Source organism: Podarcis vaucheri (assembly GCF_965113315.1).
Source record: "Podarcis vaucheri genome assembly, chromosome: 3".
Classification (NCBI taxonomy): domain Eukaryota; kingdom Metazoa; phylum Chordata; class Lepidosauria; order Squamata; family Lacertidae; genus Podarcis; species Podarcis vaucheri.
In genome coordinates, this window is record NC_138761.1 from 83293114 (window position 1) to 83365202 (window position 72089).

Below are 72089 nucleotides of genomic sequence, written 5' to 3' on the forward strand. Positions count from 1 at the left end.
TGCCTTTTCCCCCCGTGAAAACTCATTCTTTAAAGCTGAATTGGAGCAAATGGAAATTTAGGTTTCCTGCAGATCCTCGTTTGCTGCGACTGAGCCTTCAAGAGAGGGTTTTCACAGAGAAACTTCAGTGCAAAATAGGAGGGTGCACTCAGACACAGAGTGAAGTGTTTCTCTGTAATCACTTCTGCCCTGCTAGCTTGAGCTCATCAGGGTGTTGGATAGACCTACTTTTATATTTATACTACCACCGTGGGATTGTACCGTCCATACATTAATGTACCTGCTTCTTCTTTTGCATTATTATTGTTGTTGTTGTTGTTGTTGTTATTGCATTGATTTATTTATTTTTGTAACCGGCCTTGAAATCCTAGATAAATGTTTAAAGAAAACCAGTAAGTATTGGTTTTTGAGCTCCTGTAATATACTTTGGTTATCCTCAATTAAACAATGCAGTACTATGTTAATATTATCAGTCTTAAATGTGACAACTCAGCTCAACTCAACTGGGGAAATGCAGTAACACCAAAATATTTAGTTCACATCATGATTCTCTCCTGCTCAAAGTTATGTCTTTTTTAGCATCTGGGAGCAGTGATGAATTATGAATGCAGTTCATCAGAAACCTGATGAGTTGCATTAGTCTGCAGTTATTATATCCTTCAGAAACATAAGTCAGGCATTGCTCTGGTTTTCATGTGTGCAATGTCAAGGAATCTCAAGTTTCATATCACGGTAGAATTATAACAAACATACAGGGAGCAATGAAACAAGACCAGTGTCATATACAAGTAGGGATGTGGGAGAAATTTGATTCATTTCACATTTAAAGGTGAGCCTAACTAATGTGAAATAATGTGTGAACTGAAACACTGCCATTCTTCAAAATTGGCACTTCTCTGAATTTTGCAATTCAGTTTACTAGATAAGTAATGCGTACAAAAATACATATGCCGTGGTGAAGTGTGCATTAGTGAAAATAGCATACAGAAATACATTATATTAGGGGAAACTGTTCTGCAGAGATGCATATTCAGCCTCTGAACTTAATGAATCTGCTGGTGAACTTTTTTTGAGAACTTTCTAAAAATAAGTGCAAATCACTGTGATAATGTGGAGAACCTAACCTGGAAAAAAGAAAAACAGAGAGAAACCATAACTGACAGATTCACCCATCCCTACCAGGTTTCCCTCAGTGGAAAAAATAAAAATAAATTCTGAATTGAGGAGTTCAACAATATTCTGAAATCCAAAAATTGTTGCTTCAAGAATAATTCCTAAAGACCTGTAAACTCCAATTTTAGTTGCAAGGCAATATATGCTCTAACTAAAAGCCCACTATAGCTCCCTTTTCTCCCCTGAACAACCCAATGACAAGGCACAAACCCTGAGGGCATTTCACTGTTTGTGGGCGGAATTCAATAATATGCAGACAAACTCAGTTTACACAATAAACATTGATTTGGTGCGCTTGTGCAACAAACCCACTTTCCACGAAATCAGACTTTTTGTAATAAAGAAAGGGGAAATGCACTGGAAGTTGTGGAATAACACATGCTTGTTGCAACATTGTCTAACTTTGATGCAAACAAATAAGAATGAATTGTGGTTCGAGGACCCGACCCCCGTGTGGTGAAATAAAGACACAAGGACACGTGATATATGGTTAATGGGCAAGAAAAGGCCACAACTTTATTGGTTACAGCAATGGAAAAAGGTATTGGCTTAGGCATTGGACGATGGGTTATTCACCAGTAGGTGGAGCCTGTCGATGCTAATCCGACTCTAGGCTCACCCCTGTTGTCACCGAGGGTCGTGCCAAGGCCTCCCGCCAAGCAGGCATCGGACGGAATACACGACCCCCAGATTCCTTTAACGGAATACCCCTAAAAATTGAAGGCATAGGCGATGGCCACACCTAGCACTTCAACACACCACAACACATTATTCCATGCCTAACCTACCCACCAATACCGCAAAAGTTGTGACGATTGCTACGAGGTAGGCGAAAAAACCAAATAGCCTAGTGCCAAGTGGAAAAACTCCTACCAGGCCCCCCAGGCAACCGGGGCGACCAACCTAAGGTCCATAGCAAGGCCAGGAACCTAAGCCCTAACTAAAAGGGAGTGGAGGGTGGGTGACTTTCCGAAGAGGCGACGATGAAGAAATGAGGCCGGGGAAAGGCTGTCGCTGCAGCAAAAAGCTGCTGAACACGCCCCCTCAGCGGCACCTGGTTGGGTGGCCCACCGAGGGGGCGTGAGCGCCAGCCAGGTGAGCTGAAGGCAGGGGGCCTCGCCTCCTGCCAGGCGGAGCTCGGGCTCCCAACCACAACCCCTCCCCTCTCTTTCAGGGAGGAGAGTCTTTCTCAATAAATTTCCATTATCATCTAACCTTCTTGCATATTTTGTGTAAATAAATCATGATTAATGCTGTGTAAACAGGTTATCTGAAAGTGACCTGAACGTGTAAGGAAAGTAATCCTTTATTAATTAATGTGTTTGTTTGGCTTGGAAATCCTATACTTGACTACATATAGACTATGAACATTTCAAAAGCCTGTAGATCATATTTAACAAGACGACTATGGTGTTTTTTAAATAATATGTGTGTTTTATTGAATCAAATATTTGTTATTTTCAAATGCTGTCTTTGTCTTGCCCAATCTTAGGGTGGAGCATTCTGAAGCCCATAACTGCAACCCAGTGATAGATAAAAACACTTAATAGAACAAAGACACACAAATCTGCTAGAAACAGATTACTGAATCTTTAGCACATTTCATGTGGAAATAAATCCCACTGAGATCAATGTGATTCAGTGCATTTCAGTTTAGGATTGGGCTAGAGTTCACCTTGATTTCAACAGAACTGAAGTGTACTAGACTTTTCCTGGAAAATACACTTTGATCATTTATTATGATTTTTCTTGGTAGAAAGACCCGGATTCCACAAAAGTGTAAATGTGTGGTATAACATTTATGGTAAATGGCTTTCTGTATCCACCAAGAGAGTTTCATTTCCTGCCAATGACCCACCACCTCCCCTCTCATTTTCTATTTCAGGACTGCCACTCTGGAACATAGGAAACTTCCCTTATACTGAGTCAGGCTGCTGGCCCATTTCCCACAGTGCCCGAGACAGTGACAAGCATTTATTTCATTTGCAGACTGCTTTTCATTCGAAAATCAGAACAGTTTACAAAATCGGATAAAACAATAACATACAACCATCTCAGTGTCTCACTAAAATTAGAAAATACTTGTAATCACGATACAAGTAGCAGACACAGGGCAGAGCACCTAGTGTCTGGAGGGTCCTAAAGTCTAGATCAGGCTTCCTCAACCTCGGCCCTCCAGATGTTTTTGACCTACAACTCCTATGGTCCCTAGCTAGCAGGACCAGTGGTCAGGGATGATGGGAACTGTAGTCTCAAAACATCTGGAGGGCCGAGGTTGAGGAAGCCTGGTCCAGATGAATAGATGCATCCTAAGGTGACAAGAGAGCACTAACGATGTTTACACACCTGCAAAGGCAGGAAGACAAAATGTGACTCTATACAGCTAGATGCATGAATACAGCTTGTTTGTTTTTGCAGGTCCACCTTTATTGTCCTTTTCTCCTCTTCCCCATTTTTGTGAGAGAAGAATCCCAAAGGTTTTGTGTACATGCAAATACCCAAGCTCATAAGTTACTTTTTGTATGCGAGTAACTATATCCAGTGCTAGCCAAGCAAAATAATTGTCATGCAAGAACATCCCCTGCTGTCCCTTCCCCATTGCAGTCCCTTGTGGCCCCTACTAAAAGCATCCCATGAGTAAAGCTGCGCTGCACTGGGAGAGGCAGTTTGCAGTAGTGGGATTCTTCCTCCTTAGTGTGACTCTACTGGATACCCAATGCAAGGCATATACAAGGAGAGGGAAAGTAAGCCTTTGCAGTGCTCCAGTGCATGTTCAAGATTTGCAGCCTACAGCATGTTGGGCATGTTGGTGCATTGACAATCTGTTACAAGAGAATGGGCAGAAATGTTACATCTTGGAAAGTTGCAAGGGCAATTTCTGGAGACGAAAACCATACCATTGGAAGCAAATATGTGCTTAATAAAACATTTGGAGTCTGTTAGTTTTAGTGTGCTTTTTGCTTGTTATGAGTACACGAGGTTCTAACGTTCTCCTAAACCCTTCTTAGCAAAATAAGGGTTATTTTGCTTTCCACTGCACACTAAGTTCCCACCCTCATCTGAGACATGTGTTGATTGGCAAGGATTCTACCTTAATGTGCTGAGAAAGAAATGATTTCCTGCAGGGCTAGATCTCACCTGCAGGCTGCTCATCATTTCAGAAAAGAAAGAGGAAGCTGGAAAAGCTATGACAGCCTGGATATGCCTTGGGGGCAATTACATTGCCAACCCTGATCTCATGGTTCTAAATACACTTAGGCATAGGTAAAGGTGTCTAGAGGCCTCCCCACTTGTTAACTGAACTGAAATAATGATTATGGTGTTATGTACCCTGAGCTGATGGGATAGATTAGGAGTCTATCAAATAATAAAGACATCACAGAGTTTCTTAGTTCACATTGCCACTGAAAGTATTTCATATTTATGATTGTACACACATAAATTTCAACAAAGAACTGTAGAAATGTGGAATGGGAAGAGCGAGGAGGTCTGAGTCTATTACTGATGAAGAACACAAGAGAACTTTCTGAAACTTTCTCATAAAATGACTGGCTGCCAAAGTACACCCCCTCCCCCAGTGGCCAGCCCTGCAGCAAAGGGGGATGTATAGATTGTGGTAACTTGTTGCAAAAGGACTTGTCTGCAGACCACCTTGGTCAACTCCTGCTTTACTGCTGCTTCAAAATGGCTGCTGACCACGGTATGAATATTTGCCTCCTTTTCAGTTTCTGCAGATCATGAAAGTGGGTTAATATCACTTGTGGAATTAAAACAACGAACAATTTGTTTTAAGAAAATAATTCGGGAGCGGTAGCTCAAGCCACTCATTAGGTGATTTGACTGTCGTTAAGCACCGAGGAGGAACGAGAGGAGGGGAAGAACCAAACTTGCTTCAGGGTGACACCAGGTCACAGGAAAACACAGCTGAAGCTCCCCAGCCCTGTTATAATGACACACAAGGGAGCAAACACCAAATTAGCTAGGCAGTGGACCTTGAGATGTAGTTGAGCGGCCAAAGGGATCCTGGGACAGGCTGAGCAGATTCTGTTTGTGTCCAAAGAAAACTGACACAGGCAACACATCTGCTGATCATTAAAGAACTCTCAATGTGGCTGAAAGGCTCAATAATATATTTTAAATTGTACGAACAAATTGTCACTGGCTCTTGCTTTCTCTTCACGACAGTGAGTAACAATAAACTCCCAGCCAAGGTCAGCACAGCCAGTGTTTCATTCAGGAAAGAAGAACGGGCCTTCAACATATTTCCCGTTAACAGACCAATTGTATCGCCCAGTATGAGAATCATTAAAGCCTGGCAATGGAAAAAAGAAGGGTTGTTGTTGTTGTTATGGCGCATTTAACTTCCTGACTTTAAAAACAACTAACTAAATGGAACCTAAAGTTTCTGCTCTAGCTGGCTAGGCATTACATAGTGTTGTATGGAATTGCCATGTGTGTAAGAGAAAGTCATCAATTCAGTAGGATTTTAGTAACTCCACCCTTACTCTCGGAGAATTGCTGAATCCAGAAAACTGAAAGAAACAGCAGGTGTGCCCCAGAGACCAGCAGGGTCTCATAATTGGAAATTGGTTTCATAAGGTTTGCTCTCTTCTTGTCCAGTAGATGAGAATGGGGAAATCGATCAGTCAGAATTACAGCAAAAGCAATTCTTACACGAAACAGCTGAAAACAGCATTGTATTATAGTTAAGCTGGAAAGGTGACTTCTTCTGGTTTGACTGTTGTCCTGTTTTGTGTGCAGGGAACTCGAGAACTAGATCAGGGACAGTGCTTCCAATTGCCCATACAAAGACATTCATGTGTACAATCACTAAAGGAACACTTGCATAAGGCACAGCCTATCACCTTCTCCCTGAGCCCTGATTCTTGAACTTCATTTTAGAAATCTGACCAGTAAATTCTTTAACGGGCCAACAAATGATTATATACATGGCTTGAATCAGATCAGAGACATCACACACTATATTCTGCTGTACTATTCACCCAGGGGTAGATTCTTCTGTTTATTTCAGAAAGTCAGTCAGATGGTTTCAAAATTAGATGGCTGCTGGCCAATGAGACATTTTAAGTTATGAAAATTTGCAGCTCTGAAAATATATATGTTTTGACTTACCCTTGGACTGTCTTGGTTGTTTGGCAGGATTTGTACTGTAATGGCCACTGGCTATAAACAATAATAATAAAAAAAACTTAGGCTGTGTACATGCAACATATTACAGTGGTGCCCCGCAAGACGAATGCCTCGCAAGACGGAAAACTCGCTAGATGAAAAAGTTTTCCGTTTTGGAGGTGCTTCACAAAACGAATTTCGTATGGGCTTGGTTCGCAAGACGACAATGTCTTGCGAGTTCCTGCTGGGTTTTTTTCCTTCCCCCCTTTTCCTAAGCCGCTAAGCCCCTTATCAGCTGATCCGATCAGCAGATAAGGCGCTAAAAGCCGCTAAAAGCCGCTAATAGCCGCTAAAAGCCGCTAATAGCGCTAATCCGTCAATGGGCTTGCTTTGCAAGACGAAAAAACCGCTAGACGAAGAGAATCACAGAACGGATTCTTTTCGTCTTGCAAGGCACCACTGTATTCTAAACTCATTGGAGCCCTGAGTACTTCCACATAGTCCACACAAAATCTAGATCTATTGTATATTCTTTCCCCCTGAAAAGCACTTCCTGAGAAACTATTCCTTTCCAAAAACGCAAGCTCACTGCAGATTGCTTCTGCATGACTCCACTGTTTGCCCCTTTGAAAGCAGATGTAACCAATGACAGTGCAGGTGGGTGTATGCCAAGATGGCAATTACCACTTCCTTCTTCATTGACAGAGAACACATGTAGGGAGGAAAAGGTGCGGATCTATCCGCTTGTCCCATGCCTAGAAAGCATGGGGCCATACAATCCCCCCCCCTTTCCACTGCTTTCTAGGCATGGGTCTGAGAGGTTTTGCCTTTGGCCTGCCACTTTCATCCAGGAAACCTGCTCTTTAGGACTAAAGTGGAACAAACTGCAATATGCGGAAAACCCAGTTGCCATTCTGTTCTGATTTAATGCTAGAAAAATGCAACCTGTGCTGCTGATAGAAGTGGTGTGACTCATGCAACACGTTGGCGATTAATATACACAGAATAATAAATTATACATTCTTTATCAAGCTTCTGAGAAAAATACAAAACATTAAACAAAGCCACAGAGACTTGCAAACTACCCAACCTTGCAGGTAGCACATGCCCAAGATAGTTTTCTGGGCTTCTTCAGTGGTCTAATCTCAAAGTCTTGATACGTATATTGATATTCAGTCTTATAGAGAATACTCTTTCTTGGCTTAAGCTTAAGAGACTACCTGCAAGCCCCGGTAAAAGGGCCCCATCGGGGCGAACAGCGGCCTCTCGATTACTTGGACTGCCAGGGCAAAACAGGTGCAAAACGCCGGCAGCCTGTTGTCTACAACTTCATTAACATCTATATACAACTCCACTAGCATCTCTGGGTATTGTGAATAACACCAAACTTACCTTTTGTTGGTATCTTCATGAACTTATCTAAAAGACTGAGTTAAGCATTTGAAAAATCTATTGAAACTAGACATTATAAGTTCATCTTAGGTTGGGTAGTTCGCAAGTCTCTGTGGCTTTGTTTAATGTTTCACATTTTTCTCAGAAGGTTGATAAAGAATGTATAATTTATTATACTGTGTATATTAATCACCATTTTGTTCTGATTTAGCACTAAAAATGGCTTTCCCCAGGGGGGAAAGTGGCAGGAAAAATGGAAGTATGGATAAACCCATGTGTCATGAAGCTATACCCAGCCTTGTAGACAGCAGGCTCTAGAATAATTCTAGATTGAAAGCAGCATGTTGAGGATGAGCACCAATGATTCTAGATGGAGAAAAACCACATTTTTGTCCTGTAAACAGGTTAGTGTGTATGCAGCCTAAAAATAATGTAGGATCTCTACAACAGAAGATTGGAGAGGAGGTACCTGTGAATGCATAGGTATGTGATTATTGCACTAGAAACTCAATGCACATAATATCAAGAAAATATATTTTTGAAATTGAGAGTGCAAGATAGCAGAGTGCCTACCAATAACCAGCTGTCTCTTCCACTTCCATCATCTATGGGAATCTGATTCAAAGAAAAGAAAAGAAAAAGCGGGGTAGTATGTATATAGTATTCAATATACACAGTATATTGAAAGGGAGCTAAATAAAGTGTCATTTATAAAAAGGAAAGGAAATACAGGATTATGGACAAAAGGCACTGAACTGGGCTTGCAGTATATCCAGATTTATCTAAAGAGCAGCCTTTGTCTTTATTTCTGAGAAATAAAGACAAGCAGCACTAAAAAGAAAATGTCACAGATTCTTCAGATGCAGCTCTAAAGTTTTGCCCAACCCAGCTTTGAAAATATAGCTAATAAAACTGCACGTGCTTAAGGTCTCATATGGGATTTCCATAAAGTAAATTCCTTCCCGAAAGGTGTTTCATATTCTCTGAAAGCCAAAAGGATGCAAGATGAAACCTTAAGAATGAAGCACCTGAAAACAATGACACATGTTATTTCCATTGCGTCAGACCATTGCGGTATCTAGTGGAGTATTGTCTACACTGACGGGCAGCAGACCTCCAGGGTTCCTGGCAGTGGTCTCCCCCTGCCCTACCTGGAGATGAGCTAGGGGTTTCTGAATGCAAGGCAGACGCTTTGCCCTTCCTCAAGCTGTGTTCGATGAAAAAGCCATCCCCTTTCCCATCACACTCCCCTTCCCTCTTTTGATTATGGGCCTGTGGGCAATGCCTTTCCTCTCTGTTGATCTATGTGTATCTCTTTTCTTTTTAAAACATATAAATAATAAATATTATTAACAGCACTAGTAGTTTTGGCATTATCATCTCATTTTCCTTGACAAGTGATATGAAACAGAAACATGCAATCTGAAGAGGTTTTGTTTGGGGTTTTTTCTGTTCTATCTGACTAGCATTAGATAGTGGTGGTGGGGGAGAGTGTGCACTTTTATTTAAAGACAACTTGCAATGTAAGAGACTGTGAGAAGTGAAGAAATTGTTTTTAACACACAACCTTAGTGATTGTCTTTCTCTTTCTCCTAATTTGTTCTCTGGAGCCTAATACATTTGTTCTCTGGAGCCTAAACAGTGCTTAAGGCTCCTGTTATTTGTCAAATGCCTGTCGACTGGCCAATGCGAACTCACTCAGGTCACCAGTCATTATCTTTCCTACTCCAGGGAAGGGCTGGCTGGGACCTGTTGAATGGGAATGGCTCTATTTTGAGCAGTAGGCTTGAGGCCTCCCTAGCTGTGGCTCAGCTCAGGAGTAAACACTCAGACTTGCTGAAAAATAGATGTGCTTAAAAGCACCCCCCAAATATTGGCAGACATAAACTTCCCAGCAGCAGAAAGACCCACTGAGAGCAGTGATCAGCAGGACATTTAGCTTGTTCCTTTTCCTGGGGCATGGAATTGATTGGTGTGAACATGTCCCAAAAATATGAGTCCATTTGGGGAGGATTCTATAGATAACAGCAGCAGAGAAGTATTAATCACATCAGGCTGTGCCGGTTTGCCCTGTGTTTCTGCTACACCTTTTCAGAGAAAATACCCTGAGTTTGTCTCAAGGAAGGTTTATAGAGAGAGTTTGCTCTCATTCACTCATCACCACATACTTTGGTATCCATAACAAGGGTGTGGAAACAGATATTGCTATCCAATATCATGACCCCAGGACAAGAAGATCAGTGGCTGATGAACCAATCTGTCAACAAGTTTTAGAGCAGAGGAGCCCTATGAAAATAACCAGCTACCAATTTCGTTTCTTATATCTTCTATTTGAAATTATGGTATATCATAACCAGCACCAATATAAACACTGTTCCATTTGACCACCACCTCCAAAAATGGAGAAGGAAAGCTTGAGATGGAATGAGGCAATTGGGTCCTGGGACAGTCGAATAGTCAGTTTTTTTGTATGTACAAAAATTATCAGATAAAATGAAACAGAGTGAATAGGGGTGTGGATGGCATGTTGCAAATGCGTAGATAAAAATAAGGGCTCTGGTAATACAAGATGCTGCAATGACCCTGAAGAGGTACAGAAGGAAACACCTGTCCACACCAATCATGCAAAATGTTGTACCACTAAAGAAGCACAAATTTTTGCATGAAAAAAATCCAGGAAGTGCAATGGTGTGACAGTTCATGGGCAGTGATGGTGTGAGCTGTTCATGATATTTGTTTGTTTGTTTGTTTGTTTGTTTGTGTCCAGTTGCTTACTGGTCAATAGCATTTGAGCGGTAGTTTCCAAAAAACACCATGAGTTAGATCAGGTGTTGAGAACCTGTGTTTATCTTGCTGAACTACAATTCTTATCAGCCCCAGCAAGCAAGGCCAGGGAAGATGGGAGCTGCAGTTCAAGTCCATGGACAAAGTCATGGTGTATACTACTGAAGGGAGAATGCCATTTAACAGATCTGCGTCTTCATTTTATAGCTTTAAAAAACAACAACAATTCCTGCCATGTGGCTCATTCTGCATTCCATCACACCCCAGAAGGAGCAAACACAATAATAGCTAACCATGTTCCTCAAGCATTTCATCTTGACATGTTCTGACTTGTATATTGAGAAATCAATTATGAGGTGATGTTTCAGTATGGCCTCTGTGATTGGGACATATCTCATTTTGAAATGATTTGCAGTCTGTACTTTCTGGAGATCTTCCTTCCTCATTTCCCCACTTATAAGTAGAAAAAACCAGTTTGCTCTAAATACACTAAATGTCTCATAATGCAAGATGCTCCCTGTTAACAAGGCTATATCTAGATCAGGGACTGGAGAATCTATGGCACTCCAGGTGATGTTGGACCCCAACTTCCTCAGCCCCAGACAGCATGGCCAATGGTCAGAGATGGACACTGTAGTCTGACAGGGTACCTAGTTCCTGATCTCTGATCTTGATGGTGAGACCAAACATTCACTTTGTATTGTAGCTAACACCAGCAGTATATTCCCTTGTTTTTATTTAGGCATTTGTCTTTTTTGAGCCTTTGCATCTAGGGTTTAAAAAATGCGGCTTTGATGTAAATTGCATCAGCTGATAGTCAGGGTTACAGCAGACTTCAGGAGCACTGCCATGTTACATTCAATGAGTGTACAACCTGTGCACCTGTATATACAAATAGTTGATCTGTACAAATCAACAAGCGTATGCTCTTTCACACAACCGTGTACATGTATAGAGATAGCTTGCACCTGTGTTCAGTGTAACTTGCACTAGGGAGAGATTTGAATCTTTTCCTCCTGCAGAAAATCACATTTCCAAAACTGATACTTTGCTTGGGGTGGTGTTGGTCAAATCCACCACTGGCGTAAATGCAAAAATATGCTTAATGGAATGTCTACTTTGGCCCTTGATTATAAATGAGAAGAGAAAGCTGGAACAAAAAAGAGAGACCAAAAACAGCATTTCTGAGACTTCCTTTCAGCCACTAGGACTACCACCTTTTTTTGACAGCAGCTTTGAACTTTTAGAAGCTGCCTGAGTAGCAAAAAGTTCAGCAGCTTCTGCTTTCCAACACCTCAAGACAGGAGAAAGCTGTAGTTCTTTCTGCTTGTGCCTTTGCTAAAGTTGCAGTAAGACTACCACGGGTGGGGGAAATGATCACCCTGTAAGCCATGCAAGCGTGGGTGGGCCTCCAGATGTTGTTGGGCTACATCCCAAGATGACGCAGCCAATAGCCAAGGATGATGTGAGCTGTGATTCAGTAACAACAGGAGTGCCACCCAAGGATACTTATGACAAACTGTGGTGACAACATTGTGTAAAATGAGCACTCCCTGCCCCCCCATACAGAAAATATCTGAAGTGCTCTAGCTGGTCAACCAAATCAATGCTTGTTCCAGATTTGGGGGTCTTTGGGCGAGATTCTCTCAGTGGACCCACCTCACTAAGTACCTGCCTCTTCTGTCTACAGTTGTTACTGCCCATTCACTGGTTTCTTCCTTTGGGCCTAGTTGTAAATTAAAGGTAAAGGGACCCCTGACCATTAGGTCCAGTCGTGATCATTAGGTCCAGTCTGGGGTTGCGGCGCTCATCTCGCTTTATTGGCCGAGGGAGCCGGCGTATGGCTTCTGGGTCATGTGGCCAGAATGACTAAGCCGCTTCTGGCGAACCAGGGCAGCGCACGGAAACACCGTTTACCTTCCCGCAGGAGCGGTACCTATTTATCTACTTGCACTTTGATGTGCCTTCGAACTGCTAGGCTGGCAGGAGCAGGGACCGAGCAACGGGAGCTCACCCCATCACGGGGATTCGAACTGCCGACCTTCTGATCGGCAAGCCCTAGGCTCTGTGGTTTAACCAGTACCATCTCCTAATGAAGGTGTGTTTGCAAGATGTGCTGTGGTTACTGCTCCTTGTTTTGTTCCTCCCAATGCTCACTCACTTGGGGAGGGCCGGTGAACAGGAGGTGGCAGCAGCAAAGAGTAGGAGGAGGCCAGGAGGCTCTCGGGATTGGCTGTGCCCCCCCCCAATTGGGGCATGGGTCTAGGAAGGTGCCTGACTATGTCAGCCTCTGGTGCTGGTCCTTAACCAAATCCATGATGAACAGTTAAGAGGATCTGTTGGATGCTTTCACCATTTGTCAGTACAGGGAAATATTAGAGAACCTATCAAAAAAAGTGGGGCAGATAAATGCACCTTTAAATAACCACCTGCTGAATCCCCAATACTATTATGGGAGATTGCACAGAGCAGCTTTCCAAGGTCCCATGACCAGTTGATCACAATAATCTCTCTCTTCTGGTATTATCTTGTACAGTCATACCTCGGGTTGAAGTTGCTTCAGGTTGAGTGCTTTCGGGTTGCGCTCCGCAGTGACCTGGAAGTAACGGAACGCATTACTTCCAGGTTTCACCGCTCGCACATGTGCAGACGGTCAAAATGACGTCATGCGCATGCGTGGAAGCAGTGAATCGCGACCCACGCACACACAGACGCGAGTTGCATTCGCTTCTGGATGTGAACGGGGCTCCGGAACAGATCCTGTTCATATCCAGAGGTACCACTGTATGTGGTGATGTTTTAATAGACTTTGATTTTAGGTGGCTTTAAAATAATAGGCAAAAAATGTGCCTTAAAATCACCTGGACTGCAATCCAGCACACACAAGCCATTTAAATTCTATCACAAATCAATTGGATTTTAGAGGCCTAATTGTGTGCAGGATGGCAGCCAAACCATTTAAAAAACAGATCCGTCAGAGCTGAGCAACTGCAGAGATTTGTGTCTCTTGAAAAACAGTTAATCCCCCCGCAGTGTGTGTTTCTAGTAAAAGTTTAATAATTCAACTTATTTAGGAAGATAACTCATCTGGAATGCCAACGATGATCTGAAACACTGTTTAAGGAATATTTAAACTATGTGTGCAAAACCTACAGGAATATGTCTTTAATAATCGTCTGGGATTTTTTTTCCTTTTTTAAAATGCAGTTAGAATCTCATGAAATCTAAATAGAAAGCTTACTCGGGAAACAATTTAAAAATAGATATTGAAACCCAAGAATTCACACTCTTCTGTATTTGTTCTCATTACAATGCACACCTAAGAATTTGGTAATTTTTTCCAGGTGCTTGAAAATAAAAACTGGTTTGCATTTGTAGTTAGTTTCAGATTTTAAAGTAAACAGGGTACTTGAACTGAAGGACATGGTTTGTCCATAATATACATCCCATCTGGGAATGTTTAATTTTAAACACATCATTAAAAAGCAGCCAGTTTAATGTTTTTAAAGAAATTCCCTACCATGGTAAAACATTTGGAGGAAATTTCCTTTTAGTTAGGAACACTAAGAATTTTTTCTTTCTTTTTAGAGCTCTAGTTCAGACAGGCACAATGGGGTGAAAACACAGATGTAGTAAGTGGGAATTACTTTTCACAAGGAGGAGGGGAAGGAAAGAAATGAAGGTGAAAGACCCAAAAACCTGAGGAGGAAAATGCATGTTTGGGTATGCTGAGGAAAAGTTAATGCAATGTGATGCTTGAACTCACTGTAGGAGAAACACCCTTCACCTGTGAGGATTTTCCTATCCAGATATCACAGCACTGTTGTACTGTGGCTTAGTCTGCAAACACTTGCAAGTGATCATGTTTATCTCACTGCTGTAAAAAATCAGGGCTAGCCAAAAGCAGTCCCCATTTTCCTGGGTGTAAAATCAGCACCATTTGGGTCAGTTTGGGGGTGTGGAGTGAAATTTGGAGGTGGAGAAATCACCTATCTTTAGGGCTGTTTTCCCCCATCTTTTTCACTGCCCCCGGAAATTTAAACCAAAGCCTATCATATGAGAACTCTCAGCTCAGCATTAGTACAAAGCTTTGGCACATAGGTGCGGAGAGAGAAAAGGAACATTTTTTTTTTTTTGCACTGATATTTCTGCAACCTGGGTTTGTAGGTTACACAAGCACACCAGGGTGAAATGGCAAAGCTGCCACTGAGTTGCCATTTTGGTGTGCAGATGTGTGTTGACAGATGCTGTGAAGGCTTTAATCTGTCAAGGTCTTAGTACAATATTTTCTGTTTGGAATATTTCAGACTGGTTACCAGCGAAGCAGCAATCTTGATATATGGTGGAGCATTCACAAGGTCAATTGTCAGGCAAAATTGGCAATGCGCTGCAACCTCCCCTCACTGCTGTCCTATAAATATAAGCATGTGAGTGTGCGTTGAGTGGGCTTGGATCAAATGATTTTTAATTGAGTTTCAGGCATTTAGATCTTGGCTCTAGCCAAGCCCCTCCCCAAGCCTATTGACTAGATTATAGTGCAAAGTGTAGTGCAAAGTGGTAGGCATCTTAGCTATATGACAGGGGTGAGAATCATAAGAATGAATTTATAAAACTGTACTGATTGTAGGAACTAGGAAGCTCTAGGGTACAGAAGTAGTATCCAGAGGTGTACAGAGAGGTTTGTGAAACTGTCCCTGCCGAGTATATAGGCCAGGCACACTACCCTCTGCAAAAATAACCTACCAAACTATGGGGTGTATGACATATATGTTGGTGATGTGCCACCGTTGTCAAACACAGGGGAAGCCTCCCATCCTTCTTACACCACGGCACAAAGGTGTGTGATCTTTTTCGCCCTTCTTCCTCACCTCGCCCTCACTCTGGACACTTCAAGTACTTAGGTTGCATAAAATGTAGCAATTTATAATGTGGCTATTGTGGTAAAATGATTTTTTTGTGGGGGCATTGATATAGCTCCTTGCCAAGGTTGCAAAGGACCCCACGTACGCCTCTGGTAGTACCATGGGGGGTAGTTTAGAGAGGAGTAAAAAATCCACTTTGATGTCTAAGTTGATTAGCTTGAAAAATGATAAAAGTAGGGACTTGTGTTTGATTTTGTACCTATTCTGTAAGAAAGCATGAAGACTGACAGTCAGGCACCTGTAAGCCATATGCTTTAAATAAATCTTGTAGCTAGTCTTAGAGCTACTTTTCCTCATATTTCTCTCAGGAAAAAGAAATCACACAAGATCTAGAGTTGGATTCTACAGATGTAGCAGAAATTAACAAAGGCCTAAGGGTGCAATCCTAAGCATATGTACTAGGGGTGTTTACCAACCACAGTATTTGACTTGCATCTGTAGCTTTAGGAAACCGTCTGATCTATCATAAAATAAAATGCACATCCCCCCTGCTACTTCAACATCCCCTCCTTTCTTGAGCTTTGAGCATTTCCCTCAGGAAATTTGGCTTCATGGGGGTAAGGGGTGGCTGTGGCAATTTTTTTTGGAATGGCTGTTCCCACAGAGCCACCCAGAAGCTGAAGGAGTCTTTGAGCCCCTTTGAGACACTTTGTTAGTGGTGCAACCTGGCTTGGAAATTTGATCAGATGACAGTGCACACACACCATTTGAATGGCATTGCCCATCAACTGGGGGAGGGAGCCCCCCTCAAATATTTATTGGGGGGGCAAAGACCCCTTAGCCCCTAGGAGTTGGCTCCTATGCGCCTGAGGCAGTTATGGCAGTTGGTACCATTATGACAGTTATGAACAGTCTTAACTGTTAGAGCAGCAGGTGTGCTCTGTTGTGCTGCTGTCTGCCTCAGAGATAGTCAGTCTGTAACACTCTGCAACCGTATTTATCTTTGATACAAAACTATGTAATATGTATTAGTAACATAAGTAACACCCAGCAGCGTTGTATATTTAATCTGCAAGTGCAAGTACACAAAGTAAAAGTTATTTGTTATTTAAACTTTAAAAGAGAGTGTCTTGAATAGTTTTTATCGGACGGAAAAGGGGACCAATTATAAGGCCTGTCTTCTGCATAACTCTGTAACAGGGAGCTAATTCCCATAAAAAGGTAGCTCCACCGAAACAAATGAATGCCATTTCTTAGCTAAACATTTATAGAGCTGGGCTACTGATTGATTGTGGAAATCATCGATCTAGCTGAGCGCTTAGTCACCCTGTCACTTTAAAGTGTCTATCTGGGTGAAAAGCAATGTCCATCAATGTTAGAGAACCTATTGCATATAAACTGAATTTTCATGGCCCTTGTATTACCCATGGCTCACCAATATTAAGGCAAAATTGGGTTCTGTTGCTCACTGGGTACGTCTCCTGTAGAAACAGCAGTAAGGCCGCTTGTAACTTTTATTGGTTTTAAAAGTTTTTATACATGAGGCAAATAGCACCACATTTTCTAGAGGCTGGCATCCTGGAAAGGCTTAGGAGTTTTCCACCTGCATGACTGGAAAGCAGATGATTAAGTTTAAGTGCAATGTAGCCCTCGCTGTCACCTTTCTGAACCTTTGACCCAATACAGTTAACAGAGCATTAAAAATGTAACAGCGTTCATCTTGTGGCCTCCCACAGAGATCTCATCTGAGGGAACATTTCTGCTCCAAGCTGGTATGTGTCCTAGCTTGAGCGGAGAATGTGTCCGGAAGGGCAGGAATTCTACTGGCTATTTCTGATCCATCTTCTTCTCTGTTTCTCCTAACTACTCTTACCCCTCCCTAGACCACAGTTCCCAACCCCCACACCACACATCACCATTTCTCCTGTTCACCCAATACCTGTCCATTCACCCGCTTTCACCCATCGCCCTCCTTTGTATCCATGACTATCCCCTTTTGTCTCTCATCTCTTAACCTAAACAATGGTCTCACTCCTGCAAATCACAAAGCTCTGCAAATCCTACAAATCACAAAGCTCTGCAGGAAAGGCCCTCCTGTATACCATCTTCTCAAGAGGCCCATTCTGTGCAGTGTAAGAACTGGGTCTTCAGTATGGTGGAACCTACCCTTTGGAACTTATTCCCTCAGACCAGAACCATTTCTACTGTCATTCTGGCACCTATTGAACGCCTTCCTTTTCCAACAACTGAAAATCTTGATCCCAGTCCTGGTCTCTGTTGGATTTGTAACTGTTCTTACATATGAGTGTCCATAATTGTTTTTAAACTGTTTTCATTTATGTAAATATATGAAATTGTAATTTCTTTTATTACTGATGTTTTCATTGTGCAATCACTTTTAGATATTTTCTGGGAAGCAATGAATAAATGGCAGTTCATGGGAAGCAATTAATAAACGGCAATAAATAAAGAACAGCTCCTCTGTGCCATGCCTCTTCTGTCCTTCCTTTCTACCATCTAGGGGTTGCCAGGTCTCTAGGTTTGATTTAAAGTTTCAGGGTTTTAGATTTCAGGGTATACAAGGGAAGGGCTATTATCTGTGGGCCAGAATCACACAGGCTTACCATTTCCTGTAAGGTTTTGCAGGTTTTTTTCTCCCACAATCCATCAGGCTTCAACCTGAAGCACCAGGCACAGCCCAACCTTCCACCTTACCACCAGGAGCAATCCTATGCCCACAACAGAAACAAGGCTCAATTCCTATCCCACCAGGCACCAAGCTAGTTTTGGCAGGCACTGTGGCATTTGCCCTCCTAGGTGACATCATGCTGGGTCATAAGGAAAGGGTTAAATGAGTGTGAAGTGATTGGCCAGTGGCAACCCAAGGGGAGGAGTTAGAGTTAGAGTTAGTGTTGTTAAGGAGTCAGTCGGGTGTTAGAGAAGAGAGAGGGAGGATAAGTCTGTGGGTTGGGATAGTTTGATGTGAGAGAGTGAGAGAATCTGTTAAGAGGAGTCAGACAGACAGTTGGGATAATCAGTTAGAAGTTATTAGGAAGGTATAGGCTGGTAAAGAAACTAAGATTAAGAAACTGACAAGAAAAATTATCCGAAACCATAAACTTGTTAATGCTTATACAATAAACTTGTTTATTTGGTTTAATGTTAACAACTGTCTAGACTCCGTGTGTACCCAAGAGAAACAGGTTGGTGGCAGCGGGGAAGCAATCACAGTGGTGGCACAGGGACCAATAGACCGTCAAACATCCGGGGACCCTGTGGGCACCATTCCTTAGCTACCAAGCCCATCTTCTGCATACCTAGCCTTAAGAGATTTTGCAACCCTACTCTCCCTTTCCCTTCTCCCTCATCTTCTTTGATTCATTTTAGAATTTCAATGTGCTTCAGTTTAAAACAAAAACAAAAACACCCTTCAAATATATATATATATATATATATATATATATATATATATATATGCAGAAATTCACAGAGTCACTACCAAAGAATACATCCTTTGATTTCTATCAGCCATAGATTTTCAGCAGATTGCGTGTAAGAAGTGAACGAATGGGAAGTGGCTTCTCTCACTGGTGAATATGAGCAGCCGTCTTCTTTTTCATTGGCTTCTGATTTGGAGAGCGTATTCATAAGCCGTAATGCGAGAGTCTTCAGGGGACGGTTCATTCATTTCAATCTCTCTTCACCATTTTACACGAGGTGGATGTCGCTGCACTGAAAAAGCTATCTAGTGTCAGAACGCCTTCTCAATTATTCAGAGGCTATTTAGAGGCTAAACAAAATTTCCCTGACTGCTAAATTATTAACTGTACTGTATTTTTATGGCTAAAAGAACAGTGTGGTTAGGGATGCATTATAAAAAGCAATGGATAGTCCTGAGTAACTGTCTTCTATTTAAATCTATCTGTCTTAGGCATCCCTTAATCAGGATGGATGAATTGGTCAACACTGGCTTATCTTGGATTCTCATTCCTCCAGTCTTAGGTTCAGTTCACACCATTTCCACCTCAGTTTCTAAATCTTTGATAAATGCCTTAATAAAAAGATTATATTCATTTTTGTGTGCATTTCACCTAATTTACACATTGTTGCATGTGATTTGCCTAATGTATATGTTTTTTGCAAGCAATTTCCCTAAGATAATCAATTTCTATATATCATTTTAGCTAATGTAATAATATTTGTGTGCACTTCATCCAATATAGGTTTCTTAAACTGTTTTTTTGGGGTGGGGGTGGGGGTTAGAAGCCTGCGCTTCAAATTTTGAAGGATACATATCGCTGGATTACATATCGCTTTGGGAAGTGCAAATTAGAAAGATCTGCATAAAAATGTGAAACAAATAGGTTTCTCACCCATCCCTACCTGAGCAGAGGAGAGTGAGAATGAGAGAGAGAGAGAGAGAGAGAGAGAGAGAGAGAGAGAGAATATGATCCATCAGAAAGGAGGACAGAATTATGATATATAAGCAGATATGTTTTGATAAGTGAAGCTTTTTCACCTCTGAATGGCAGGCTACGCCTGAAAAAACAACAACCTTGCATCTGGTCACCAGTGACAGAAAAATTACATATCGTATTTTTTGCTCCATAAGATGCACTTTTTCCTCCTAAAAGGTAAGGGGAAATGTCTGTGCGTCTTATGAAGTGAATGCTGTGCGGAGGAGGGATAGACGGGAGTCATGCCTCCCTTCTGTCCCTCCTCTGCGGCTCATTTTAAAGTAGGAAAGGAGCCGCTTACACGGGTGTAAAGCAAGCACAGCGGGAGCTGTGTAACCCCTCCGCCCCCGTGCTCGGCTGCCCCATTGGGATAGAAGTGCACGCCTGCGCCACCCCATTGGGACAACGCTCGCGTGGGCAATGTCCCATGTCCCCACTGGCGACGTGCCTCCACCACTGGTCTTGCTGGGACAGTAGTGCCTTCCTTTGCAGAAGTGTGAAATTTGAAGGGTGGCTGTGGTTTGGTCCTTGTGTTGTGTACGAAGGTGTGAATTAGATAGGTTTGACTTTAAATGGGAATTGAATCAGATCTCTCCCTCATTCCTCCATCATATGAAAGCCCCCAGAGCAATCTGCAATGAACAAAAAGGAAGAAAGTCCCACTTCTTTTGGCTTTATTAAAACAATTGTGTAAGGCCAAACCATACAGTCCTTAGATCTAAGGGACTGAATGTGGGAAGCTCATATATTTCCATTGCCTGCCCCCCTTACTAGGGGATAAAGTCTCTCTTCATTTGTTAATGACAGTGATGATGTTTCTTAATGCCACTGTTGACTGCTGTTCACTTTACATGGTTGAAATATTATTCCGATATATCGGTAGTTTATTAAATAGTTTAGTACAACATTTGATTCAGAATATTTTTTTTCTAGTTTTCCTCCTCTAAAAGTCAGGTGCGTCTTATGGTCAGGTGCGTCTTATGGAGCGAAAAACACAGTATATTATTTTGGGGATGGGGTGGGGTGGAAAAATTGGGGGTGACATCCATGTTGACATTTGAAGTCAAAAGTGGGTCCTGGATCAGGAAAGGTTTGAAATCTATGAGTCTCTGTGTTTATGAGTAAAGGGCAGAGGTGACAGAATATGGACATTACAAGTGCATGAAGTGCCAGAGTCCTAGCAGATGTCACAATGAGTAGAACTTCGATTTTTTAATTTTTAAAAACTATTTATTTTTACAAAAAAATAACAGTGCAACATATGGTGTATTATATATTCAGATTTGACAGAGGTGGTTACAAATAATTTGCTTATGAAACTTTGTTCATCATCATTCCAAAAAATTGTGCCATGTGTGCCAGTTCACTTGATTTCTTTCTTCATTAAATAAAGCTACACCATACAAAATCATCTCCCTAGTCCAGCCATCTTAGTATTCAAATTTGTTTAGACAGTTGTCAGCTAGTGAATTATTCCAAACATAGTTAAACCATTCTTGTACCATACACACACTCTCATGTTTCCAGTGCTTTGCCCTTACCTCTCTTGAAGTTTATAGTATAAAAGGTTAACATCTCTTTAAATGGTATTGTTTGGGGTAATGTTGGCCAGGGAGTTGCAGTTGAAGTCAATTCATGAGTTCTCCAATATGAGCTAAGATTTTATACCCAGGCTCCCAAGTCCAAGTCTGGGATTCATCCAAACTGTGAAGGGATAGATCCACATGGCATAGGAGGAACATGAGCAGTGGTATTGCATTCTTGCTATTAAAAAATATCTGCCACAGGCTCACGATTACAATGCAAGTTCTCTGTTGGGAAGTATTCATGCATATGACTTAGATAACTTACGTGTACCAGAAAGTGCTCACCAATAAATTGTTAGTCCACAGGGCACATTTTTGCTTTTCATCATGAATATGGATTCTCATAATAACAAAGAAAGAAAGAAACAGTGAATTTCAAGTACCTACAGTTGTGTAAACATTTTTTTAAAAAATAAAATAACCACATTTAACTATTTGGCACAGGATTCACAAATGAGTTCTGTGAAAATAGGAATAGAAACAAAAAAACTGCCAGCTATTGAATATTCATTTCCTCCTTTGTGGATGTTAGTTGCATTTTGTTCCACTGAAATCAACCTATTGTGGGTCTTGTGGGGTGTGTGTGAGAGAGTTTTATTCTTTTGTTATAATGTGCACAACTAACTTGGACCCATTTGTTCTGTACTCTGTGTTACCAGTTACTCCCACTCCATTTCCCTTCTCCTGTCACAATCTTCCTAGCTATTTGCCAAACACTTTGTCTCTTCACTTTTTTGCACTTTTTTTGCACACATACACATACACCCCACTGCTACTCATTTAGTATATTGCATTGCAAACATTATGCAAAATCTAGTCTTAAAATCTCAGGTTTTTTCCCTGACCTTGTTTGATATGGTGGAGATAACACTGGAAGATTCAAGTCCACATCCTTAGGTGTGTGTTTGAGTTGTACAAAGTTCCTCTTAACCTTGCCACTGTTGAAGAAGTCTTTTGACTTTTCTTTGGATTGCCTCAAGCTTCTTACCATAAGTGTTTGTTGTGGGGTCATGGGGAAAATTGGCGGTCTTGACCCGTTGACAAAAAATGGAGATGAGCCATTGGGTTGTTGCTGTGATAGTCCCATCAATGAAATCTTTTTAGTGATGGGGTCCCTCAGGGCAACTTGTCTCAGCCTTGGTAAAGGTGAGAGGTGTGGTGATTCCATAATCAAGAGAGCTGAGCTTTCTTTTTCCTGGTATTGCCATGGTAGAGATGGAAGATTCTCATCCATTGCTTTCAGAAGATCCTTGACTCTTGTGTCTGGGCAAACCATAGGACTTTGGTCTACCAGTCGGTTTTCAATTGCTGACCTTGGTGTTAGTCTACTTGCACATGACATTAAGGACCTCTGAGCCTGGTGGTTCATAGAATATGCTGGGTTATTTCCTAAAGCAGAAGGTGGCTTCTCAGATAAATATGATTTTCTCTCTTCTGAAAAACCTTTAATATCTTCTATATTTTCCTGCGGGTCCAGTTGTGTGTGATTTAATGGCTCACATGAAAAATATTTATTTGGAGATTTAGGAGGTTCAAAATGAACCAATTCTCTGTCTGCAAACTTGGAAACTAAATGGAATATAGAGTATATGAAATCAGTTTATGTAGAAATTATAGTTGCAGTAAAGAGTAGAGATATCAGTATGTGTTATACTTCAAATTCGTGATTGACATTTGGTATGATGATAAGATGTTGATCTTTCAAAATGATAATAAAAGGTAAAAAAAAATGGTAAAAATAAGAAGGGGTACACTAAGTGTTGAGGGAATACTGTTTAGTTCTATATTGCCCCCCATGTCATTCAACATCTACATGAAACCATTGAGTAATGCTAGTAAATACAAACTTGCACTTTATATTTTGCAGAGAATAATACACTCTGACTTGTTTTGCAATGAAATACTCCCTCTTACAAGCATTAAGGGTGCAATGTATGTCCCTTTAAGATATTTAAAAGTGGGAGCTAAAACCTTTCATAGTTGCCACTTCCAATATTTAAAAAGACACGTGCTGAATTGTATACATATGCACCTTCCAGATTTCATGAGAGGCCCAGTTATATCATCTGCTCATCAAGTTCAGATATAAATTTTATTTCATGACTGACCATGAGTCACAACACATCTGGGTTAATTGTAGATGAGAAATGACAATGAGTTGGGTTGAGGGTTCCTGTGAGAGTATCTCCACTCACGGGACACTTCTACTGCAGCAAGAAGGAAGCTAATGTTTGCTGAATTCTCCTTCTCTTGGTATTCCAAAGGTGTTCTGGAAAATTAGGGGACACTCTGGAACAGTTTGAAAGGTGGGCAAGGGGGCAAAAGGCTAAAAGAGGAACTATAAAAAAATCCTCTCCTTCCTCTTGCTCATACTTGCCTATCCTTTCCCTTTAAAACAGTAAGCTAAGGTGCTCTGATGTAAGTTAAGGTTAAAAACAATTAATTTTCCAAAAAAGAAAAAGAAAGAAAGAAAAAATTCTTAGAATAACATAGATAAAATATATATGCTTTACATATCTACTTTTCAAATATAATATCTATAAAGCACAAAACCAGATTGACAGAAACCCATACTATATTTTGTTTGCTTTTTGGACAAAAGAAACCACTATGCTCTTGCAAGTACTGTATTGGTTCTCTTGTGCCTCTAAAGAAAGTACTGGAAAAAGGGAGGGGAATTGTTTCATCTTTGTTTTCTTTCTTTCATTCCGACACAACAAATCAGTTTTGCTATTAGTGCACACTGATATGCTTTAGCTAGCCACTTGCTAATGGAGGGCATTACCTGCAATTCCCAGGTATTTTTGCATGGAGTGCCCCTACAACAGCAGCAGTAACAGTGCTGCCTACCATTTAACTTAGGGGTAAGAAACCTTTTTTTATTTTGAGGGCCTCATTCCTTTCTGAGGGCCACATGCCAGTACAGTGTGGGGCCAGAGGGGAAGGTGTGTAGAGCACCAAATGCAAACTTTACCTTTTTATTGGAGGCCAGTTTCTAAACACACACTCCCCTCTCTATCTTCCATTCAAACAAGCAAGACATTACCAGAGTTCAAGGAAACATTCTAGCCAGGCAAAAACATTCAGGGTGTGCAGAAGGGTCATTGAAAGGTATGGCCTGGGGAGAATTCTGAGAGCCACACATCGAAGCCTGGCAGCCCCTGGACCTGAAATTCCTCACTCCTGATGTAACTTATCTCCCTTGGTTACCTTAATTTCAATTAAAGTCCCACTCACCCCAGTTAACCGGTTAACCGCATTCCAGATTATGAAGATAAGCAGCACATATTACCTTCTGGTAAAATTCCTTGGTTTTCCAGAGTGATGGCAATTTCATCTTCCTGGATAGCATATGGCATTTCTGAGTTCAGGACAGAAGGAAACACTTTATTCTCACAGCTTTTCAAGTTTTCTGTTGTAACCTGTTCTGTCTTTTGAGAAGCTGGCATATCATCTGCATCTTGGCTTAGGGTCCCAGGAAGTTTAACATCAAACTTTTCTGAGGTACTTTCCTTCTGTAGACATATCAGACACCAGTAATACTACCATACATGGAAAAGCTGAAGTGATAAGAAACTGCAACGTGGTAAGTTCAGATATCTAGGTGGGATGTAGACTTTGTTACTAGACTAGGGTAGGTTAAGAAGAGGGGTCCAATGTGAAAAGCTAGTCGTGATCAAGTTAAGTCCCTTTGGTTTCAGAGGGAACTAGGTTCAACAAACTTAGTCTGCAGCTAAACTGGCTAACTCTAAATCTGTGGAGACTGGTATTGTGACTACAAAGACTATGGAATAGGATGTTTACATTTTTTGCCATAAATAATCTATGTACAATAAAACCAACAGTATAAAAACAAGGGCTGTTATGAGAAATTCCTTTTCTCCAGCATCACTTGGTATCTGCTGGTAGAGCCATAACCCAAATACAAGAAACCGTCTTATACTGAGCCAAACCACTAGTCCACTGAGCAGAGTATTGTCTACTGTGACTGGAAACAGCTCTCCAGGCTCTTTGGCACATGTTTTTCACACCACTTACAGCTGCAGGTACCATGGAATGAAGCTGGGATCTTCTGCATGCAAAACATCCTCTACTACTTAACTACATGCCTTGTGTCAGGAGCTGGAGTCAAGGGCAGGTCAGTAACAAAACACCTGGTGTCAGTGAAGTTAACTCGTTATTCAAAGAAACCAAAGCAGTGAGGGCCTAGTGATCGCAGCAACACTTCCCAGTAGGTCTAGCCCCAATGAGGCTCCTCCCCGCTCAGGTCCTACCTTAGCAATCTAAGGCAACTTCATCTTGTCTCTCTTTGCTCCGCCGTATTCATTCCTCTCTGTGTTCTGGGAGACCGGGTGGGAGGGGAACTGATCACAGCAAGAGTAGGAGACTCCCTAGATTCTTCAGCAGCCTGTCTCCTGGCCCCCCTCCTCTCCTGCCTCTGAGTCTGTCCAACTCTCTGCGACAGTTTCCTCCTGCTCACGAATCCTGCTACCTCTTCAGCTTCCGACACCTCCTCCTCCCACTCTGTTCCCTCTTCTCCCTCTGATCACTCATCATCGTCCCATCACCATGCCCCTGGCTCTGAGCCTTCTTCCCTGGAGGGTTCCCCAGCTGGGGCCTCCCACCACTCTTCTGCATCTAGCCAGCCCATGACACCTTGTTGGACACACCTTTTCATGCAGACATTCGGGTGAGGACTGACGGTTGGATTTGGCCGCAAGGGCTGAAATTTTGCAATTGGTTGAATGGGTTTTTTTAAATTGATGTTTTGATTTTATTTACTATTTTATGTACTTTTGTGCACTACCTGCCAGATCCTTGTGGATGAAGGGCAGTGCAGAAAAACAGCCTATAACTAAATACATAAACAAATCTTCTGAGTAAAATAGCCAAAGATAGCACCGTTGATGCTGACATGTCTTAATAGATAGTTGGACACTGAATCCAATATAGTACAGTATTAAACCTTGACAGCCACTGTTTTTACAGGAAAGGTTTTCCTTGTTAATCTATCCTATAGAAATCTTTATTCGAAGCAAGTAAAATTTATAGGCTGACTGGCTCTCCCAATGCTTGAATGAATTTTGAGCCTTAGTAGAGTACATTAAAAGACTGAGTCTCTTGGAATCTGAAACACTTTGGGAATCTGAAACTCCTGTGGGTTCATCTGTCCCTATCAAATATTTTCAAAACTTGCAGAAATGCGGTTATATCCGTTATCTTCAAGGACTTTCTGTCCTTGAGCAATTTGGGTAAGTTTTTTTTTAAAAAAAACACCAACAACTGTACTGCTCAAACCGCACTGCATCAGTGGGGAATAAGAGATGACATAAGTATTTTAGCCAAAGCAATCAAAGCGTCTCTCAGGATTTTGCACACTCCTGGTTAAGAAAACAAATTTTCATCTTAGATTTTGCAAACTGTCACGTTATATACAGTACATCAGAAAACTTGCCATGGTTCGTTTTTATAGCCAGGCCTCTTAAGAGCTAATTGGTTAAGCACCTGGGCAGGAAGCTTTTTGGCAGGAACACTATTTCTGCAAGGCTTAACTATAAAGTTTTGGATGGCAAATTGTAATCATTAGGCTCTCTTTTCTACAACAAAACACGTAAAATGCAAACAGGTTGCTTGGAGAAATCACAGTGTGTAAAAGGACAGGCCATGTTTTATGCTTATCCAATAATTTATGGCTCAAGCCTGATTGTGGAAAAACGGTTTCGGTTGCCTGTAGTCATTTAAAAGCCAAATTTCCAGTAGGTTTTCCCACCAAACAAAATTACTATCATGCCTAAAACTAAATCTTTTGTGACCAGCTGTTTGCAGTCAGGATTTTAGAAAGTGAGAAGTTAAACTTTAATAAATCGAACCTTTAGGGTCTTTCCAGAAAAGAGTTTTATTGGACAACCAAAGCACAGTTATGACTTAGTTGATGAGGGGGTGGGGAATCAAATCTCTTTCCTCGTGTCTACTGTGGGAAATCACATTCTCTCAATACTCAAACAGCATTTATTTATTTTTTGGCAATGAGAAAATGTCACATACACCACTCAGTTAGCCTGTCTATTAGAACCTGTAGTGTTCTGTGTAGTGTATTTACATCACTTTCATAGGCAACTACTAGCTAGTTCTTGTGACATCACTGGTGTTGAGCAACACTTAACCCCCGACATGTCTGCACAGGCATTTATAGTGTGTGTGCTGTTTTTTTAAATTGTTTTTAGGACAATTATTTTACTAGTTTTTAAAAACTTATGCAGAAGCTGACTGCTATATTATGTCAGTACAGTATTATTCCTCAGCAATGCCCATATGCATTATTATTATTATTATTATTATTATTATTATTATTTCAATTTATATACCGTCCTTCACCAAAAGATCTCAGGGAGCTGTACAACATTAGAAACACATTGCAAAACATCAATGATAAAACATAATAAAAGCATAGTAAAACGCATACTGAGAGACAGCCTAATAGTAAAATGGCATCTAAAGACAATGTAATGATGGCACCAGGCGAGCCTCTCTAAGGAGAGCATTCCACAATCGGGGAGCCACCACAGAAAAGGCCCATTCTTCTGTTGCCACCCTTTGAACCTCTCTGAGAGAGGGGACACAGAGAAGGGCCTCAGATGACAAGACAAGGTCTGGGTCTATTCATATGGGGAGAGGTGGTCCTTAAGGTATTGAGGTCCTGAGCCATGTAAGGCTTTATAGGTCAACACCAGCACTTTGAATTGGGCCTAAAAACTAATCGGCAGCCATTGTAGTTGTGCCAGTATTGGTATTATATGCCCAAACTGTAGACCAAATGGCCCCTCTCTTTCCCCCGAACCCACCATTCCCCAGGGTCTCAACTCAGCAGCTTGTGCATACAGTCTTATGGAGAAGCAATCAAGAAAGAATGGATTCTGCTGGGGTTTTTTATGTGCAAATGGTTAACGGCTTGATGCAATAGTACATAAAATGCAGCAAAATAAACTTTTCCATTCTCCCCCTTCACTGCCCCAAACAGTTCAATAATGTTGAGAACAGCCACTCCAAGACATGTTGCTCTCTGAGTCAAAGCTTATATAAGTCCACTGGACTGACAGTTGACTCTTACTTTGACACAGGCAGTAGGACACCATGGTACTTAATAATTGTGGGCAGTAGGCCGCATGGAACATAAATCTCTGTCCTTCAGCAGCTCACCACTGCTCCCTGCCCCTCAGCTTTTGCTGTCTGAGATGGTTGCCCCATTCTACCTAATGGCAGAGCCAGCTCTAATGCTGAAGATCAGTGAATGCTGCAACTGTATTATGCCTAAAGTGATGTGAAGTTGTACGAAAGTTCTGCCTGTGGTTTTTATCATTGATGACCATTTCATACATTCAGTCTTAGCCATCAGATTTTGCATTCGCTGAGTGAGGAACAATAGATGTGCGAACTTGCTGCTATCCTGAGAATTTATTGCAAGAGTTGTCCATATATCTTGGATAAACAAAAGTCAAGGGGAAAATAAAGTTAGCTGGATGGCTTTCTTGATGAGCCTAAAAGCCGACGTGAGAGAGAAAGTATTTATGGCAATGTAAAAGAAGTACAACTTGGAATGACAGATGAAATCCACAAGGGAACTGTTTAGAGTTAATATCAGAAGAATTTATGAAGAGAAGACCTTTTGACTTTTTGGTTAGTGCACAAATGGAGTTGAAAGCACTCATGAAGTCCTCACTAAGCACTAGTTAAAGGACCACAGGGAACAGATCTGCTGGGGTAGCGATACAGAGAACATGAGGATAGTAGAAGATTTCAGCCTTGAACTTCCAAAATTCTATTTTTTTCTATCTGATTCAAATGCAGGTCAAGGGATTCTTAAGTTGCTCCATATTGTCCCCATCGGAGCATTAAGATGCGCCTTGTGTAAATTCATATTGCATTTTATTTTACAACCCAAACAGGAGGCTAGTGAAAGTATCTGGCTTTCTCCGTTATCCATGTCAGAAAATAAATCCCAATGACTTTTTTTTTAAAAAAAGCTCTCCTTTTTATATAGGATGCATAGCTGCTTGCAAAGCATTTATGAAATCCAATCTAGAGGGAAAATATGACTTCAGCATAGGACTTTACTGGAAAGTTATTTAGCTTATTTGAAGCTTTCAGTTATTTATTCAATAGCACTTTGTTGTAAATTATTTGTTTCAAGTGTTCAAATATCAATGGGTTCATTGTGTCTGCAACTCACTCCAGGCATGGCAGAATGTCAAGAGGATGAAGCAAAAGTGATATCTGGCTTGTTGTCAACATTTAAAGACAACAGAATACTGGCATTTGCAATATCTCTTGCAAAAATTAAGGTGGTCTTACTGATATCTGCCATGTTTCCAACAAATCTGTCTTGCATTCATCTTGCACCAAGGTGTTTTCATGGTTGTCACGTTTACACATTCACATGAATGAAAATTAGGTATTATTATATTGGTGAACACTTTCACAGCCTTTCACCTTTTTTGCCAAATCATCTTCTGCAATTGTGCTAAACTCTGCAACGGGGTTTATATCAACCAATGTGATGGCACTGTTATATCGTGAAATCCTACAGTATCAGTTGCAGAATGAACTTTTCATGCAAAATGTTAATCTAGCATTAAGACTACAAAACCCATGATGCTGTACATCCTGGTGTGAAATAAACATGTGCTTGCTGCAACCACCTCCACCCTATAATGTGTCCATGAGCAAAATCGCATGTAGAGAAATCATAGAATTGTAGCATTGGAAGGGACCATGAGGGTTGTCTAACCCTGCCCCCTGCAATTCCCCCGTCTGTCACTACATGATCCCCTGCTTGTGTTGGAATACAGGAGAACAGGCAAATATCAAGTGAGTCTTTGAAACAGCTTTATTACAAAATGCCTGAAAGTTCCTATGAGCAAGAATTAAAACCCTAACAAGGCCCATCTAATTTTTGAACCACTCTCCACCTGAGCATATGTAACCATTAGGCAGTAAAAATAATGAAAAGTGCCTAAAATCTTTGGAGAGGCTGCACACAAACTATAACTTAAAGCATATTTCATGCACCTTTAAACCACAAGACTTTCCCCAAAGAATCATGGGAATTAACAGAGCCACAATTCTGAGTACCCTTAGCAACTTACAGTTCCCAGAAGTCTTTAGGGAAAGTTGCTCACATTACTCCTTTTGTAACAAGAGCTGTTTCTGGAACTACTCCTGTGAGCTGACTTTATGAAGACAACAAACTATGTTTTGACCATTGGTCCTTCCAGCTCAGTATTGTCTACCAATTGGCAGTGGCTTTCCAGGGCTTCAGACCAAGAAAAATTGAACCACCCTTGCCCCCAACTGAACTTTAGAGGCACCTGAACTTTCCGGGAAGGTTCCAAAATAATTAAGTATGCCAAAGCAATACACTGAAAATTTGCACAGAGCCATAACTTCATGAGTCAAACTTATCAAAACAAGCTTTCGACCTGGATTGGACATTCTAATGTGTATTCTAAGAAATGTTGGTTTTGGTCAAATATTTCCAAACCATTTACACTTTTAAAGTTAGATTTTGGCTTCCTGTCTACACAGAGCAAGATGTTTATGACTGAGCTGCTAGCCTCTCAAGAGTGATGGTTACCAGTGAGGGAAAACATAAAGATGCCTAAAGTAATTTGGCTCTAAGTAAGTACCAAGATGTCCCCCTCCCTGTTTATTTGTTTAATAAGCCCTGAATCTCTGCATTAAAAACTCAGGGCTAAAATGAAACATGTACTATATGGCCTTGCAACCTCTCAAAGAAAACAATGAGAAATTCTTAAAATGTTTGAGGTTTCCAGTGTGATCTGCTTCACACCTTCCCTGACACTGAGATATTATTGTTTTATTCATTATTTCACTCCTACAAGCAGAGCTCAAAAGAGCTTAAAATGTCCAAAACCAGCACCAAAACATACAACTAACACCAACATAACCCAACAAAAATGATAATGTAACAGCAAGGTAAATTGCCAAGGCAAGGCAGAAGCTTGCATAACATACACAAAAAAAACTTTTGTGTCAAGCAAGAAAGCTTTTCTAGCTACTAGCAAACACAAGTTAATCTGCTCCAGGTCATTTTAAGCAATTCTTTACTTTCCAAGTGGGAAAGTTACTTGCTTTAAACAAAAATGATACCAATGAACACGCATGGGCTGTGTGTACACCATACATTTAAAGAACATTGTTTTCTACGTAGAATCCTGGGAACTTTAACTCTGTGAAGGGGTAAGCTACAATCCCCAGGATTCTTTGGCAGATATGATGTGCTTTAAATGTGTGGCATGTATGCAGTCTTGGTGCTCAGCACTTCCCAAGTACCAAAGGACAGGGCTTGCAAAGCCCCTTGTGCAGTATTTCCCAAGTGTCTGACAAACAGCTGTTTTTCGTGTGCTCAGAAAACGCTGCACAAAAGGATTTGCACGTCTTATGCTTGGTGACTGGGAAGTGCTGTGCACTAAGTTTTCGATCACCTGACATCATTATAATGTCGGATAACTAACTGGTGGATGGTCCAACCTACCTGTCAAAGTTGGCCCTTGAGGATGGGGAATTTATTGTTATTTTTTTACTTAAAATCATTTATAAACAATGCAATATTTTCAAAATCTCTATTGATCTGGGCCACTGGTCCAAAAAGGTTTCCCACTCCTGCTCTAAGTTAAAGTAGTATTCAGTCTAAGAACCATGATTGTTCCCTAGGACAACTCAGATTTCCACCCCACACCTCTGTCATCTGACAGACAACTCCCTTAGAAACTGCAGAGAGACCATGTCTATTAACAAGCCAGAATATCCATCCTCTGCTCCTGCCAGATGTTGCCCACTCCATCAATGTAGGACCAAGCTGGGCAGGTGCAGTATCCACAATATTTCATTGCCCTCCATTAGAGATGTTTGGCTTGCAGCATCCTTAGCTCTCACCATTGCCCAAACACCAACCCTTCAACATCAGGAAAAGGAATGATAAAATGCAGCCATATCTACTCTCTGGGATCGAGGACCACCAAATGTGCATTGCAAGCATAGCTCCCCAATGGTTCTGCAACCTCTACCCCCTTCTTGGGATGCAGAAATCTAAATCAGGGAAGGAAGATCTAGTAAACCCAGGGAAGGAAGATCTAGAAATTAATAACCTGACTTACAGCTAGCTAGAAATGCATTGACTAAAAATCCACTGAGAACTGGCTTCCCCGGAGCTCAAGAAACTATGCAGGCCCCTGGTTTTCAGAACTGCAGGCAAGGTACAGGCAACATGCATTCACTAATCCAGTCATTGATTCACACCTCACCTTCATTGTCCCATGTTCTTTCTGATATCTAATTAATTTCTTCAATAGCAAGTAGTATGTTGCCATTATATAAGATGGCTTGTTGTTTATCAAGACATTGACAACATCCGAAAGATTGAGCTCCAGTGTTTCCGTCATGTAACTCAAAACAACAGGATTCAGCTCATCGGGGCGAAGTCTGAAAAACAAGATGCTTTGGTAACAGGGATGGAGGGAACCCTTGGGCTCAGTCTGGAACTGAGCTCACTCAACAAAGTTATTCCCCTCCACAACAAAAGAACCCTTGTTTTCTTCCTGATCCCAATTTCAAAATTTATCTGAACACCTCCTCCAAATCTCCCTTGAGTTCCCCAACCTGCCTATAAACTCCTAAACCCTGCCTCACCCACCATTTCTCCAATCTTATTGCTGCAGTAGAGCAACAATGGTAATGGGTTGGATCTCAGTAGAGGTCTACGGGTAAGAAGAAGAGGAGGAGGAGGAGGAGGAGGTGGTGGTGGTGGAGGAGGAGTTTGGATTTGATAATCCGCTTTATCACTACCCAAATGAGTCTCAAAGCGGCTAACATTCTCCTTTCCCTTCCTCCCCCACAACAAACACTCTGTGATGTGAGTGGGGCTGAGAGACTTCAGAGAAGTGTGACTAGCCCAAGGTCACCCAGCAGCTGCATGCGGAGGAGCAGGGACGCAAACCCGGTTCCCCAGATTACGAGACTACCGCTCTTAACCACTACACCACACTGGGTAAACGTACATATTATGTCACTTGTATAATTACTGCCACTCAGTTATATGTTCAGCCAGTAACACTACATCAATGTAAATTTTTTGGGAGAACAACTCTGTGACTCAGTGGCAGAGCATCTGCTTTGAATGCAGAAGGTCCTTAGATCAATCCCTGGCATTGCCAGGAAGGACTGGGAGTGTCTCTCTCTGAAACGCAGGTAACCCACTGTCAGTCCCGTATAGAGTCCCCACCAGCAATCTGAAGTGGAACAGCTCAAGCAATGGCTGTTGGCCTCAGTCAGTGAAAGTTCTGTATATTAATTTAAAAAACGCACGTTTCAATCCTAAGCTTAGGGGTGGGGCATTTCTCCTATAGAACAATGTTGTCTAGGAACTCTATTCAAAATAAAGTAGGACGGAACCAATTTATTCAAATTCCGCCAGTCTTTAAAAATTTTAAGAGGAACCAGGAAGTGCCTTCAATAGACTTGGATTGGACTTTATATGTGCCCCATTAAAATGATCCAGTTCTAGTTTTGTTTTGTTTTAAAGGAAGGACGAGAATTAATTGCATTGGCCTTAAGCCTAGGAAATGCTATTCATAAAGCGAAAATGAACAAAGAAGACAAAATTCAAAAAGAATTACCTATTTTTATATGTACACGGATTCAGTGGTTTCCTGATATTACCATCATTCAGCCATTTGTCTTTCATTGCCTCTTTAATAGCAGGTCTCTTAGCTGGATCAGGTTCAAGTAAAGAGTGCATGAAATGAACAGCTCCTGGGCAGAAATTCCAACAAAACAATGTTAGCTATAGCAATAGCCTGCATTACAGTTTGTCTTTCTCTGGCCTTAGACCTCATACTTGCTAAGTTCACATCAGCAGAGATCCCTCAGAGGATTTAATTTTGTTAACTATTTGATAAACAGGTGTTTAATGTCCCAAGTTCAATTCCCACCATCTCCATGTATGACTGGGAAAGAGACTCCCCACCTAAAAACCTGGAGAGTCACTGCTAGAAAAGTTCAAGGGTTCCCAAAGTGTGGTCTGTGGACCACCAGTGGCCCATGAGCATCATTCAGACTCATGAATTCATGCATTACACAAGAAGCTTTATACTTCCATTTGTACTTTATATATAATTAAGTTCCTTTTAGAACCCATTGTAGGTGGCCTAATTTTTAATGCTTAAAATAGTAAGCTTTGCAGTTCTAAACACTGACACCACAGTATAACCAGAATGAATCATGGGGTGCTTTTGCAACCCACCTAATTTACCTAAGCTGTTGTAGGGACTCCAAAGCTTAAATCAAGAGCTCTGCAGCCTGTTTAACCAAATGAGAACACCAGGACAACATTTGTTGAAATATCAGACCTTCTTTCAGGCACATAAGGAAATAGAAGGGAGAACAATAAAATTCCACAGTTGACAGGCAATATGGAGCCTCTAGATTGACTATGTTTGGCACACACATTATGAACATGACCTTCATCTGGTCAAAAGAGCAGTGAATTCTGCCAGTGCCTTCAGGCCTGGATTTTAGATCTTCCTTAAGTCTACCTTCAGCAAATTACTTCGAGAACCCTGGGGTAGGGAAGCACATTCCTGTCCCAGCCTAAATTTGGGTAGAGCTGTCCAAGTTTGGCCTTGTCTGGACCTGACAACTATAATGTTGCAGGGTGGCAGACAACACTTCCAATAACAGTGGTACTCAATTTGACCTGGGCTGCTTGGTAATTCAATAGATATAGGAGGAGCAGAAGCATTAAGCTGCCTTGGCAGGTCACTGCTCTGTTTTCAAGTCAAGTGACCGCACTACATGTTGGGTTAGCTAGATTGAGATGCATGCAGAATTGCTGTGAACATAGTAGTAGTAGGAGCCAACTGCTGCCACGCAGGTAAGATTCACCTTCTGCTGTGTGGGCAGGACGGGCCCTCCCCTTACCAGGCCAATCCCCAATACCAGGCGGGATTGGGCGATTGGCTGAGGTAGGTGGAGATCTCCAGGTATCCAGCCTGGGGAGGATGAAGCCAGCCCGAACTACCAGGAGTCGCCCTGGGATCCGGGGGCTGCGCGCAACCACATAAAAGGTGCCCCCATTTGATGTGGGAGCTGTCATTATTTGTACCCCACCCATCTGACTAGGTTGCGCCAGCCACTCTGGGTGGCTTCCAGCATTTACAGAAACATAATAAAGCAACAAACATTTTTTTAAAAAACTTTGGTTTTATAACAAAAACCAACCCAAATCTTTTTTGAATGGAAGTTGTGCATAAATGTTCTCATCAAGTAACGTAGTGGCCAGCACAACTTGTCTCTCACTGCAGATGGTGTTTCTGAGTTGTCCCATCCACCTAGTCATAATGATTTCATAATCATTGTCATTAATACATTGCCAAAGAGGAGGAGAAACTGCATCAGCATTTTCTTTCACACAAAACTTTATTAGCATAAAATTTAAATAAGCTTATATATTTAAAATTATGGGAAAGCCATGAAGCAGTGGCAGGTTGTTCAAAATGGTACAGGAAGGTGGTGTTTTAGCCGTGGCTCATTTTGCAAGACGCCATGAGTAGCATCCAAAGTGGTGCTCGTGACACTAGTGATGCTAGCCTAGCCTCCATCCTCAGAGAAACACGCACAATAGTTCTCTTTGCTGGACCAAGCATCACTGTCATTTGACAGCTGTCATTGGTGGACTGAGCATTTGCAAATACTGTTTAATGACAATGAATGCCTGCTGGCTGTGGCAGGGTCACCTGGGAGGATTAACAATGTCTGGGCAATGTGCCCAGGAAATGCCCTGGGAAGATCCAAAGATGCTTGCAAAGAAAAAGGCACTCATTTCAAAATAAATCACAAACAAGTGCTTCATAGATGTTGTTACTCCTTAACAAGATTGATGACAGATGAAATCACAACTTATTTGTGTCACATTTTCAATGAACATTAAGCATTACGAGGACAATCCAGCCAAAGATAAGTTCAGAGAGTTCAACAGGAGTGTTAAGCATGTACCTACATCTTTTCCAAGGAAGACAAGCCGGTCCGGTCCTACCATTAGTCAGAGTTTAGTAGGTGGCTCAGGCAGATTATTTTGCGTGCCCTGAAAAGGCAACAAATGTCTGCAATTTATTATACTATGGTTGTGATTTGACCACCAGGGAAAGGTATTTGTGCTTTTGAGTTTTTCTGCTCAGGTGCCAGAATAACTTAGTGGGCCTTGGGTAGTATGTTCCTTAATCTGTGGCTAGGGGGTGGGGGTGTGTGGCATTCACAGCTCTGCCTCTGGCAACAAAATGTCTTCGGATGACCCTGAAGTCAAAGGAACTCAAAAGTGCTTACTTTGGCTGGATCAAACTCCATGTGTATAATACAAAGCCAGGTATGGTTTACCAGTGGAAATGTCGGGTGGAATGGGATTCATTTCACCGTTCACCATCTTGAGGTGCAACTGCTTGATATTAAATGGTTCCACAGTGAAGGGCAATGTGCCGGTTAGCATGGCAAACATGCTAACTCCTCTGCCAGGGAGAAAGATAGCAACAGTCACATCAGTGGAGCAAGAAGAGTTTCATAAAATGCATGTGTGATGCTTGGGAATACAGTGGTACATCGGGTTACATACGCTTCAGGTTACAGACTCCGCTAACCCAGAAATAGTACCTAGGGTTAAGAATTTTGCTTCAGGGTGAGAACAGAAATCGTGCTCTGGTGGCACAGTGAGAGGCCCCATTAGCTAAAGTGGTGCTTCAGGTTAAGAACAGTTTCAGGTTAAGAATGGACCTCCGGAACGAATTAAGTACTTAACCCGAGGTACCACTGTACAGTGATAGATTGATGTGTGTTAGCATTATATACTTTGTCAACCAAGTTGCTACTATCAGCCAAACTTGATGGTTTCTGCTCACACCCATACACGATAGAATAAGCAAGCAATCTACAAGAATCTAACTCTAGGCCCTTTCCACACAATTCCACACAAACCTCCACCCCATTACATACTACGTGACTATTTAGAAGCAAGCTGTGCATTTAGTGACTCTTAGAATGGAATCTGCCAGTTGTCAATTGTAGAATATGTTTCCTCCCATTCCCCAGCAGTCTTACCTCATCCCACACTGTACAGGAGCCTCTGGCCATCCAAAGAGCCCCTCAAGGGGGTGCGGTTTAAAAAAAAAAAGTTCCCTAATTTCCTCACATTAACTTAACTTAGGTTCCAAGCCTAAAAGAAACTGCAGCATCAGATTTAAGACGCTTTGGAGGACTGTAATGTGATTAGCTTTCATCCACCATCAGCTGCATTTACAGAACACCTGTTTTATTCCAGTTTTCATGCCCTCAGTTTCAGAGGGATGGAAGAGCTGTAGCATGTGACAGTCAATAAATCCCCATGTCTTGTCTGTTTCCAGTCACAAGTCAACCTCACAACTTATTGTTGCTCCCTATTAACATCTTGTATACTAACGCCTCTCTCACCCTCAAATTTTCCATGCTTTAGGAATTCCACATTCTGGTAGGGTGTTGAAAAGAGGCCTTGGTAGTCCTAAAAGCACTCACTTTCATATATCACCAACACCAAGTAATTTAACATATACAATGATTGCAGTGTAAAAATCCAATGCTATGTGAGTCTAGAGATCAAAGTACTCTTGTTTTTACTCTCTTTGTAAAAATCAAGAAACCCACTTGCCATTCCTGAGGTGCGTTTAACTTCATTTAGTATACTGATGCCTAAAGCTCCAACTAAATTTTTCTGTTTCTCTCTCACACACATTTAAAATTAAAATTATCATCTTCGAGCATAGCTGTCAAGTGTCCCCTATTTGAAGGGACAGTCCCTTATTCCAGCGCCATGTCCCGCTGCTGTCCCTTATTGATGGATGTCCCTTAAATGATGTCCCTTAAATTTCATACGAAGCGGCTCCTCTCCCTCCCTGCCGGCCAGGGAGGAGGGAGGCTCCAACTGTGTTGCTTGGCTGTGTTGCTCACCCAATAAGAAGTCTAAGAACGACTGGGGGGTGGAGCTTGCATGCCTTGTGTGTGGCTAGTTAATGCAAGCTGAGGGGGGTTTTGAATGCTGGACACCATTTTGTTGCACGTGCTGCTGCAAATTTTGCAGTGCAAAGCCAGGCCAGGGAGCCATCTTAAGTTGAGGCTGCATAGGCCTTGTGGTGCATGTGATTCAGATTCTATTCAGTTGAACCTCTGGTTACAAAGTTGGTTGGACAGTGTTCTCGAAGCTACCAGCATGAGTTTGACCAGACTGCAGGAGGACAGGAAGACTGGAGTGCCTGGAACAGGTGAGGCTGCAGGTCCCTTATTTTGGGTGCTGGTCCCTTATTTTCAAATCTGTAAGTTGACAGCTATGTCTTCGAGGCCCCCATTCTCCTGAACATTGCTGGGATATAATTGATAAATGTAATTCTTGGAGACTGGATGTGACTAGATATTATCAGCAATGTAAAAAGAAATATCTGAAGAAGTGTGCATGCACACGAAAGCTTATACCCAGGACAAACATAGTTGGTCTCTAAGGTGCTACTGGACATTTTTTTATTTTTTTTATTTATTTTGACTGTGTCAGACCAACACAGCTACCTACCTGAAAGTAAAAAAGAAATAGTTTGACTTATAAATATCTGAGTTTGTTTATTTATTTATTTATTTAAGATATCTATACCCCACCCTTCATTATAAAATTCCAGGGCACTGTACAGAATAATTTTTCTTACAGATCCAGATAAAGTACATGTTCGAGTATATGATGTGCATGTAAATTTATTGAATACAGTGGTGCCTCGCAAGACGAAAAGAATCCATTCTGTGATTCTCTTCGTCTAGCGGTTTTTTCGTCTTGCGAAGCAAGCCCATTGACGGATTAGCGGATTAGCGCTATTAGCGGCTTTTAGCGGCTTATCTGCTGATCGGATCAGCTGATAAGCGGCTTAGCGGCTTAAAAAAAGGGGGGAAAGGGGAAAAAACCAGCAGGAACTCACAAGACATTGTCGTCTTGCGAAGCAAGCCCATAGGAAATTCGTTTTGCGAAGCACCTCCAAAACGGAAAACTCTTTCGTCTAGCGAGTTTTCCGTCTTGCGAGGCATTCGTCTTGCGGGGCACCACTGTACTTTCTTTGTGGGGGAAGAAGGGGCTGCCAGGGGAATTGTTCAAAATCACAAGCCCATCATTTGCTGGCAGCAGTACCACATGACTAGAACTCTACTAAAGTGCTGTAGGAGCAATAAAATATTCACAATCTACTTACATGGACCAGACATCGACTTTGGGTCCATATTTTTTATGAGCCAGGAGTTCTGGGGCTGCATAGGCTGGACTCCCACATTGAGTGTTTAGCAGTTCTTGAGAAAGGCCCTCAAACTTCATGATGTTGCTCAGTCCAAAATCTGAAGAAACCAACACATAGAAAATTATACATTTTCACACACAAACATACATCTTGGGGATATCATTAGAGTTTAGATTGACCAGTTAACCAAAGCGAGCAACATTCTAATCTAAATGAGATTGGTGCAGCCTGTTTTCATATTATATCACTCCCCACTTTCTCCTGGATGTCACTAGAGATGGAACAAAGTCCAGGGCGCAGCAGCCCAGTGTCCACTATATGAGGGTGGCAGGTAATGAGGACAGTGGCAAGTGTGCACCTTTCCAAGTGATGACTCTTCAAAAGTCAACGTGGGCAGCATCTTACCATTCAAAACATGTGAGGAGAAAAAGAGGGGAACGATTGTTTATAAAAAACATGAAAGCATAGGGCTAAGCAGTGTGGGCTGCCCAGTAGCAACACTTGGTCACTGGTTTCATTTTTGTGAAACATGTCTAACCCAGCTCCTCTGGAGTTTCTATAGACTGAGGTGGACTTTTGCTTAAAGACTTTTGTTAATATAAAATGTGTTATTTTGGGTATGAGCCTAGTCTGCTCAGTTAATTTAAACAAGCAGAAAGAGAGTGTGGCAGAATCCTCCCTGGGTACCAGGGGAAATGAGTAATGTATAAACAGGGGGTGGGGAAGGGAAGGCCGCACCAGGGTCTTTGGCTGTTGATCATGGTGTGCAGTGATGAGTCCATTACCTTGCGCCAGGGCCTGATCTAAGCCCAGCCTGGAGTCCAGAAAACTTTTAGATGTTCAGAAGCATATTGAGCAAATTAATCTGTTTATTATGGATTCTTTCTGGGGTGTATTGTTGTGATGGTGGGAGAGATGTCCTTACACTCCTAGGTCCTTCTGTCCAGAGGGCATACATTTATCTCATGTTGAGTATCCTCTGCAGTAGGAGTGGTGATTTTTTTTTTCATCCGCAAGCCTGCATACCCTTGTGGGAAGCTTTCCAGGGCCACACAACAGTGGTGGCATTGGGTGGGGCCAGAGGCAAAAGTGGAAGTGTTTAGAGGCCCCCCAAAAGAGTGGGTGAAACAAGACCTGTGACTCAAATCTTTGCGTAGTAAGCTATATTCCAGCCATGCAAAAGTCAGAGGTTTCTATGACAGCCACCCATATCTCTCCACCCAGGCAAGGAAGAAGCACAGTTCAAAAACACATTCCAGCCAGGCAAGTACATGTGTGAAAGATGTGGTCTGGGGAGAGAAGGGGGTAGCCAGGGGAGTGGGCATGGCTGGGAAGAGTTCTGAGGTCCTAGCAGAGAGGCCTGTGGGGCCACTCCGAGCCCCCAGCTTTAGGTTCCTCACTCTGGCAACCCACAGACACCATAGCTGTTTATTTGGCCACTAGTTGTTATGTATAAGTGCAAGGCAACAAAAAAACAATCTCTGCATAAGAGAGTTGTATGTCTGCCATACAGTACACCTACCAACGATTCTGATGTTGTTGTTTTCATCCAGAAGAAAATTTTCAATCTTCAGATCTCTAAACAAAGCAGGAGAGAAAGTAAATGTGTTGTGTTGAAATACATGATTGGATCCAGAGTTTCTGTGAGTAAAATTCCATTCATTGGGCATGGTGGGGAGGTGATTTTAGTCAGTTCAGCATGCAATTCCCTTGGACACTCCAGACGTATGGCAACGCATGTTGGCAGTGTCGTTTTTGGCGAAAAAGCTCAACAATTTTGGGATTTTCACTTTTTGAAATATGGCAACCCTAGGTTGGCACTGGGGGATGTGGACAGGATGAGAATTGGTGGAAATCCAGAGCAAATCTGGATCTAGCGCATAATATTTTGCTCTGCAAATAATGTTAAACTAACCTTTCTGAGTGTAATAACTTAATTGCACTAGAGCTCCCCAGAGACTTGTTGCCTTATAACAATATTTTCCAGCATAGTATGCAGTTAATGCTGGACCTTGGCACTGAAGTCCAGAAACCTGAAGCCTCTCCCCCCCCCACCCACCCACCAAGAAAAAATTACCACAGAGTGACATATTATGGGGCAGTGGGAAGCAGGCCTGGGATCAATACCTGGGCTATCACAGGTATGCCAGGCCTTAACAGGGACTGATGATGGCTTTCTCTATGAGGCCAGAATTAGACTACAAAGCTCATGTTCCAGGGGGAAGAGAAAGTGGGAGTTTCAGGAAGGTGAGTTGGAGGAGGGAGAAACCCCCTCAAACTACAAATTGCTGGTGACTTGAACAAACTAATCCCTTCTATCTCTCAACTCCAGTTTAGCACCTGAGGCAAAAAGTTTCTGCTAGTGGTAGCAGAAGTAGCAGCAGCAGCAGCAATAATAATGATAATAGCAACAACAACCAGAAATTTGCTTCCCTTTCACGGCAGCCAAAATCAGTTGCCTGAGGTAACTACCTCACACTGCCTAACAGAGGTGCTGACCCTGTGCTCCACATATAATGACCCACTTGTCAAAATGATGGACATTTTTGTTTATTCTCCTAATAAATCCCAGTTTGCACTCAAAACCATACTTGTTTACTTTAACGCTGTGTGTGTACACTGAGCTAGCCTGAGACATTTCATTACCTGAAGCAGGAAATCCAAATGTTGTGGGGTGTGTTTTCTCTCTCTCTCTCTCCAACAGTAAGGATGTAATAACAAATTAAATGACAAGGTGCCATGCTTTCATCTGTCCCTTGAGATAATTCACTTCACCCTAATGGTTTCACTGCCTTAAGGCTGCATGGATGCTCTCTGTGAGTATATAATTTGATATTTCTGAAATACAGTGGTGCCCCGGTTTAAGAACAGCCCTGTTTATGAACTATTTGGTATACAAACTCTGCAAAACTGGAAATAGTGTTCTGGTTAGCGAAGTTTACCTCGGTCTACGAATGGAAGCCAAACAGTGGAAGGGCACCGGCGGCAGGAGGCCTCATTAGGGAAAGCGCACCTAAGTTTAAGGACGGTTTCAGCTTAAGAACGGACTTCTGGAACAGATTAAGTTCATAAACTGAGGTACCACTGTATATACCAGGGTGCCCAAACCTTTTTCAAAGATAGCCAGATTTGATGAAGTGAACATGTGTGAGTTGTTGGGCTTTTTTAAGGATTGAAGTTGCTGAGGTGTTTTTTTTTTTTAGGATTTTACCCCAAAACGGACTTTGGACATGCCTGGTATATACATATGGCATAATTGATCAAAGTTAAGCACTTAATAATCCCACTAATTTGAATGGAAGACTTCATCAGATACTTTCATGAAACGAGTGGGGCTGAGTTTTATCATGCCCCCTGAAATATAAATCTGAGGGAAGGAAATTTGCTGTACCTGTGGACAATCCCATGATGATGCAAATGTTCTACTGCAGACATTATCTGCCTGGTATATTTCTTGACTTCCCTTTCTTCCAGTTTCTTTTTCTCGCAGATTCTGTCCATGAGATCTCCCCCTAGGCACAGTTCCATCACCATGTAATAGGAGTTTTCCGTCTCCAATGTTTCATAGAGCTGAACAATATTGGGATGTTTAATCATCTGATGTATCCTAGGTTCCCGTTTCATATTTTTTAAAACATAGGAGTCTTGCTTGGCTTTTTTCTTGTCTATGACTTTTATGGCTACCTAAATAACAAAAATGCTGTCAATACTTTTTTTATAATACAGACAACCCACTTTTCTTTAGCAGCACAGTGTCAAAGACAAAAACGTATTTTTTATATATATTATTTAGCATTGATGGGATCAAGATGCAGTTTTTCTGCTAGTGGTTTGCATGCTATAAGTCATAATATTCAATGTCGGTAGCTTTGTAAGTTTTTGATTTCAGTTAATATATGCTAAAATTAGATAATGATATAATGATGATCTAATAATTTGTTCCAGCAAAAGTGTTCCTTGTACAACACACAGTGGAATGTCTGCACGTACAGACATAAGCTGCCTCCCAAATTCTACACTTCTGTTAGATAACTTGAATGTTGAATTTCTCAAGGAAGATAAGCAGTGTATCCATCAACACATTTACAAAATTTAGGTGAACCGCCACTTCAGATACTCAGAATCAAATAGGAATCGAACAAGTTTCATTGGTATCACGAATAGGAAAACAGTGATTCATAAAAGTTAGGAAAAACATCTAATTATACACACAACATACCTAACACAGTAATATTAACATATTAGATCTGGTGCAATATTCCAGAGCATGATAGCATATATATATTACTATTATGGGCATTGCTGCTTCAGCTAAATAAAGCACCAGGTTGCAGATGAAGAAACAAAGCCCTAAACTTCTTCAGCATACATCACCATGAAATTAGTGGCAAACATTCCTCACTCTGTTCTTGCCACTCTCCATTTACCTTCTCCCCAGTGGGGATGTGAAAGCCCTCCATCACTTTGGCAAAGGAGCCCTTGTTGATCATTTTGCCCACTAGGTAATTCCCAACTTGCTTGGTATGGGGGAAATTCTTCCTAGACTCTTGGGACATCTTGCTGAAACAAACAGGTATATCCCTATGGCTTGTCCCCCACTCTGGTAATATCCTTTCCTGGTTTGCATGATCCATTCCTCTGTCATCTGGAGCAGCTTTGATTGCCGCAGGCATCCCTGGGGGAGTGAGACTGGCTGGTTGCACCCCAGTTCCCGAAGACTGCTGCTTTCCAGAGGCAACACAGAATGGTTAACAGATTCTGTGCCTGTAGGTCTCGAGGTACAATGGCCAAGTCGTTGGCCGCGCCGTGTGTGATCATCCTCCCTTGGAGGCTAGTTTTTCATCACTGATCTCTATCTGCCGGCATGCAGGCCTGCTCAAGCAGAACCAAGCTGGAGATTATTAACCTAACCTGATACACAATGTCAATTAATGCCCCAGAACTGACAGCTCCGATGTCACATAATCTCATGGAACAAACCCTTCCCATTTACAGAGGCCAACATTAGCACCAAGAGCTCTGTTCACCAGCCCTGAACACCAATCAGCTAAATTAGAGTGTCGCTCGCTTTACCTGTATTTCCAGAGATAAATAGCGCGTCCACTCCTCGTGTAAAGGCATCAGGGTATCTCAAGTGAACGCAGAGTTTAGTTAAACAGAAGGTGGTGCTAGCATGTGTTCAGAATGGCTTGACCCCAATGTGCTGCTGGTCTTCTGCCCTCATCCACCTCAAGAATCCTCTGGGGAACTGCACTCTCACCTCACACTGGCTGAGAGATTCATGCTGTTCTCCCGGATGCCCATGAACTCATTAACTGATTCATACCTCTTAGTAATCGCTGGGAACAAACTACACATGATGTTAACTGCATGGCTTGCAATCACATTTCCGCCCCTTTATTCCAGTGGGTTGAACGTCCCATTTTCATGTGCTTTGTTCACAATGAACATCACATTGATCACCCCCCACAAAGGGGGTTGGGGGTGGAATGATAAAGAGATCGCAAACAAGACAATTAAACCCTCAGGCCCTATCTGTGCTCTACATTGATTGATTGATTGATTGATTGATTGAATAAAGTAATAGAATTGTAGAGTTGGAAGGGACCACAAGGGTCATCTAGGCCAACCCCTGCAATACAGGAATTGTTTGCCCAATGCGGGACTTGAACCCACAACCCTGAGATTAAGAGTCTCATGCGCTACCGACTGAGCTATCCCAGGAGATATTTAAATCAGGGTCATTCTACTTTAAACAAACACAGCTCCCCGGGAACTGGGTGGAGGATAGAGGGGTGTGTGCAAGTGTAGGAACGTAGTCTCCGGTGCTTCATCCCCTTTTGCCTATGGCTCCACACACCAATGGCATGTGCTCCCCTCCAGAAGGTTGAATGGAAGAGAATGTGGCCTTTCCCACCATGGACCTATTCTTGGTGTTTGCACGCTCCCCACCATGCTCCTTGGTTTGAGAAACACTCGGCAGATCCACAGCATACATTCAAAGCACATTCATGTACAAGAAATCCCGGGAACTGTCACTTGCAAAGAGTACATGAATGCAGTGTAGTTTGTAGAGGCTCTGTGAGGGCCGAGGCACTGCAGTGCCAGGATTTTTTGAGGGAAGTCATGTGCATTAAATGTATGCTGCGGATCAGTCCATTCTTCAAGCAAAACAATCACTCACAAATGAAAGGACCATGAGGGAGTGGTGGCTTCTCCTACACATTCTTCCACCCCTTCTAGCGCCACCTAATCCATTTGCTACTCTTCTGAAAACCAAAGTAAAAAAGACGATGGATGCAAATAGTACCAGTTAATAAAGACAAAAAACCAAACACAGCATGAAATAGAACCCCCCATATTTTTTGACACATTTCAAAAGAAATCCAGGGAGTGGGGTGGAAGCTTCCTTAAATACAGAACAAACTTTAAAACATGATACACAGCTAAACTAACTATTGCTATGTTTGGGGAAGAGCCCAATCTGACACCTGGGAGGGGGGAACCTGACATTGCACACACTGCCAAATATTTTTAAAGCCCTTTTTTTTTTGTTTAGAACACGAGAGGCTTCAAAAGGAACAAATAAAAATGAACAAATATGCCAAAAGCAGCAAAACTCAGCATTGGGGAGTATATTACAGGATGAATACAGACCAGTTAATGAGGAAATGCTACAGAAGAATCATGCAGCTCAAAATCAAATGCAACAATGATCACATTATTCTTAGAGAGGGGCCTGACCAGATTTAAACAGGTACAACAGACATTCCTTCTTCCCAAAGAGTCTTGGAGGTTGTAGCCCTGCAAAGGGAGCTAAGGAACCATAACAGGGATCCGAGACCAGGGAGAAGAGTCGGTGGAAGAAGATTGGAAGAAGTTTAAAGACTATTTACAGAAATATTGTAAAATTAATGAATGTTAGAATGATGTTGGATAGAAATCAAGGGGTTTTCAGCTGTAATACTATAAAGGAATATGAAAAATGGATTATTAATAGGTAAAAATTTAATGTTACAATAGCTTAAGATTAAAGACTAGGATAAACAAAGAGGGGAAGGATTTGCTGAACCAACAAACTGAACTGGAATACAAAAAAGGGAGGCGTGAGGAGGTCCGGGAAATAAGCTAATGAAAAATAAGTAATGGAAAGAATGAGTTGTTTTTAACTATTTTTATTTTGTATTTTTTTACTTTTTATTTTTATTTTGTAATACTTTGAAAATTTTAATAAATATCTTATAAAGAAAAAAAGGAACCATAACAGGGAATCCTCAGAGCCCTCGTGAAACGTTGACTTTAGTCTAGACTTTGCTCCCAGTGGCTGACTCTCCCACCTGCGCCTCCTTTTGCTCTTCAAAAACCTGCTCCACAGGGCAGGGGGGAATCCTCTGGGATATTGAGGTGGGCATCAGAGGGAGAGGGATCATAAAAATTGCCACCTCCCTCCACCCTTCTGCTAGAGGAATCGCTTCACTGGAACCCATGCTTTCCATAGATGGAAGAAAGGAGCTCTTTCATTGGTGGAAAGCTAAGTTTGGATCCAACTGTGGATGGGTGAACCAGTCTGTTTTGGTTTCTCTCAGCTTTTCATTTTTGAAATCTATAGCTCAGCCACACACTCAGGTGTGTCCACACATCTCCCTGTGTCCACACGTGGTTTAAAAAGCACAACTTTAGGTAATATGATGCAACTTTGCATCCAGTCAGTAGCATTCTATGTTGCTCATAGCAAGTGTGCATGAAAGAATGTATTGAGTTCTCATTGTTATGTACGAAGGAAATCTATTTTGAGGTTGAGCTGGTGTTTGCTTTTTATCTCCCATCCCCGTACTAGCTTGTAGTTCTATGGACAATCCTGACTTCCCAGCTCTTGAAGTTTCCCTTCCTCTCTGGATCAATAAATTCAGCAACACATCAGTCCTAGATAGCAAATGTGCATCTGCAAAAGATGGCAAATTCCTGTGGGTTTCTACCCTGGCACAAAGAAGTGTTTGATCTGTATGCGATGTCATGGCTGATGAGTGATACATTATCCTCATCTGAGATTGTTAGTTCAATAGCAGATGGCCCAGTCCTTAATTTTAACATCAGACCGAACTGTTTTTGATTCACTGAGAGGCTGGCTTTCCAATGTATTATAAAGTGCCCTTATCTTTTAAATTTTCTTCTTCCAGCTACTTGTTTTGGGATAGCTCTTGTGCTTTTTCCAGCTGGAGCAGCGTTGTTCAATCCATTTTGGATGTGAGAATTTGCAACAACAATAACAACAAATGTCTGATACCTTTCACACTCCATCCTGTGTAATACCTAACGTGCCTAGAGGTAATGGTGGAGCTGCACATTTCATGGAGCTCTGTATTTGTTCTTTTTCTTTTCTATTATGCAGTGTAACAACTGAGGTTGCAGTTGGAAGGATAGAACTAATGTAGTGAAAAAGAGACGTCTTTAAAAAATCATTTAAAAATCCTGGAATTACCCATTCGGTGCAGAAAGATCTTGCAACACCGCTGCTACATGTGCAAAATATGCTTTTCATATGTGAAACTTAATTTGCTTTGTTTTAAATCTGTTCCTAAGGTGAATACAAAAGCTACATAGGCTGGGAACTATTTGAGTGAGATATGTTTAGGTTTACTTTTAAGAAGTCCACTTTCTTTCCTGAAACTTGGCTGGATGTGACTCTAAGTTTGAGAGAGGAATCTTCCGATATTGGATTTAAAAGTGGGCTAAGCTAATTTGATCCAGGTGGATCATGACCTAGATTAGATCATGAGTCCATTTTATATCATGAGTTCAAAACTATCTTTAAAAGCTCCAGATTATATTATCCAGCTGCCCTCAGCCTGGAACAGCTCCTGCATGTAGCTCCTTGCTGCCAGACTTTTTTTTTTAATTTACAATAGAGTAAGTCCCCCTGGGAGCAACAGGACTTGCCCTATTGGGGCAACCATATTTTTTGTGTCCAATTCCCTCTTGGAGTGATGTAACATCATCAAGTCCCACCACTCCCAGAGAACTTGCTTGCCCTCTGGTGCCACCTATGGCTCTGTTATTAGTGGGTATAGCCAATGAAGTTGTCCCATTAATGCAATAACTTTTACTTGTGCAACAGAACTTCCCCACCATCTCCGGCTCCTGCATGTGCCCCCAAATTTGTTTTGAAGTTTCCCACAATGCTCCAGAGCAGATATGTGGTGTGGCAGGGTGCATGGGAATTGGAGAAAGAGAGAAAGCAACAACTTGAAATTTAATACTGTTCCTAATATGTTATATGTATTTGGTAAAAAGAGTTTTATTTGGGGCAGTGGGGAAATGGATCTCACAGCCAAGCTGAATCTCTTTCAGGGGGATCTATAAAATTAAAAGATAGACTTTATATCCATAGCTAAACTCTAATACAGTCGTTATGACTTGTTTTTTTATAAATGGTTCAATGGCTAACACACAATTCTACAAAAATAAAAATTAAGGACCAAAAACCAAACAATCTCAGAAACATACGAGGCCAAAACAACAGCCCTACATCCTAGGCCTTACTCAGTCATTTGACAAGATGCCAAAAGTGGTCTAGATTTGAAATGGATGGGGGGGGGGAATCCAACCAAACAAAAATCTTTCTTAAAAAGCAACAAAGCATTTTGACATTTCTGAGGAGCTTTATTTGAAAGAAGGACATTACAACTGTATAAAAGATGTTTGGTTGTGTGTGTGTTTTTTATCAGCCTTCGTAAAACCGAGCAGTGCTTATACATGTGTAAACAGAAATCCCTGAGCTGAGCTGGTGATTTGCTTTATAAATCAGATAATTAAGGATGTGGCTGAGGGAGGCTCAGTATTTACCATTGCCTTTTATTTACTATTTAATAGCTAAACGTGTTATGCTGTATAAATCTTGAAACAGCTTGATTGTAAAACATGTTCTCTAAAGTCAATGGGCCTTCCCTACTGAGTCCTAAAACTCGTGAAAAATGGGCAGTATCAATAAACACCAACCTTTGTACCAATAAATATGTTCCCCTCATTACTTGGTGAGCCAGAGGCATGCAGATATTAAAGGCCCCATTCTCCCTTATATAGCAATTGCATGTGCAGTGAGGGAAGAAATCCAGTTTAGGGCAACACTTTGCTAAGTTTCCGGTATTACTTTCTAGGGTGGAGAGAGAAGACATAATCATCCCATACAAAAGAAGCCAAGTGATTTGCCTCCATTTCATAGGTATTTACCAGAAGAAGATGTGGGTCACTGTTCCCTCTTCACCCACGCCCATTGTGCCCCTCCATTGCTCCTTCTATCACTATTTTTTCTCTGCTCTATCTAAGAATGAGGGAGAAATTAGATTTTGTTTTCATTTTAATGAGAAATGGACTAATTCACACTTCTTGAACCAATATTCAAAGCAAAACACAGTCACCCTTTGAAATTCACATTTCTCTGAATTTTGGGATAGCGTGCTCCAGCCACACAGTGTGCACAAAAATCCACACAGTAGAGGAAAAGTATACATAAATTGTATATATTGGTGAAAATAAACAGTCACAAATGCATTGCATTGGAGGAATTACTTGCAAAAATGTGCATATTAGTCAAACTGCATATAAAAAAATGTGTTTATTAGGGGAAATTTGCACTAACATGTTTACAAATTATCATGAGGATTAAAAGAAAAATTACCGAGTGTTGAGGTGATGCAGGGAACTGAATTTAAGATGGGAAAAATGAAGAATCAGAGGAACCAAAACTGACAAATTTGCCCATCCGTAATAAATCATCCCGAAAACATGTATGTGTTTTTGCACAGACATGTAAGTTACTAATTCACAACACCTCCAGACTCACTTCTGCCCTTTATATTAAGTAACATATTCCAGTGCCTTAAAATAAATATGGCAACCCCTTTGCATGTGACTTGTGGCAGTATTGAAACCTTGGACTGACTTTTGAAATGAACTTGTTGATAAAATTTGACCAACTCACATTTATTCTTTTATGCTGCATTTGGGGGTTCGTGGTGTTGGATGATGGATTCAGAAGATCCACATTCATCAGCCATTTTAAGTCTGTACTTCCCCCCACAAACCCATGCTATTTGGGGGTTCACGTAAGAGATTCTGGATTCACTCAATAACACCACTGTGAGACATTTTGGTTCAAGCCCACTTATTGAAGATTTGAAGGGTGTTTCTGTCTACACTTGTCCTTACAATGGGATTACCAAGGGTGTTCTCATTTTCTTCTTTATCTCCAAAGGGAGCTTCCCTTCTTATGCAAGCAGCAGCCCTGGAAGGCTGTGTGTGTAAAAGGTGGATCAGGACTATGTTGTGAAGGGGAAGTGATTTAACCCTTTATCTCTGCTACAGCCCCAGTCCAGATCTCTCTGCTTTATGTGACTATTTACTAAACTTCAAGTAGCACGATTGTTGCCACATCTCGTTTGCCCCTAAGAAGATTCCATTTTCTAGATAAGCCCCCGTGTCATTTTCCATAGGGTATCTATCTCTTTCCTTGCTATCATAAGATTCATTTTCCCAGAAAGACAACTATAAAACCAAATAAGCTGGCTTGATATGAACTGTTGCAAATGTTTGACAAAACTTTGTTCCTCACAGCAACTGCTTCTGCTTAAGCCTTTAAAAAATTATCATAATGAAAGCATGCTCATAATTTCATATATCCATATATCCTCAGTCCATCAAAACACACAAACACACTCCCAATCAAATTGTCAGCAACAGCAAAAAGCTCTTTGGAGAGAGACGGTGGGGTGGAAAGCAGGACTAAATATAAAATGTTATGGCCTAGCAAGAGATTCATCAGGTGAGTTCCTGCTCTTCTGTTTTAGATTTGCTTCCTTTCAGGTAGGGCTGGGACCACTATTATAGGCTTTGGCAAGCTGGCATTCTTCAGAGATTTTGGACTTCAACTCCCATTAGCCCCAGTCAGTAATAATAAGGATGATGATTAATCACCACCATCATCATCTTATTTATACCCCACCCATTTGGCTGGGTAGCGAACTGCTGCTTACCTGACCTCCTGCTGGTGCACCTGCACTGCATTGACCGAACCACTGCCTCCCACTTCCTATTACGCTACAGTGATGGCAGTGATAGGTAATGGGAGATCAGGTTATAGGAGGTCAAGTAAAGAGCTCTGCCCTGCCAACCACTACTGGTTGCAGCACAGCACAACTAATGGGAGGTGTAGCCCAAAGCATCTGGAGGATTCCAGGCTCATGAAGGTTGGATTGGGACCATTTTAGACTTAACACGTGAATCCATTCCCTGCATATGAACGAAACAGGAAGTCCATTTTCAGAGGAGGTGTTATTTGCCCATTCCTGAAGAAACAAAGAGCAGCAGCAGAAGAAAGTCCTCACAACCCTCACCACCACCAAACACTGTCAGTCTTTTGTTTCCCATATGGAGAGCAAGTTTTGCTGCTCAAGCTTCACCTTTGCCCTTTCTATTTCTTATTTCCAGCATGGGTTTCATTCATTCCTTTTACATATGCTCCATATGGGTGTCTGCCACCAGACAAGGAGCAAGCTTTGCACGTTTGATGAAAAGAACAGCCCTGATCAATTACTCACTGCCAATGGTTTTCACAACAAATATATTATTTGGGGAGGGGTGGGGAGGTTATATATATATATGTGAATTATTGCTTTGAACAGGCAGAGCCAAATTTCCCTTTGCATTTACAAGAGATGACTTGGTGGACGTCTTGAGGAATTCACCAGTGTACATTAAAGAAGTGTGAGACAGTTTGCATAAATATGCAGGCTTCGTGTTTTGGCCAAATGCATTAAGAATTTGTTTTTCAGGACTTCTCTTGTTTTCTTGAATTACAACATTTGAGCAATATACTATAATTCTGCAAGCAGAATTGGAGAGTTTGACATTATGTGGTCCTTGAAACAGTATACATTCACAAAAAAATATTGTGCACTGCTGCAAAAAAAAAAGGGGGGGAGAAAATTAAGGCACAGGCTGTGGGGAAAAACAACACAAGTCCTTCTTCTGTTTTTATTGTTTTACAACAACCATGTTGTTTTCAGCATTACAGCCGGTAAAATAATTTCTGTCTATGGAGGAGTGATATATTGCTCTTTTAAAACAAGGCTTATGCTTCTCCCCCTCCCCTTCTTCTCCGGGGCCCTGGCGTATGGATGTATGGAGAGGTGCCTACCTAATTGGCCACAAGAGAGGATTAAATTAAATAAAATCACAATCCACAGGGGGGCTCTAAATATGGCTTTTTAATTTGGAAAAAAAAATGTGGGTTACAGTGTAATTCAAGCTTTTCAAGGTTTATTAGTGCATAGCTGTTCACACAGCTTGCAAAGCCCTGGTCTCTGGGTGTGTGATGAGATGCCGGCCAACATTAGCACCAAAAGATGAACCACTTGCCGACAGCTGCAAAACACCCTTTGTTTGTGTGACACAACAACAACAGTTCTACTGTCAATGGCACATGCCAGAACACTGTGATGAAGGTAGCAGTGGACTACAGTCGGTAGCTGGTCCTTGAGGTGGAAGCCACTGGAGCGGAGGCAGGGGACAGTCTGAAACGACCCCTTCAATGAAGATGTTGCAAAGAGAGACGTGAGCAAATGCCATTCCTCCCCCCCCCCATGTGTTCTCTGCAATTAAAACCCAAACAGCCGGCTTTGGGGTGACTAATTGCCGTGGAAGGAGAAGGAAGCAAGAGCGTTGGTTGCTGTGAAGCTGTTAATGGAGAACTTATGGAGAGAAAGTCCGAGCCCTCTTGTCCAAATTGGAATGTGATGGAAATCTGTTGGAAGGTGATGACAGAAATGAAGTAAAACAGTTGTTTCCTGATCCGTGTGCCAGATGTGTCACATACTGTGATAAATAAGATCTGCATCTTACACTCCAGAAACTGGGGAATATTATGAGCGTTTATTACAGCAAGGTACTCAAAAAAATAAAATGTACTTGAAATGCGCTGTTACTTCTGGCATCAAGCAGTGCACAATTATTGCTCAATGCCTGGAGCTGCTAATTCTTTTGTTTAGCTTCAAACCAACAAAGCCTATTAAAAGCTTACATTCAATTTATTGTTAAGGTATTTATTAACTGATTATGAAAAGACATTAAAGGGTTCATAATTAAATGGTAACATTGGCCCTTAAGTTGATTATCCTCTCCAAGTCTTCTCCTCTCCTACTGAATGGACATCCATGCAACAAAATATATTTGTTGTTAATTGAACCACCACTAGCCTGAGAGTTGACAACCCTATCTACAACTTAAACCAAAATAATTGGGCTTATATAAATTTCCCATCTGGGTGTTCATTAGATCATTCATATCTATATTTATTTTTCATCTTATTTTATATCCCACCCTTCCACCCAGAGGTGCCCAGGGCAACAAACAACAAATGATGAAACAATAAAAAATATCTTAAAAGGAATTCTAATACAGGTGCAGAATGGGGAAGATCTCAACTTAAAACATTTATGGAGAGAGGATGTTGGTCAATAGGTGCCCAAAGGACACAGAGGCTTCTGTCATATTCAAAGGGAAGCGAATTCCAAAGGGTAAGTGCCACAACATTAGAGGACTGATTCCTACACTACAAAGACACCTTGATAAGATGGTATATCTGTATGAACCCATTACCTTCAGAGCCCAGTGACTGATTGGCCCAAGCCTGATCCAGGTAAAGGGGATCATGGTTTATGGGGGTTGTGTGCCTCCTGCAAGGCAGGAGCCTGAACTGGAGGATGGGGAGGGGTCTGATAAGTCAGAGGTGGTGGAGGAAGGACAGGACATGCCTGGAGCTGAGGGAGAGACAGTGCCCGAAGAAGGGGGAAGAATCCCACCCGTTCCCTCTTTCTCTGTCTCCTGGACCAGGAAGGGCTTCAAGAGGCAGGCACAGCAAAAACTTCCATGTAGGAGGAATTGCAGGTTGCTTGCACTTGTGCTGTCAGGCAAAGGTACTTGAATTTGGGCTAGAGGTGTGGCCACCCATTGCTCCAACAGTCCAGCTCAGAGCATAAGCCCAGGGAGGGGCACCAGCTACCTAGCCACCAGAAGCACGTGTGTTTCGTGCATCTTAGAAGCAGGGGTGGGTTTAGATGAAGAGAGGCCCTAGGCTCCTCTGCTTGTGAGGCCCCTCCCCATCCCCACCCTCATGACTAGAAGAAAATAGAAGAGTGTAATAAACAAAATTGTGTGAAGCCAAGGATGATGACGGGTATTTAAAATTCTGCAATTCACAATTTCTGCTCTAAAAGACGTAAGATGTTATTGTTAAATACCATGGTCATTAAAAAAAATGCATAAAATTAACACTGAAAAACATTTGCAATAGCTGAACTTTGTGAACATTTTGTGGAATAAGCATTATTTTTTAGGAAAATGAAGTTGTAATGTTATCCTGGGCAGGCCTCAGGCAATCTCATCCTTTATTTCCACACTGTGTCTGCAGACCAAAGCATTCGTCAGGAGAGCTGTGAGATTCAGGTGAGGGTTAGATGCCTTGTCAATCCCAGCAGGTATATAACAGGATGGGCAGGCCGGGTCTTCCTGTTATATACCTGCTGGGATTGACAAGGCATCTAACCCTCACCTGAATCTCATAGCTCTCCTGACGAGTGCTTTGGTCTGCAACCACAGTGTGGAAATAAAGGATGAGATTTCCCACCAGGCACTCTACTATTCAAATTAGGCCCCAGTGTTTTTGTTACAATCCCCTTCTCAATTAAGTAATCGATTTTAATCTAGAATTCATATTCTCAAAACTTTCTTATTTGTTAATTCGAGCAAGTAAACTACTGCTTTCACTTCATTACAAACAGTATTTCTATCTGCAACACACTTGAGCAAACCTGCTCCTCTTCCTTTCACATATATTTTGTTGCCATTTGCAACTGTAGCTGTCTGTGATTCGTTATCATTTAACTCTTGGGGAAAATAATTAGCATCACAAGTCATGTGCATGGAAGTTGCCGAACCAATTAACTAACTAGAAGGATTACTTTTAATAGCATCAGTTTTCCTATAACTTGATGTTGCTGGATAGTTCTGATGTATGCCTTGCTCTTCCCAGGCCTCCTCTCTTTTGGCCTGTATTTTAGAGCTTTATAATTAGGAAAACTTTGGAAGAACTGGTTGATAAGTCTTACAGGCACTGACGTATGAGCAGATTTTATTTGCTGCTATTTTGGGCTTCTGGTGCACCAGGGTTTACACCAGTGTAATAGAGTTGGCCAGGGTGCCAGAAGGGATACAATTTATGAGCTTTCTCCATTATCTGCACAGCAGGGGGTGTTCAGTCAACAGTGCAAAGGCTGAGCTGAAGCATTCTCTGCTGGCTACCTGCTTTCAGCAACAGGGGTCGCTGTTTGGTAGTACCCAATTGGTACTACCCAATTGTCAGATTCTAGAGCTTCCTATTGGTGGCTCTTAGGTAATTCACAAAACACAGAGTCCATTCATAAAACACAGTATTCATTCATAAAGCAGTAACATAAATATCCATTGCTACATATTGGGTGCATATTTCAGTGGTTGAACGTACAGGTTTATGACCATGCTGTCGTGTAGTGCTTATGCAACTGTGAATAAAAGATGACTGGGCTCATTGTCTGGGGGTTTGGGGGGGAGAGGTAGCAAAACTGATTTACAATAAGTGCCCCCCCTTATTTCCATAACAAGTCCTTGAGTCTGTACTCTGAATAGTGACACCAAGGACCTTCTCAGTCCAACCCCTGCATAGTCTCATCAGGGCTGACCTTAAGGCAATTGGAGCAATTTGGCCAAATTGGGCCACTCCAAAATGCCCCCCCCCGCACCAAGGCAATCTAGATGGATTTTATTTATATCTATAAGATTTTGCAGACTTTGGCTGTGAACTGGGGCCCTACAAAAAAATAATAATCAAGATGTGCCCCACTGCTTCAAATTGGGCCCCCTGGCTAGCCCCGAGTCTCATAGTTGCTGGGCCTGAGTTGCCCTGCCCTTGCAGGAAGTCTTGGGTTTGCAATTTTGGGAGAGGGGAGACTCCTCGCTAGGGATTGGGTGGGCTGGCGAAGCCCCCTAGATTTAGAGGCCATGGGCTTCAGCCTACTTAGCCTATACATAAATCCAGCACTGCTTACAAGGTACTGTTAGTTCATGCTTTGCCAGTAAAGAATTAAACTACGAGCCTTTTGTTCTCCTTTGGCTGGGTGTGCTCAGCCAAAGACTGAGCTAATCTTTCAGGTATCCTGGTCTCCCAAATTCATACACTAAAACCAGCACCTTGAGCTCAGCCCTGTAGGCAGCCAATGCAATCCTTTTGACAGCAGGGTAATGTGTTGGCGATAGCCTACCCCAGTGAGAACTCAACAACTCCATTTTGTACCAACCTCAAGGGCAGCCCCACACAGAGCACATTGCAGTAATCCAACCTGAAGGTTAGCAGTGCATGGACAGTGGTCAGGCTATCCTGCTCCAGTCCAAGCTGGTAGAAGGCACTTCAGTCACTGATATCACCCAATCCTCAGGAGCACTCCCAGGGCACACACTTTTATTAGTTGTGGAAAGCATTTTTTTGTTAACATTAAGGGGGGAGAAGGGAAATCATTTTAACAGATAATCATGCAGTATGGATTTATAAAATGTAATATTACAAATGTATTTATAAAATGTTTTATTTGCCACCATGTAATAACTAGCAATAAACAGATCATTTTGAAGAAATTAAAAACCGCCTCCCATTTATTCTCACAAAGTTGGTTGATTTGGCCATGATTTCCTTCCTTCCTTCCTGTTTCTTCTTCAGTCTGGGTTAGTGTTGGACCTTCCTTTTGTTAACCTCATAACACCATCACGGCCACTTGAAAGCTTGTACTGACAATGGCTTTGTTTGCCAGGAGTAATAAACCCTCAAGTTTCATTATTCTTTCAATCAGCAGCCTTACCAGACCCTGTTTCTGCATTCGGCTGCAATCTATTAACCAAACTCCAGCAATGACATCAGGTCAGACTTGGCCCACTGGGATCTGGGGGAGATAATGATCTGGCCCACCAACAAGATTCTGTTCCCCACTGCTAGAGTAGCATTTCTATGCTCTGAAAATTCATCTTCCCCACTCAGTGATTTTGCAGCACAGGTTTGCCCAAGTCATTAAAAAAAAAAAAATGTGCAGAAACACTGGTGCAGATCAGCTCTGCATGATTTGACAGGAGTAGAGTTTGCACATATACCAGGATTATTGGCCCCTTTAAAAAATTTTCCTCTTGCATCACTGCAGGCAATGGAGTCAGGCCATGAACTCTTTCCAAAGTCTATTGGTAAATCTTACGAGTGTGGATTGGAGAGGTACAAATGACCCTTTAAGCCTTCTCACAACTTTCTTTATGATCTCTCCACTTATATTAGATAGAAACGATTAGGAAGGAAAGTGTGGCCGCTGAGCCCTGCTTTGCAAGCTGAGATTTGGGGCTTCACATATGTATAGCCAGGTCTTTGCAAGAAGTTATTTGCTGAGAGGAATAGCAGGTAAGAGAAGCCAAGAACAATTTAATCAAATGTGTATTACTGGAAATATCCAAGAACAAACCACTGGCTCCTCAGCGTCCCTTCGGACCAACACCAGTTTTGGAAGTTTCAAACTTTGCGTAGTTGACATCTTCTTACATTTCTAAGAAAGGGAAGGTGGAGGAGCGAGTGGTTAGCAAAAGGGGAATGGGGCTGCATGTGAGACTAATCTAAGAAACACATTAGGCAATTCACAAGCCTTGTTTTTAACCTTCGTCCAGTAAAAAAGAAAAGAAAAAGAAAAGATGGAGTTTCTATAAAAGCTCTGCAATTTTCACGTTTTCAGAAGAAATAATCTCATGCCAAGTAATGCAGTCAGGCACTTACTTACATTCCACGTACATGTGCCAAGGGTTATATCCCAGGCTTGGTGTGCTAGTAAAATTGGTAGTGTAAATCCAGATAAGGTGTTTAACCACCTCCAAGCTGAGTAATGGGAAGGGCTAAAACACCAGTTTTAAAAGCTTCTCTAGAAATGGACTGCCATGGGTTGTGCTGTCACTTACAGAAGCATAGCAAAGCAGGGAGATAAATGATACCGTAGTTGTACTTGGGAAATATTTCAAAGAGGTAACTCTTATGTCAGGGATGGGTGACCTGTGACCCTACAGATGTTGCTAAACCCCACCCCCAGCAGCCCCAGCTAGCATGGCCAATAGTTAAGAATGATGGGATTTGTAGTTCAGCAACATCTGGAGTCCTCCACCTCTGATCTAAGTACTACAGAACCTAGATTTCCTCTTTAAAAGTACCCAGGAGCCAAAATGGACAAACTCCCTTGTACCAGAATAGCAAAAAGCTTTAAGAATAAGCATGTTGCAAAAGGGTATAGAGAAGTCTACCAGCTTTTGTTTCTGCCCATTTCTCATTTTTCCAGACTTATGATCAGTTTCCCTAATTAGTACATCAGTTTGATGGTTTATTCGTTTTTTTAAAGTGCTACATAAACATTTGTACATATTTCTCCTAATATGAATATTTTTGTACACATTTTCCCCTATTATAATGCATTTTCTATGTTATTTTCACTAATATATTCACTTTGTGTGCACTTCCCCCAATACACACTTTTTGGTATGCTTGCCTTGGTTGAAAAACTGCATCACAAAATTTGGGGAAGTGGAAATATCAAATGATAGCTGTGTTTCAGTTCAAGAAGTGCAAATTAGGTAGGTTTGCATTATAATGCCTCCCCCACCTCTAGCTTCAATGACAGAAAACTCTGCCTGTTGATCTAACTATGGATGGACTCCAGAGGTGATTTCTTTTTGCTTTAAAGACATTGAGATCTGTTGTGTATGATGGGCTTAATAGGAAGGCACCTTTATCCATACAGGGGAATCAACTACTATCATGGAGCTGGATGATGTAATATGTGTTCAGATCTATGTTCTGCCCCCTGCTTTGATCTTTCCGCAGGGACAGTGCAGCCAACAGAAATGGGAGGCAATAGCAGCGGGGAAGTTTTGTATCAAAGCCAAATAATGCAGCTGCAGAATTCTGATAAATAACACTCAAGGATACCAAGTTATTTATGTCGGCAGGATAAATATGTGCTTCTTCTATGTTCTCTGTCAGGTCAACATATCTGTTCCCCTCTATGAAATCTCATATTCAAATGCTAGCATCTGCTTCAAGGCTTCCATACCATATACTCTTATAACTGCTTGAAGAATCATGGCTTCCCACAAAGAACCCTGGGTACTGCAGTTTGTTAACAGTGCTGAGAGCTGTTAGGAGACCCTCCTCACAGAGCTACAGTTCTCAACACCCTTAACAAAGTGCCCTCTGCTTACCCTGAATCCCAGCAATCAGGCTAAGGGAAAAACCTTCTGTTGGCTACAATAGAAGATTTGTTTCAAGGAAGCAGGGTGGGAACCTGTGGGCACAGGAGAAGGCTGCTGTGGGCAGACAAGTCTGTGGGTACCATGTTGCTGACCTATGGTATTAACCAACCTTCTAAATATTGTCATTTTCAGAATTTCACCACTCATATAGACCGTGCCTCAAAAGTAGATGTATATCACGGAACATGTGTTGTAAGGTTAAGCCAGAACAGTCCTATCACAACCAGTTCTGTAGCATGTTCTTTGAGCCTGCCATTATGTGCCTTTTTCTCTCTCTCACTAGTTGGAGGACAATAAACCTATTGCCTTGCAGCAGGCCAGATGCAGCTGTCTCCTATGGTTACCACAGTTCCTGTCAGAAACAACCATTTTCATGTAGAGCGGCTGATAATACATGCTGTGTAAAATTGTCACTGCTGTGCTTTGGCACCATTTATTTCACTTCTATTTGCCACACACACACACACACAATATATATATATAATATCTGTTTATAGCACTCAAATAACTTGGCTCATGTTGGTGTTACAAAGAGTGTAGAGTGCATGTACTAAGTGATTTGGTCCCACCGGGACAGTGAGACAAGAAAGGTGAGGGGTTAAAGTAATGAACCACTTTCTGTTGGCTCAGATGCAAGGTGAAGAGAGCTTTTGTTGCTTGGCATCACACCTCTCGGCGCTTTTACTGAGATGTGTTCTGATTTCCAACCAGTGTGGTGTCTCGCAGGCTGCGTTTTGAGAAGTTCATGTTGAGAGTTTAAACAAGACCCCCCCCCAAAGCATACCTTTGCAGCATAGCTAAATGACTGGCAATCATCTTTCTTCACTGCTATGGTGATGCAGTTCAGACACTTACTGCCTAGTGACAGGCTTCACATGGTGGAGAAGGGGGTGCATGCTCTCCCCACGCCCCCCCCCGGCATACCATGTGACTTAAGTTATTTGTCATGTTGATGCTCCCCCTCGAGGCCAGATTTCCATGAAATGTCCATCAAAAAAGAGGGTGGGCGGGCAAGGGCCAACAAAGAGACTTTTGTGCATGCAGGCCTGCACATGGTGGGAGGCTATGCACACTCCTTCACTACAGAAAGACTCCAGCATGTCTGAAGCAAACCAACAAGACTTCTTGGGCCATGTGTTAAGGCAGACTCCCACTAAGTAGTTGCTTTCACATGGCAGGCACACCAGATATTGTCACTTCCCCTTTTGCATCCTCAGATTCGTGTGAAGAGTCTATATTCTAAAATATACAAATTACCGTATTTTTTGCACCATAACAATCACTTTTTTCCTCCTAGAAAGTAAGGGGAAATATCTGTGCATGTTATGGAGGGTATGCCTACGGGTGGCATGCCTACGGATTTTCCTTTTCTAAAAACTACGTGCGTGTTATGGTCGGGTGCGTGTTGTAGAGCGAAAAATACGGTATCTCTAAAATCTCAGTACCTCAGTGTACATGATAGTTTAGCTGTGTATCATAGGATCTAGGGGCAAGCATGTTGGAGAATTTCATTAGAAACAAAAGCAGAAATAGCTGCTGTTTGCATTTTCATTTCAGGTCCAGAATAAAAATCAGTCCATGGGATTGGTCCCATTATTGTGTTAGATTCAGGTAGGTAGCTGTGTTGGTCTGACACAGTCAAAATATATAAAAAATAAAAAAATTGTCCAGTAGCACCTTAGAGACCAACTAAGTTTGTTCTGGGTATAAGAAGAAGAGTGTATGCACACAAAAGCTTATACCCAGAACAAACTTAGTTGGTCTCTAAGGTGCTACTGGACATTTTTTTATTTTTTTATATATTTCAGCCATTATTGTGTGTGGGTTTTTTTTTTAGAAAAGACTGAAACAATATTTAATTAATGACTCTTTTTATACACATTGTTTTGATGTTTCCTTTACACTGAAATGAACAGTGTGGAAATATTTACATCATTAATTACATAAAATTCATAGCCTATGTAAATAATTACACAAACTACCGGTATGTTAAGTAGCAGACAATAGAAATCGCTGCCTTCTTATGTCCCTGCTTGTTACAATGGGAGCAAATGAGGTTGCTCAATCCAGAAATAGCCAGTTCAGAACCTCAGAAGGTAGAAAACTTGGTACACCCCCCTTTCTATCCTTTAGCTAACTGAACAGTCTTTCAAACTGTGTGTGCGGGGTGGTGTTATTATTTTTGTGTGTTATTATGGTACGTATCTTGTGTGTGTTTTATTGTAAACCACCCTGTGATCTTCAGATGAAGGGTGTTATAGAAATAATAATAATAATAATAATAATAATAATAATAATAATAATAATAATAATAATAATAATATAGCTGCAATCCAGGCATAGCAGAGGCATTATCAGAATTCAGGGACACATTCCAGCCAACCACACTGTTTGCTGCAGGAATAAAAGGGGCAGTTTCTATCACTTGCAGGGCATTCCTATACATTACGACATGGCAACAGCAAGAGTGGCATCTCCCCTATCAGCAATACTTTCTTATAAAGTGTCGACAATGCAACCTTATACATGCCTACTTAGAAGCCGACCCCTCTGGGTTAAGTGGGACTTGCTCCCAGGCAAATGCATATAGAATTGCCGCCATCAAGGCATCTAAATGAAACCTTCTTAAGCCCATCAGAAAACTGACACATGATCTACAACTCTGGTTATAACATTTAACTCTCAAATCTTATCCTAATCTCTCCGATAGTCATACATATTAGCCATTCATATTATTATTTTTATTTCCCCTGAAAAAGTGAGAGGTGTTCCGTTCCCTGAAAGAGTAATTTGAAATGTGTTCGAAATAAAGTTTAATGCCTAGTTAAACGTTATGAGTTCTCTTTCATGTGGAGCTTGTGATTTATTTCCACAAGATATAAAAATAGAACCCACTGTCTCATTATAAGTAAAAGCGGGGAGAAATCCCGTCCTCATTATGACTAATATCCTATTACTGTACTATTGCCTTATGTTTCAGCATTTTAATAACTTGTCATTGAAAGAAATACCTCAAGTGAATAATACACACTCCCTGATTGACTATGTGGCTATAATTCAATCAAGGGTCTCTACTGACATCATAAGCCAAAAGGGGTCAGCCTGAGGGTTTATGAATGGCAGAAAAACTCTGTGATTGAATTATAACTTTGTTATTCAATCTGAGAACACATTTTCTTATTTATAGTATATAGAAAAATCTTATGAACTCCCTACCCCCACCCCCACCCCATTCAGGTGAAAGCAATATATCAAAATGCAGCAAGGCAACCATTTCTAATATTCAAGATGTGAAATCTCTTATACAGGAGAGAATGATTAATGCGGACATGACAGGAGGTTATTGAAGGTGTGATTGGGAGGAAGAAGGAGCAGAGCATGAGGAAATTAAAAGGAATATTTCATTGAAAAGTAATCAGAGTTTATTTCTTTCCTGGAAATGCTATTAGATAACTATAGTAACACAGAAACACAACCTAAACTGAAATTGTCACAGTCCTGCTCCTAGGTTATTTCCAGTTAGTATAATATTTAGAACTGAGTCAGCATTTTATATCCTTAAGAATAGAAAAAGAGCTGTGCTGGGTCAGACTAACTAATCCAGCTTTCTTCTTCCAGTAGTAGTCAATGAAACTGGGTATTTCCCCTCATTGCCGGGATGGGGAACATGTGGCCTTCCATGTCTTGTTGGACTCCAACTCCCATCAGCCCCATCCAGGGTGGCCAACCACCTGTGATGATGGGCATTGTAGTCCAGCAACATATGGAGCGCCATCACTTCCCAACCCTGCCCTGTGGCATTCAGACTCACATGGAAGTGTCACAACTAATCTCCACTGATACATCTATCCTATATGAATTTTCTCTCTTCTTTTCAAACCAAAAACTAAGGTAGTGGCAATCTCCATTTGTCAGGGGATGGAAAACTGGTGACCCTCCATCATCACTGATGATTAGCCATACTGGCTGGACCTGATGGGAGTTGAAGTGCAGCAACATCGGGAGAGGGAGTTATGTTTCTGTTGAAGTTCAGGCATTGGATTTAAAAGTAGTATCTATCTAGCTACAGTCGTACTTTGGAAGCTGAACAGAAACCATTCCGGAAGTCCATTCAACTTCCAAAATGTTAGATAACCAAGGTGCGGCTTCTGATTGGCTGCAGGACCTTCCTGCATGCAACTGGAAGCTGCTGAAGCCACGTTCCAAAGAATGTTCACAAACCGGAACACTCACTTCTGGGTTTGCACTGTTTGGCAGCCAAAACGTTCGACTTTTAAGGTACGGCTGTATTATCTAGCTAGCTAGCTAGCGATCAATGTAGCTAACATTTATTTAAACACATAAATACCCATCAGTCATCATTCTGATACTACACTATCTTTGTGAATAGTTGGGAGCAAACAAGTTCCTTTCCAGTGTTTTTAATCATACATGGGCATTATGGTTGTTTGTTGCTGTCGTTATTGATATATACATAAAAAGTATATTCTGTGCGTCCATGCTCCTGATTGTTAGTTCTTAAACAGGTATGTGTACATCCAAATGTGTAGGTTATGGATGATGGGAGTTTCAGGCCACCAATATCCGGAGGGCCTCAGGTTCCCCATCCTGTTGTTAGATGGACACATGGACCTTCATTATACCTGTTTGAACCCAGGTGGGGCGTTTTTCAATCCAGTACCCTTCTCCCATCTTTTCAATACTTTGGATCTCATTTCCAGTGTAGCAGTTAATAAAACATGTGAGCTGGCAAGAATCCCCGCTTCCAAATTTATTAAGGTTTTTGTCTCACAGTGTTACTTTTTTCCCTTTGGTTTTGATGGTCTGTCAAATGCAATGAATCAATTTTCAGAAATAAAAAAGAATGTTGGAAACCAAAGTCTACCCAGTAATTGGAACAAGAGTCTCATAATTTCAAGCTCCCGAGAGAAGCTACATTGGGGTGGGGAATAATATAGGTTTTTAAAAATTGTTCTATATAAAAATCACAGATCATTGACTGAAAAGAGAGTTGCAATTATTTTTAATATTTACAGTGAAGCAAGACATTTAATAAAAGTATAATAAATCTAAGGGTGGGTTCAAGTCAATACACATTTAATGCAGTACCATAACCTTATCTTGAAGGACCTCTTTCTTTTTTTCTAAATCTACGCAGAGGGTTCCTTTCCAAATAATCTTAGTTCTTTTCATAAAAAGCTGAAGTTTGTCCTCTGCAGGCACAAAACCCCAAAACGAGGAGCTGGGGAGAAAGTGGGAGTCACATGTGAAGCTGCCTTTAGACTGCACCTTCTTATATTAGATTCATGCTAACTTGGCAGGGTAGGGTGAAGGACTGGAGATTGGGAGTACTGTATAGGGAACCCTGTATAGGGAGGTTGTTAATGTTTGATGTCTTACTGTGTTTTAATTTGTTGGTAGCCACATAGAGTGGCTGTGGCAAACCAGCCAGATGGGTGGCATCATCATCATCATCATCATCATTGTTGTTGTTGTTGTTACTGTTACTAGCTGAAGGACAGAACAGGAAGCTCAGCAATGGCAGGCTCACTCAAAGCATTTCAAGGTATGGGGATCTGGCAACAATATAAACAAATAATGTGGATAATGATGGAGCCAGTGGGGCTTTATCACAGACTCCTTTGAGCTCTTTAGCCATCTCTTCTTGCTCTATCCACAATGGATCAAATAAAAAGTTTATTTTGCCTTTCTGAATTTAATCCTGCCAACACATCCCCATTTTGCAGTGCAATCCTGTTCCTGTCTGCTTAGAAGTAAATTTCATCAAGGGCCATGGTACTTACAACCAGGTAAGGGAGTATAAGATACCAGGCTGCTTGGCACAATCCTAACCATGTCTACTGAGAAATAGGTCCTACTAAAGTCAATGGAGCTTACTCCCAGTTAAATGGGTTTAGGGTTGCAATCCTAATCACCTTTAGCATATCCTGAAACATACCCAGCATGTCCTCCCAGAAATATATGAGTTACATTTGATAACTGTTGCTGTGCAATGGTAAGGGTTTGCTTCTCCTTAACGGCACATTTCCTTCCCCCAAGTTGGTAAAATAATAAAAATAAGAAACGAGTTTTCCAATCACAGCTCCCAAATTGGGCCTGAAACTCTGGGTTGGCTCAAGATCTCTGCTGAGGCTCTCCACAGACTTTCCGGCATGATTTTCCCCCTTCGACCTGGAATGTTGCCATTGTTGCCTTGTCAAAGGTCAGCCTTTTGCCATAACTCCTTTTCATTACATGGAACTGGCTTCTGGGAATGCAGAAGCCGTAAGCTGGCTTCCCGCCCCCCTTCCTGGTACTTTCTCCCATTAAGCTGCTGTTCATCTCAGCTCTCTATTTGAGCTAAGGAGGCAGCTGCAAAAGGAGAAGAAAGGAAGTCGTTACTTTGGTGCCTGTGGGAGAGGCATTGATGTTGCAACAGAGCTTATCAACAACTTCCATAGGCCCATGAATTCATGGAATTATTTTGCTCCCTGGGGTTCCACCAGTTTTGTTAAGTTTCCAATCGGCTCCACTTTTCATTTCGACACACTCAACACTGGCTTATGAGAAGGAGAACACCTGAGGAAATTAGGCGAGGGAAGCCATTGTTCCATATAGTCAACAGAACTTCATAGTTTTTGTTTTTATGTGCACATAAATGCAACCGTCCATTCATAATGTGCATTGATTTACAGGAAAAAAATATTTATGTCCTGTCTTTCTATCCGTCGGGATCCACATGGCTTAACAATATAAAATTAATACAGTTAAAAATGCAATAGGGATAGCAGAATTGTTTTAAATGCCCAGCAACAACAGTGAGTAGCATAATGAATCAGTTAGGAAAAATAGCACAAGCCCTTCTAAAGTCTTAGGGTCTGACTGAGGACATTCCTCTCTACAGAAATTTGAGAGGTGCCAATTACATACATACATACATACATACATACATACATACAACATCATTTTATTTGTATGTTGCCTTTCCATGGTTCAAAACATGCTGAAGGCAGCTTAGATCATAAACAATATATAAAACATCAAAAAGCACACAACCAAATTGAACATTACCATGTAAATTATAGTAAGATCTAAAATAAATATACTAAAAATATCAATAACAGCAACAGCCACTTGCCAACAAAACTCCATAAATAACACTCAGCCCTGGGTCAGGACCTTGCTCTCCCAGGCCAGATGGAAAAGGCCTGCAAGGCAGGGAACATGACTTTCAGGACTCACAGACAAGATCGTCTATACTAAATTTCTGATGCCTTCTGAACACGTTTTTTTTTTCTTTAGACAAGCTTTCTCTGAAAATTGATCCCATCCATGTACAACAAAATTTTTATACTGTTTCATTGCATATTGATATATTAAATTCTGTATATCACTCTGAACATTTCTAAATACAAAGTGTTCATAAAGTGTTCTAAATACAAAGTGTTCATAAATGAGTGTTCATAAATAAATTACAGAGAGAGAGAGAGAGAGTGTGCGCAAGCATGATGGTTGACTTTGTTTCTTTACTGACTCTATTTCACTACTGGCGCTATGCCTCATAGTGTTTTCCTTCCTCCTGCTTCTCCTTTGAAACATGGGTAGGTCAGAGCCTAGCCTTTTAATATCTTATGAGAACTATCAAACTCTGGGAACAGGATGAAACATTGCTCCGAACTGCTAAAATCACAGCTTGTAATGCCTTGCTGTAGTCTCTCAAATGTTAACAAATTCTACCACTTTCACACATCTGCCTTAGGTGAAATCACACCTTTCTGTGGTGAAAGCAACGTAGCGTAGTGGATTGATGTTTTCACAGAGAAAACCACAAAAGGCAATGAATAATTCGGGGTGGGGGGGACCCACACCTGTATTGCATCAACGGCACACTTTTTTATTTCAAGCAAAATGTACTGTAATGCCATATGATGAAGGTAAAATGTGAGGAAATCCCACTATTGGATGGTTGGACCCAACCACCTCCTGCTTCTCCAAAGAACGTCAAGATTTGTACAGTGCCTGTGAATTTAATTGCTTCATTCTAATCTTCTGCTCCCACCCTTTTCCTTTTCCTGTTAAGCCCTTCTCAGCCAAAGCACGTTTCACTATTCTGAAATGATTCATCTCTCCTTCCAGCGTTCCAGCTATCTGTTTCTCTTCTCCACTTCCTAACATTCCCTGTTATATACGCTCTCCTGGTCTCCAAATGTTGCTCCAGTTGCTGTTTGATGGTGGAATTTCCCAGGAAATCTAGGCCAAGGGGTTTGTACATGGATTTGGATTAATATCCTTTTGCCTTATTTGTATTATATTTGATATCAAAGCCAACACTCTATAAAAGCTGTATAAAAAGGCTGGTTCAGTATCTTCACCCCTGAAGGGCTTTCTTAAAAGCAATTGGATAGAAGGATGTTTCCAATCTTCCACTAAAATGTTTATGAAACATCCTGTGGATCCAACAGCCTACATTTTGAAGAGAACGTTATAAGGTCAACAACAGCAAAAACTGGAAGGAGATAAATTTTCTGGTGATGTTATCTTTCTCAGTAGCTAGAGAAATGACGCAGCAGGTGAGATGTTGCTTTAAATCTCTGCTAGACAAACCCAGAGGAGGAGACCTTGAAAACCTTTTCTTTGGCTGCTTCACTTCACAGTATCTTTCCACATATTGAAATACTTTATTGTCACTTGTACAGCTTGTATACAGTGAGATTACACAAGCACCCCCACTCAGCTCTCTTAGTCTTAATTCCCCTCGTTTACTAACGCACACCCACCAAACCCGAAAGTCAGTTGCCCTGTTGTTATTTTTTTCATTCAGCAGCTTAACAGCCCACAGACAGAAGCTGCTCTTTACCCTGTTGGTGTGACTAATCATGCTTCTATATCATCTGCCTGAGGGCAGGAGATCAAGAAAGTGCTGGCCAGGGTGTGAATCATCCCTGAAAATTTTCCTCACTCTCCTGAGGCAATGTTCTTCCGCTATTTCATTCAGCGGATTCACGGGACAGCCCATAATATCTTGTGCTGTATTCACCACCCTCTGTAGGCACTTCCTATCAGATGATGTCAAACCAGCGTACCACACGGTGATGCAGTATGAAAGGACACATTCTATTGTTGACTGGTAGAAGGAGATAATCAAATGTTGATTGACATTGTTCTTCCACAATACTCTGAGGAGATGGAGTCTCTGTTGGGCACATATAAAATGTTAGAGATTTAAAAAAACTGGCTCCAAAGACTTAGGTCTCAGGAGCCTTTAAATAATAAAATTTGGGTAAAATTGGTGAAGTAGTAGAATTTTATTAAAGGAAAAACATCATTGTGCGAGGATGGGTGACGAATACAGGCACACTTGGATCAGGAAAAACACAGGTTATAAAGTCCCCTGTCCAGCCGAAAGTCCCTCCTCTACACACCCATAGGAAAAGGCTGAAGAGTTTACAGCGTATCCCATCCCCTTATTAACATATTATCATCCTACTTTCTTCGCTACTCACTGTACAAATATGGTCAAAGCCGCCCTAATATAAATTGATTGATGCATAAGCAGTATATTTTTATTGCAAGACTGTCCTACTTATATACGTGTTGACCGCGGGCTGCCCTAGTTACTAAGTGTTAACCACCATTTGTTTCTAATGCAAGCATAAGCCAGTTCCTTATCTGATAAAGTTAAGAAGACAAACCCCAATTCAACCACCAGTCACAGGTACATGCAGGCTTCGTATCTGGGTTCCTTACCACAAGCTACAGGCCTTTCAGGTGTGAAATGGTTTTGTGTCTAGGCTCCTAACCACAGGCTACATACTTCCTGTGTATCCTTTAGGTGAGAGCTGCTTCCATGTCTAGGCTAACCCTTATCAGCTATAAGCTATCAAATTCTATGCTCACTAATATCCTAGCAGACAGCTGCTCTTTAGATCTTTAGACTTTTATGAAAAAGCAAACAGAAGCATCATTAAAATGAAGAAGTATTAGAAAGGCAAAAAGTTGCTTAGAAACATCCTATTCAAAAATGGTCAAACTATAGATTGAGATGGGTGTATCTTAATAAGAAGCATTAATAAAACGTTCTTATAATAATAAGCATTAATAAAAGTATCCCTTTCCTAGGGAAATAAGGAAAAGGCAACATATTGGCAACATACTTCTCACATGAAATAGCAACTAAACAATAATAATAATAAAAATAATACACATCAACTTTTTCCAGGCCTTCAGAACCTGCAAAATGTTACCTGCAAAATGTATTACTGGTTGTTTTTCTGTGTTTTATTGTGCATTTATGCTTTTAACTGTGATTTAAAGTTGTTTTAATGTTATTTCATGATAATTGCAAACTGGCTTAAAAGAATAATTGAGGAAAGAAAGAAAGAAAGAAAGAAAGAAAGAAAGAAAGAAAGAAAGAAAGAAAGAAATCCAATGATTACCACAGCTTCCCTTCAAACCTACCATCTTTAGTCACTGTGTTTCCATTGTAGAACCAATATAATTCCACTTCATGTTAAACACTTTTCAGAATTTTCTGTTTATGGTCTATGAATGGACTTCCCCCCCTTTCCTCCCCCCCCCTCTTTGCTATGGAGGGCTTATTAGAGCAGTTTTATTGGTACTTTCACACATTTTCTTTGTTAAAGTCTAGTTTAGAAGCTAGTTTCAGAAGCTTGTAAACAGGAGGTGTAGCAATTTGTTTGGCAGTCATTTCATACACCCCTCCTGGTGAAAACAATTGGGTTACATGGGTGGCTTCTCCACTCGAGCAAAAAGCACATGCACCTCCTCCATTTTGAAAGGAAGCCAAAGTTGAAGGCAGCTGCCCTGTTGCCACCAGCATATTGAGCCTGTGGTTTCAGAGCACGATTAGAGGTGCCTGAAATATGTTAGAGGAGCCAAAGGGGAAATGCTAAGGTCCAAACCTTACTTGAAAGAGCTGCGCCCTTCAGAAATTACTGATGTAATGGAAGGGCATTTTTATACAAGTTTAAATTGGCTTTCTCCCAACGTGTGAATGTTAAACCAATACATTAATTCAATATACATTTGATTTTTTCTTCTGCAAACTGACCTACGTCAACAACATTCACACATGGTCCAAGTAGCAAGAGAAGAACTCAGCTGCACTTCGGAACGTCACATTTACATTATTGCAATTTATGTATAGAATGGTACCATCTGGGATAGGGAGGTGGGTGGCCAAGGATGATGTGATACTTTGTGTTTTGTTTGTTGTTCTAACTTAATTGTCTTCTTGTATAATAAATAATAAAATCCAACAAAATATTTTAATATAAAAGAAACATCATATTTAATATAGGGTGAACCTATATTAATAGAAATAGGAGAGTTTTCAGAACAGTAAGATACTTGAAACTGTGTGAATCTTTCTTTCTTTCACTCACTCACTCACTCATATATAGGGATAGGTGGTTTCTCTTGGTTTCTCGTTTTTCCAGGCTTCAGTTCTTGACATTTCTGCATCAGTTTGCATTTTCAAAAGATGTCTCAGTGAAGATTTGCCAGCATTTTAGTGCAACTTTTCTCCAAATATACACATATTTCTATGCCACTTTGCCTGCTCAACATATATTTGCTAGCAATTTCCTTATATGCACTTTAAATGTTATTTTCACTAGTATATGCATTATTATGCATACTCCTCCCAATATACTCATTTTTGTACACATTATTTAGTTGTGAAGCTGCATCACAAATGTCTGAGTAGTGTGAATTTCAAAGGATAGCTGGGCTTCTGTTCATGTATTGTTTTGGAAAGTACACTTTTTTAAAATTCTATTTCCATACCGCCCTTCTTCTGAGGATCACAGGGTGGTTTACAATATAAAAACACAAAAATACATAACATGGTAACAAACAAAAACCAGGTAGATTGACATTAATGTCAGGTAGGCTCACATTAAAATTCTAACGAAATCA

At 41.3% G+C, this 72089-nt stretch overlaps 2 protein-coding genes across 7 annotated transcripts; both read right to left on the reverse strand.

The window, feature by feature from the left end:
- Positions 1-2670: 2670 nt before the first annotated feature.
- Positions 2671-18496, reverse strand: LOC309529159 (uncharacterized protein). 6 transcript variants are annotated; one of them, XR_014218097.1, is made up of 6 exons: positions 16106-17910; positions 13022-13075; positions 11448-11629; positions 8269-8310; positions 6307-6357; positions 5287-5485 (listed from the first exon to the last, which is right to left on the reverse strand). XR_014218097.1 is itself a non-coding variant. In XM_082216963.1 (5 exons), exons 1-5 carry the CDS (start codon positions 17966-17968, stop codon positions 5153-5155), a joined length of 483 nt encoding a protein of 160 aa, XP_082073089.1. In that variant the 5' UTR covers positions 17969-18496; the 3' UTR covers positions 2671-5152. The 6 variants fall into 6 exon arrangements, 3 of the variants coding, with proteins under 3 accessions (XP_082073089.1, XP_082073090.1, XP_082073088.1); XM_082216963.1 differs by lacking the exons at positions 11448-11629; positions 16106-17910 and adding an exon at positions 17966-18496 and having other exon boundaries at positions 2671-5485; XM_082216964.1 differs by lacking the exons at positions 5287-5485; positions 11448-11629 and adding an exon at positions 2671-4901.
- A 2567-nt stretch (positions 18497-21063) lies between these two features.
- Positions 21064-44508, reverse strand: LOC309529166 (hormonally up-regulated neu tumor-associated kinase-like). The gene is made up of 9 exons (XM_082216970.1): positions 44171-44508; positions 43135-43427; positions 41266-41321; positions 39702-39840; positions 36832-36959; positions 34077-34212; positions 32706-32883; positions 24677-24899; positions 21064-22953 (listed from the first exon to the last, which is right to left on the reverse strand). The coding sequence occupies exons 1-9, from the start codon at positions 44414-44416 to the stop codon at positions 22187-22189; spliced, it is 2166 nt and encodes a 721-aa protein (XP_082073096.1). The 5' UTR covers positions 44417-44508; the 3' UTR covers positions 21064-22186.
- Between the last annotated feature and the right edge of the window lie 27581 nt (positions 44509-72089).

What these genes read in the sequence shown, in the direction of transcription:
- LOC309529166 (XM_082216970.1), bottom strand. Translation starts at nt 44,416, where the DNA reads ATGCCTGCGGCAATCAAAGCTGCTCCAGATGACAGAGGAATGGATCAT. An exon ending in TCCACCCGACATTTCCACTG is followed by an intron (nt 34,213 to 36,831) that starts GTAAACCATACC and finishes ATTTCTGCCCAG; the next exon opens with GAGCTGTTCATTTCATGCAC. An exon ending in CCGTGTACATATAAAAATAG is followed by an intron (nt 32,884 to 34,076) that starts GTAATTCTTTTT and finishes CTTGTTTTTCAG; the next exon opens with ACTTCGCCCCGATGAGCTGA.
- LOC309529159 (XM_082216962.1), bottom strand. Translation starts at nt 16,126, where the DNA reads ATGGGCAATGCCATTCAAATG. An exon ending in TGAAGCAACTTCAACCCGAG is followed by an intron (nt 8,311 to 13,021) that starts GTATGACTGTAC and finishes TCTTTGAATCAG; the next exon opens with ATTCCCATAGATGATGGAAG. An exon ending in ACAACCAAGACAGTCCAAGG is followed by an intron (nt 5,486 to 6,306) that starts GTAAGTCAAAAC and finishes TTCCATTGCCAG; the next exon opens with GCTTTAATGATTCTCATACT.